This window comes from Narcine bancroftii, chromosome 9 (genome assembly GCF_036971445.1).
Source record: "Narcine bancroftii isolate sNarBan1 chromosome 9, sNarBan1.hap1, whole genome shotgun sequence".
NCBI classification, from domain to species: domain Eukaryota; kingdom Metazoa; phylum Chordata; class Chondrichthyes; order Torpediniformes; family Narcinidae; genus Narcine; species Narcine bancroftii.
This window is the reverse complement of record NC_091477.1, coordinates 97,750,061-97,822,149: the sequence shown is the minus strand read 5'-3', so window position 1 is coordinate 97,822,149 and position 72,089 is coordinate 97,750,061. Positions and strand designations below refer to the sequence as shown.

General features: G+C 40.8%; 1 protein-coding gene across 1 annotated transcript; it reads right to left on the bottom strand.

Annotated features, from left to right (window-relative positions):
• Positions 1–44,410: 44,410 nt before the first annotated feature.
• Positions 44,411–52,026, bottom strand: nmur1a (neuromedin U receptor 1a). The gene is made up of 3 exons (XM_069897002.1): positions 51,837–52,026; positions 50,641–51,596; positions 44,411–47,514 (listed from the first exon to the last, which is right to left on the bottom strand). The coding sequence occupies exons 2-3, from the start codon at positions 51,581–51,583 to the stop codon at positions 47,171–47,173; spliced, it is 1,287 nt and encodes a 428-aa protein (XP_069753103.1). The 5' UTR covers positions 51,584–51,596; positions 51,837–52,026; the 3' UTR covers positions 44,411–47,170.
• Positions 52,027–72,089: the final 20,063 nt, after the last annotated feature.

The window sequence follows — 72,089 nt, the reverse complement described above, 5'->3', positions numbered from 1 at the left end:
TGGCTATAGGAAGCTAAAATTTAGACCCACAAAGAGTGTAGGTGTTCATCAAAGCGGTCACCCAACCTGCATTTTGTCTCATTCATGTAGAGGTGGCCACACCGTTTATATTGAATGCAGTAGATTCAGTTGGACAATGTGCATGTAAAGCTCTGCCTCACCTGGAAGGGGAGTTTGTGGTTCTGGATGGAGGTGAGGAAGGAGAAGTAGGGACAAGTAGAGATAATACATCAGTTGTCTTTGTTAGTAAGTTATTTCCTTTAACAGTGAACATTTAAAAAAATCAGAATTATTTGCTCAGAAGCTATGAATGCCAATGGGATTTAAAGTATGTTTATTCTGTGTCAAGAAATGTGCATGCAAGTGTAACTAATTCAATGAAAATCAGAGAAGCACTGGGTGTAGTTATGGTGTTTAGATAACCCTATGCAATTTGAGTCCCTATCACAAATTGTTTTCTCTATGGGTCTGTGCTATATTGTACCATTCCTCCAATCAGCAGTGGGAAATTCCATTTGTCAACTAACTGAGGGAAGAGAGGAAGTAACATTAATATTCTTATCCTCACATCTCCATTCCTTTAGGATTTCCTCCTGTTTTTTATTGCTTCTGATCCTTCAAAACTCATTATCGCTCTTCCCTTTCCAACTAATTTAGTTGCTAGTTGGTTTCAAAAGGTTTCCTCTTTAAAATTCAAGTAACTGTTTCTGTCAAGAGAAAAGAAAGTGAATTCAAGATCATTTTTCCCAATGAGCTGCAAGGCATCTTTTAAAACCCTTCTGCCAACTCTGACTGAGATGCATAGCTTAGATTATGCAGATTTTCTGAGAACTATCTAATAAAGATCAAATTGAAGTCCAGACTATTCTGCAGGTTACTGTAATTCAATATTTCAGCATGTTAAAAATTAATAAGGAAATATGAAAAAGTGAACACCCTCCTGGCAAGCATTTCTGATGAGCAACACAAATATTTTTTCCTAGGATAATAAAAGAGTGAGTTCCAACAGGTTAATTTTCATTTGTTATTTATTTTATGTCTGTTTCAGTTTTACAGACTGAATCTAAATTCAAATTTTTGTACAAGCTCACTTGCCATAAGGGGAGTTCTTTCTGCTGCCCTGCCTTTTCTCTTCTATAATTAGTAATGCCTTCTGATCTGTACAAACAAATAGAGTGCAGTAATGTGGCCTGAATAAATCATATCTGCAGCTTTTATGGATTGGTATACCCCAAAAAAAAAGTCATGTGGAGCAGTTCTTGAAATGTTAGTATTTTTGCTGCCTTTCAACATTTCTATCATTTAATTGTGGACGCCATTCACCAGTAATATGGGGAAAAATGGCCAACAGTCACCCAACCTGATCCTTCAATATTAGCTCCAGCAAAACTGCCATGGATTTTGTCCAAATGGATAGTTGCGATTTTAATGATAAACATATTACTGCTGAAGTATGGATTTGTAACAGGAATAGTTCTTTTTACTCAATCAACAAAAATATTAGAATGGCACTTAATGTCAGCAAAAGAATTGTGAGCTGAAGGGCCTGTTTCTGAACTATTTAACTATTATTGGCAACAAATCTATAACTTTTGAAAGAATTGAAAAGAAATCGAATTTGATCTTTAAATAATTTTTTCTGTTATTAATATTTATTTTTACTATAAGGCAACAAAACCACAGGAGAACAAATTTTTGTTATTTGAAGGTGGATTTGTAAAAAAAAAACATTGATGTGGCCATCACAGAATGCAAGTTCCCACTTGTGAGTGAGGAACCGCTATCTGCATGGGTTCACACTGTCATGGCTGGAGAGGATAGTCATTGTCAGAATTAACTCATACCCTAAGTAAAGATCTGGGCCCACTGTATTTAGCCTACCACCACAATTGTTCCACACCAGATGCAATCTTACTGGCTCGGATCACCTAGACAACACCAACATGAATATTAGGCAACTTTTCAACACGACAGCTCAGCTTTCAACACCATCTTACCCTCAAGATTGGTCAGCAAGCTTCAAACCTGGAGCCTCTGCAACTGGTCCCTGACTTTCTCATCGGAAGACCACAGTCGGTGCAAATCAGGAACAACGTCTCCTCCTCATTGACAATCAACACAGGTGCACCTCAAGGATGCATGCTTACTCACTACTCTACTCACTCTACATCCATGATTTATGTGGCTAAGCACAATTGAAATCCCATCTACCAATTTGCTGATGAGATTGCGGTGGTTGGCAGAGTCACAGATGGCAATGAGTGAAATGGATAAAGTGGTTGAGAGGTATCACAACAACCTTGCACTCAACATTAGCAAAACTAAAGGAACGGATAGTGAACTTCAGGAGGGGAAAATCAGGAGAACACAAACCAGTCCTCATTGAAGAATCAGCAGTGGAAAGGGGTGATCACTTCAAATTTCAAGGTGTCAACTGAATCTCAACAAAGATTGCAAGAACAGACTTGAGTGCAAGTGGGTTCCAAGCAGTTAAAGAGCATCAGAAGCAGCAAGTGCTCTTTTGAATCTCTCTGTTGGCCAATTAGCTCTCGCCAATAAAAAGAAAGCCCAAGCACAGCAGCTAGTGCAGAGTGGCCAGCCAGAGTGGAGAATCAGAGGCTTTGGCTTCAGCGAGCAGAGGCTGAGGATGTGCTTCTTTCAGATAAGCTAAGGTCAGGTAAGATCTTTGCATTTTAACAAAGAATGGAGATGGCAGCTAGGGCAGTGGAATGCTCCAAATGCAGGATGTGGGAAATCTGGGAGAGTTCAATTCTGCAAGAGGTACATCCAGCTGCAGCTCCTTGGAGACTGAGTTAGGAAAATGGAGCTGGATGAACTATGGATCATTCGCAAGGCAAAGGGAGTGATAGGCAGGAGCCATACAGAGACGGTCACCCACCCCCCAAAAGTCAGGAGGCAGGTAGTTGGGTGACTGTTAGGAGAGGGAAGAGGAATAGGCAGTCAGCACAGAGCACCCTTGTGGCCATTCCCCTCAAAATTAAGTATACTGTCTTGGATACCATTGGGGCAAACAGTCTACCAGGGACAGGTCTCCGGCACAAAGTCTGGTCCTTCAGCTCAGAAGTGATGGGAGATTCAATCAAAAACACGCCAAAAGGCTGGAGGAACTCAGCCAGTCTTTTCAGCTTCCATAGGAGACAAAGACACATTGCTGATGTTTCAGACCTGAGCCCTTCTTCGAGGAATAAGCCAGAAGCAGGAAATCTCAGAATTCAGAGAATGCTGGCTGGGAGAGGAATTCAAACCAACAAAAGGTATAAATTGGATATGATAAGAGGCAAGGTAAGAATTTATTATGTTTGTGAGAAAGGAGACAGAATGATGAGACAGAGATAGGGAAATGCAACAGGGGAGGAAGGGCAGGAGGAGGTGGATGGTTTCAACAGAAGCCAGAGAAGTCAATATTAATGCCATCTGGTTGGAGAGTGCCCAGTTGGAAGACGAGGTGTTGTTCCTCAATAGTTAAGTGAGCAGGAAGGAGATTCTGTGTACAAGATTGAGACTCCTGGAAGGTTTGTTGCCTCCCAGGTGCCAGGAACGTCTCTGATCAAGGGTGCAGCCAGATATTGTGATCCACATTGGTACCAATTTATTTTTTTTTAAAACTTGATTTACAGCAATATTGCATCTGCGATGCTGCTGTAAAACAAGAATCTTGTGACATGTTCCTAACAATAATTCTGATTTTGTGGAGGCTTATAGCAAGTGATAAAAAAAAATCAATAGACAGATTTCCTTTTTGTGAGAAATCCTTTCCAGTCAGTGAAACCAGAATAAATTCACAATCCTTTATTTGGTAGAAATTAACAATACAGCTAATAATAAGCTATGAAAAGTTTTAAAAGATGGAGAAGGGTGAAGAGACAAGCACAAAGGAAAGGTTTCAGATTGGTGCACCAAGTGAGTTTTTTGGAGGCCAAGGAAATTGGATTATTGTTTAAAAAAATTGTAATCATAATCACAAATTATTGCTATTAATTTGATTTGCTTTCACTCCCCGGTGAAATGAGGTGGCTTGGTTCTTCTAATTAAGCACAAGGTCACAATGATTCTGGAGGATTTTACAGCACCAGCTGAACTTAAGCCTTTACTGTGCTTTTAATCGGATTCTTGCTTGCTCTCGGAAGATCAGCACAAGGAAACATGAGAAGTTGTTCCTTTTCTGAAAAATGGATGCATGTAGAGAGTTAACAAACAATTCCTCATGGCTTAAAGATTTAGGAAAATCTACCAAATTAGATCTGCCAGCCCAGTTGGTCATGTGTTGTTAATGCAAGATATAAGAACATAAAACAAAGAAGAAGGAATGGTTATTCAGTCCTGTGCCAAATTCACAATTTAATAAAATGGGGGCTAATTATTTTTAACCTCAATTTATCTTTCCTTTTATTCCCCTCGTATCCAAAAATTACTCCATCTATGAAGGCCAGCTTCCCATTTGCCTTCCTAATTGTTCACTGCACTTTCATGTTAACATTCAAACATCTTAAAACGTCTCAGTTTTTTTTATTTTTTCTTACAAATTCGATGAATTTGCGTTTTCCTCAGCCATTGACTTGGCTAGTCTCCAGCCCCCTAAAGGCACTGGCTTTCTCTTCACTCACCACACTCCCAACAACATTGCTACCATTGGCAAACTTACATACATTTTCTCCTCTCAGGTTCAGCCTGAACTGCTGAGTAGTTTAAATATTTTCTGTTTTGAGTTGGATTTGCATACATCACACCCAAGTAACTTGGATTTACTACATGATTTCAATTGATAAATTAAAATTAAAGCCCCAGCACCAATCCTTGCATCACTTGTCATGGCCTACCAACCTAAAAGTGACTCATTTACTATTCTCTGTCTGTTAACCAATCCTTAACCCACATCAACATATTGTCTCTAATCCAATGTCTGATGTCTGTGAATTTTATTTAATATCCTCTGGTGTGTCGCTTTTCTAAAGGCATTAAGATCTGTCAGTAGGTAGATTTGGTTTTCTAATTTAGCATTGTTGCATTGAAATTTGCTGTAAATTCAAGCATGTAATGTCTTAGTGAGAGAAACAGGATACTTGAATCCTGAATGAACAGAACAAGCAACTATGTATTTCCAAAGGCAATCAGACTAAAGGACGGCAAAAATAATTGTTGAGGAACTACGAATAAATAGTGGAGTTGTGTGAATAATTTCAGTCTCAAAAGTGCCATAAATTATACAGTAAAGAGGAGAAAATTATTGGATTACAAAAGGGCAGTTAAAAAGCTAGAATGGATTTTAAAAAAAATCTTCAGTAACAATTAATATTTGAAGTTATAAGATACTCCTCTTTTATTGTTAATTTTCAGAGCCAAAAGGTTGAATGGCAGGAAATAATATAAATGATTAAAATGCGATTAAGTAGATTATTTTGTCATTGTCCATTTGCTCTATTATCTTACCCTTCTCCCATTACTTCAGCATCCTTAGACACTCTCAGTAAAAAATGCTGCTGTAAAAACATCCAGTGCTGTAAAGGCAACAATGATGGAAATAAATAGCAGATTTCAAGACTCTTGCCCAATTAGGATGTGCCTGACCACATCAGTAAGCTCTCAGGCACCAGGTAAAATGTGGCTGCAAACATCTGGAGCATTTGACTCCACAACTTTATTGGCACCCTCTTCAAAATTGTTGTAATTGATCATAGAGAAGAACTTGCATTAATAAATACTATTAAAATTAATTCATTTTCCCACCTTAACGTCTGAATTACAATTTACCCTTTTAAAATGATTAAATGTAGCAAATTGATTTAATAAATGTCACATATGAACGCTCATCTAGGCTGCTCCTTTTAAGTTGAAAAACTTTAATCTGAAATGGAAAAAGCGCTTTTCCTTAACATTCTTGCTTTAATTACCTTCACCTTCCCTATTCAAACTTGAATTCCTGAGTTCATAAAGTCATAATTTCTGCTTAAAGTGAAGACATCATGAAATATCAGAATAAGTTGGACATTCATTTCTCTTATGAACTGAACTCAAAAAGCCAATTATCTTCCGTTTAGAGATTTCAGGTTCATCACTAATAATGAACACAGAGCTATCCTAAATTTATGATAGTGTATTCTTGTGAGGTTAACAATCTGACCAAAACCAAAAAAAAATCCAGATTCTGAAAAATAGCTGTTTAGCAAATGGGTGAAATGAAGTTCAATTTGAGCTTGTCCTTATTGGTCATTTTCACAAAGAAACTTCTAACAAGAGCAATTGTCAATGATCAACAAGATTAATCCTTATTGATATTCCTGCTGCTCTAAGACAAATTGCTACCATTGTCCTGGCTGTAACGGACTAAATTAGCACACAAAGGTATTAGACAAGATCCTTCTGGTCTCAACGAGTCCATCTAATATTAAATTAAAATAAAATTTCCTTGAATGATATAATGCAAAAAGTATTTCTCCACTAAAAAAAATGACCAGTGTTTGTATTGTTCCATGCACAACAAAGTCCTAAATGTAACCCTCTTAAGCTGGGAAAATTAAATGCAGTAAAATTGCCCAGAATTTAGAGTTAACCACGAAGGAATTGCATTGACCTTGAAAAAGAGCTCCCCACAAAGTTCCAGTCATCCCTGTGCCAAAAACCTTCCCTTTGTCGATGTCTACTGTTAAAGAGTATCCTGCCGGCCAGCTGCTGTAATGTTGTCATATTTCCTTACGATCATGGAAGCCATGATCCCATACCCCCACTTAATTCCCTGTTACATATTATCTCTCACATCCACATCCAATTCTCTCCCAACTGCACCAGGGGTAAATAAGAGCCAATTAATCTTCAACCACCACATCTCTGGGACGTGGGAAGGAAAACTGATTACCTGAAGGAAATTCACCACATCATTTACACATCATGGCATCTTTGTTTTTCTTTTACTCTTATTTTTTAGAAAATTTTATTTAAAAGGTCATGTAATAATATCCAAGTTCAAAATATGACAATCAATTATTAATATCAAGCCTATTACATGATGATATAAACCCCAATCCCTCCAACCCCCTCCTCCCACTAACACCGCAAGGAGAAAAAGAGAGAAAGAAAAAAATGAGAAAATAAACGAAATATGTAAGAATACATAAAAACATAAACATAAAGAAAAGTAAGAAACTAGAATAGAAACTTCATTGCCAGAAGTCCCCCTCACCACACGGAATTGTTTTTAACTCAATACTTTCAAGGAGGTTAACAAAGTTCGAGGCTCAACAAAGAGGTCTATTAATTAATTCCCTCAATTCTTAAGTACCGGTGCAAAATTTTCAAAAATGCATCATACTTATTTCTCAAATTATAACTGATCTTCTCCAAAGGAACAAAACTATGCATTTCTGCATGCCAGTGTTCCAAACTCAAATGGTGTCTGATTTCCATATCACTGCTCTACATTTTCTTGCTTCTGCCAAGGCAGTATTTAAAAATTGTTTTTTATATGTAGATAATTTCAATTTCAATTTTAACCCTTCAATATTGCCTAATAAGAATTATATTGGAATTTGTGGGAATGTAATTTCCATAACCCACTCTAAACAAACTGTCAAATTTGACCAAAAAGGTCTCACTTGAGAGCAGGACCAAAGTGGAATGTATTTCTTTTACTCGTTATCTTAAAATATATACAATAATTAGGGTGTGAATATATCTGCTGGAATGACAAAAGAAGGGCCCATGGTCACTTGAGTTTCAAGGTTCCTTTTATTGTCACATAAAAATATAAACATACATGATATAATGCAACTTAGGTGCCCCTAACAGTAAGAGAAAGAGAAGCAAAAGAGAGTCCCTTCAGAGAAACACTTCCAGTGCGTCTGCAGCCTCATGAACTCCTCTTCAAGCCATTGGCAGCCCAAGCTCTAGGTCCAAATCTCTGAGACAACCAGGAAGCCTTCAGCACTTGAAGCCCTTCAGGAGCTCTTCTTGCCCTCAGCACCCTATTGAATCTCGGTTCCAATACCTGGTTCCTATGACCCAGTCTCCATCAGTCTACAACCTGGTATGACCTTTGACTGCAAGGCACCAGTAGCCCATAACATCCCACAGCCTATTTGAATGCTCAATCGCATGTCACCAGCAGTCTGCAACCTGTGTGAGTCTTTCGACCCCAAGTCTCCAACAGCACACAGCCTGTTTGGATTCTTAAGCCACTGAGGCCCTCACTGGCCTGCTGCCGTGGTCACCTTCCTTTAATGGAGGGTATTCTTCCCATTTCTGGTTCCCTGCTGCACCAGTCCACTTCTCCAGCAGAATCTGCAATCATGGCATGCTGCCTAGCACTGGCACTGCCATCTTTGGCACAGACCTCTGTGGTTGAGGCATTTAAATAAAATATCAACATCAGCTTCTTTAACAGGCCATTTAAAGCTTGTATGGAGCCTTTGGCATCAGGACCAGACAGCACAACCCTTCAAAGCAACACCCTCTCTGCGGCACATTCTCTCGGGTTCACACCAGTGGCAGCGCCACCATATTTTTATCCCAATGATCCCATTGTAGTGTACAAAATTCTTACAGAGCTAGAAAGAGTAGATGCAGGGATGACAGCCCTTCTGCACGTGATGTGTAGAACAAGGAGACAGGGTTTCAAAACAAGTAATCAAATAGTCAGCACTAAAAGGAGAAAATATTAATTCATGAGAGAGTCTTAATTACTTCATAAGAGAACCTCCCCTAAAAAAAATTGTGGAAGCTCAGTTATTGAATATATTCAAGACAGAATTTGATAGATTTTGGATATTAATGGAATCAAGTGACACTGACTTGGTAAGGGGAAGTCACATTTAGATTATCATTACTTTTTGAGTGGAGGAGAGACTCAATTGGCCAACATGGCTTACACCTGCTTCTTTTTCTGATGTATCACACAACATACACAAACATTTCCAGGCTTGGTTCTGTTACCATTATTTCACAATAGACATATCTTGCTCCATTTGCAAATCATGTCAGAGTAAATGTAAATCATCTGGCTCTATTTTACTTCAAGTTTTACTACATGATTAATAAACAACAAAACCACTGGGAGGTAAAATGTGGACTAGGCAATCGACACCTGATACAGTTGTCTAAGATTTCATTCCTGAACTGTCAAGTCACATCAATTCCCTGAATTACATTATCAAAAAAATATAGGAAGTCTGTTTCCCCCAAAGAAAACCAGAAAAAAAAATCTGACCTGAAACTACCCACTTCCCAATCAGGGGGATAATGAAATTAAGGGGCCATATCATTTTCCTGATATGCTCCTGACGAAGGAATTGAGATCCACCAGCTGCCAGTTAATATTTTCTTAAGTGGCGATGTAAGCCTCCCTTGAAAAGGAACGAAAGATAAAACTATTCTTTATCACATTTCAGAGTGTGGGGTAAAGTGGTTTCAGAAATTTCAAAAGTTGTTTTTGCTGGTCAGTGGGACTAGGAGGGTGGGGATTTGCTACGGCATGGACTAGTAGGGCCAAACTGGCCTGTTCTGTGCAGTAAGTGGTTATATGGTTAAAATGTTGTTGCTTTGACTTAAATAGAGCTGGATTTTCAAAGTAGAGTTTGCTGTAGAAACACTGTATCCATTGTGAATCAAATTTTCTATCATACTAAGGATTTGTCTTTTCCAAAATAAGATGCCTCCTGGAAAGCATTTTGAAATGCAAACTGGATTTGCTTTAGAGACACTTATAAACCATTAGCAACCATGAATCTTTAAATGTCAAGGATTCAATTGTCCAGCCAGCTGATGGGGATTAGACAACAGGACTACAGTCAGGGATACCTTGGTTTACTGGTGTATTGAATAATGCAGGACAGTTTAAATAAAAAGCAAACATTGAAACTTTTCCTGGCTTAACTGAAAAAAAAGCACAACACTTCGTTAAATTTGAAAATTAATATAATTGTTTCTCATACAGGCAATTGTTGTTCTTTCTTCAGTTGGCTCAATAACAATTGTACTGAAATGTGCACGTTGACCTTAGCTGGCCTTTAACAGAGCTTTTTGCTTTACACCCACTTAACTGCTTCTTCATCAGATAACTGCCATGTTGGATGCAAAAAAAGAAAGTGAGTCCACTCCCTGGGGTGAGACGCATGTGATGGATTCTAAGACTCCGCACAGTAACAACTGTCTGTCTGTCTTGCAGGAAGGTCATTGGGAAGGCCCACCTAAACCAGTAAAGGCAAGGCTTATCCTTATTATGCCCTGCTGTGCCAGGGGATTAATGGGCTGGGCTCCTATCAGGAAATCCATAGGTTGAGATCCTGGAAAGGAAAGTGGCTTCCGTTAGGGAACTGAAGCTGAACTCAGAGGAAGTGTAGCAAGATACAGCATCCTCCACTGAAATATTTAAATTTTATTCTGGACGGTGAGGTTAGTTTTTTTCAAAAGGAGCTGGGGTGTGTGAGGTGATTATTAAAAGCCACACAGTGCAGTTCCATCACTATTAGGAATATTGTACAATATTACAATATTGTTATGGGCAAAATAAACTGGCAATATAGAATTGCATGAATTCTGTACAATATTAGCAACAAGATGAAAATACCACTATATATAGCAGTTCTATGTAGTGAATCAAATATTTACATCTGTTTAGTCTGCAGTTTATCATTCAGACCTGAAATACATACAAACCCTCAATTATCTTGTCCCATGATTTTGTCTAATTAATGCAGCTTTCAAATTTAACCTGTGCCATTATAAACAACATTCAGAAATTACAGTTTCTCAAAAGTGATAAAATCTAGTTTCTTGTATGCTCCACTGAAAAATTTGTTGATCTTTTACTGAATTCCTAAGTCACTTAAATATCCAATAACACCATAAAGAAGGGATTGATAAATATGTGTTTACGTATTTTACAATTTACTTTAAGCCTATCAGTATAGATAAGCATGATTATTAAACCACACTATTAAAGGTGCTACTGGCTTTTCTTAAATGTCACGATAAATAACTTTGAATATGTTGACTTTTGGAATAGCTGTACCAGGATGTACTCTTTGGAAATAACATCAGACCACTAATAATCCACACTGGTGGTGATTGACGCTTGCACATACTATTAAGCAAAGTTGATGGCAAAGCCCAAACATTTGCCATTGCTTTGTTGTCCGTCTTTTGCTCTAAAATATTAATTTATTATTTTCATTTTTTGTCTCAGTGGTGCACTTCATTCTTCTTCTATCTGTCCATTTTCATCTTACCCAGTTCTCTTATGTGAGCACTGAGATCTATAGCCCTCCAACTCATTAGTCCTTCCACCATGACACAATATGAATATTAAGGATGTATTTGATGGTCTTGCAGAAAGGAAATTCAGCTAAAAAGTGCCCCCTTTGAAAATAATTCACTCTTACAGACCTCAAACAATCTGGCTGGCTCAGAATGTTAGAAACATTAATAAAATAAACATGCCCACAGAACTATTTATATCAGATGGATTGTGGCTGGTAGGATTTGTTTGCTGTAAATGATCGGCAATGAAACGGAGAATTAAGACATCCTCAGTCGTCCTAGTGCATCATGCAAAATTGTATAATTGCAAAATTCTCCTGCAAACATCAACATCCTAATGAGGCTCAAGACAATAAAATTTAAACCCCAACATTCCAAGTAGATCCAGATGCTTCACCACCATTTTGTCAAGCTTCTAAGAATGCCTGATGACATGGATTCCTCATTTGCAGGAGAAGCAGGTTATCCAGTTTCAAAATTCCTTTATTGTCATGTGCACAAAGTACACTAGATTTTGTTTTCAATTGTTTCCATGTAAAGATACAAAGAGGTACCACCCGTCCAGCATCTCTTTTCAAGGCAAGGAAAAGAAACCGATGAGAGTCCCTTCGACGGCATTGAATGTCTGTGGATCCCACTTCCTCCTCCTCCACTCCCATAACCTCCATAGCCACTTGGCCTCCTGTCTGGTCAAGCTGTTCCAAGTTGAATATACACCAAAAGAATGGATCCATCTTCAAATGAAAACAAATCACATCTGGCTCTTTTAAATGTGAAATGCCTTCAGGATTTCAGTTTTATTAAATGTGTTATTTTTTAAACGATAATACACTGGATTTAAGATGAATACTGCAAAAGGTCTGAAAATTCAAATAAAACTAGTCTGTACCTATAGGAAATTTATATTAAACCACTTTTGATATTTTTATAGTCAATGTTCAATTAAAACAGAATAATGCACATGGACGTGCGCAAAATATTCTTCATTGAATGATTTATGGATCTAATTGTTACTTCACAACCATTTAATGTCATGGAACTCAAAGTGCAGAGTTGTAATTATAGTTGAAATATTTCCATCCATATGCAGTTCACTATTGGCACCAGTTCTGTCCCTAATGAACTATAAATACCTGGTTCAATGAGGTAAAATTGCATTTAATGGTATTAATAAATGGCCACTGAACTTCAGTTGGACTATTATTGAATTGCTTTTCCTATAACTCTGTTGACTGCTAAAAAAGAGAAGTTTCATGACTAGTTTATCCTCAACTACCCTCATTATTTCCTTGGTTCTCTGAATCTCTGCCATTTAGTTGCACAATATTTCATACCCACACTCCTGTTCGGCTCCGAATCATGGGTCCTCTACCGGCACCACCTACGGCTCCTAGAACGCTTCCACCAGCGTTGTCTCCGCTCCATCCTCAACATCCATTGGAGCGCTTACATCCCTAACGTCGAAGTACTCGAGATGGCAGAGGTCGACAGCATCGAGTCCAAGCTGCTGAAGATCCAGCTGCGCTGGATGGGTCACGTCTCCAGAATGGAGGACCATCGCCTTCCCAAGATTGTGTTATATCGCGAGCTCTCCACTGGCCACCGTGACAGAGGTGCACCAAAGAAAAGGTACAAGGACTGCCTAAAGAAATCTCTTGGTGCCTGCCACATTGACCACCGCCAGTGGGCTGATATCGCCTCAAACCGTGCATCTTGGCGCCTCACAGTTTGGCGGGCAGCAACCTCCTTTGAAGAAGACCGCAGAGCCTACCTCACTGACAAAAGGCAAAGGAGGAAAAACCCAACACCCAACCCCAACCAACCAATTTTCCCCTGCAGCCGCTGCAATCGTGTCTGCCTGTCCCGCCTCGGACTTGTCAGCCACAAACGAGCCTGCAGCTGACGTGGACTTTTTACCCCCTCCATAAATCTTCGTCCGCGAAGCCAAGCCAAAGAGATTTCTACTAGTGATCCACATCGATCCAAGTAGCCCATCTCCATTGGAGATGTGGACACTCATTTCTTACAATTGCCTGAGATAAGACTCAGATGTCAGAGTGCAGAATTTCAGAATAGGATGGGCACTCTAAAATTGGTTGTCCAAATTAAAATATATAATTTTATATTATTTAACCATCAGGAACCAATTGTTTACACAACATTTCCCACCACTTTATAGTTTCTAAGCTATGGTACTGAGGTGAATGTTTATGCCTCTTCCATTTGCTTGTTAATGATCAGACATCCTTAGCAGATGGGGTGAATTTTAACATTAATTCTTTGAATACAGACAGTCCCCGGGTTATGAACAAGATCCATTTTTAATTCTGTCATTAAGTCGAATTTGTAGATAAGACAGAACAGGTACAAATGGTTCTTATTTAGTGTCAGTTTGTCAAATGTTTGTCTTAGTATATAGTATGTATTTTACTTTTCTATGCATATAAAACAACTGGAGACAATTTCTTGAAGTTACACACTCAACACAATGTTAACGGCAATGTGATCTGACTTAAAATGGCGGGCAGCAATCTCTTTACTCGAGCCAATGAACCGCTAAAGCCACAGGCCCCTAACTGAACTCCATACTCACCTTGAGTAATGGATATCTTTCTTTCAAAACTTGCCACATAAAATCACATTCTTGCTTGCTCATAGTCCCAAGGGATTGCAGGTGGGTATTTAGGAAAAGAACCTACCAGGCCTTAACTTGCAAAGAGTTGAATTCCAGACCCTGGCAACGTGACTTCTGTGTAAAAATCAGGTTGATTACTGCCCTCAACTTTATAGTTCACCACTCTATGAGTTACATTTTAAGAGAAGCCCTAAAGAAAAAGCATGACAAAATTTTCCCTTCACTTACAGTAAACAAGAAATAAAATTCAAGCCAAGGTTTGAATAAAAGGAATAGGTTATGCATAATCAAAGCTCACTAATTTAAAGGCTGTACTGTAGGCTGCAGAGGACCAGCTTATTATATATGGTAATTACAGAAATTATGCTTCCAGTACCCAGCTCTTTCAGTATGAAATAAGTATGCTGGAGGACTTCTTTTCTAATCAGTAAAATGTCTGTAAAAATGGCCCGCAGAAACCTACCGTGGGCGAAAAATGTTGCTGTTTTATTTAACTATTTTCCTCATTTACATTTCTAACAAAATCTAAAGGGTTCTGAACGAGCGAGAGAAACATAAATAATGACAATCATGAGCTGCAAAGAACGTCTGGGGTCATTGAAAGGATTGTTGACGAGGGTGGAAGGTACCCTATTCTGTTGCCCTACCATAACGAATTCATGTTGCATGCACTGCTGATGTTATATCTGCACACCTACAAAGAACTGATAGGCCACATCTCAATAAAGTGAATTATTACAGTGGTAGGCACTTCTATTTGTGTTCGATGAGATAAGTTTAAGCAACCAATGCAAAGAAATAATTTCCACTGTACAAATCCCTTTGGGTAGTTTTTCTCATGAAACCATGAACATATGAAGGATTATTGGTTTATTTTTAAAAATTTGAACACACAACATTTTGGCCAATGAGCCCAAGCTGCCCAATTTACACCCAATTAACCTACAATCCCAGTATGTTTAGTGGGAGGAAACAGGAACCCACAGGGAAAACCTACATAGACAGAGGGAGAATAATACAAACTCCTTACAGACAGCGCGGGATTTGAACCAAAGTTTCAATCATTGACACTGTACATGTTTCAATCTATTTTTATCCTTATTGATTATAATGTGGACCCTTTAAGCTGGAGGTAATTGGGGGTGATGGGACGGTGGAGTAGAGTAGGTGGAGGCTGATTTAAGATCAGTGAAACAATTGATTTCCTGAGGAATTTCCCTGGAGAACTTTTAAAAACAGATCTACCCTACAGGCAGCCTGTTTAGTGGGAAGCTTACATCTCAGGCTGAACCTACCTGAGGAGGCAGGGAGTAATGAAATAAGGTGGGGAGATAAGATCTGGAATCTGAGGAGTGGTGGTGGCCTGAAACCCAAAGGCTTTGAATCAGAAGAATGGTGGCCAGATTGCATTTGAGAGAATGGCAGAGGAATCTGATGTACCAGGAGGTGCTCTTGTAGGAAAGGTTCTGAACGAGCTGGGAGAGGGTTACTTTCAAAATTGGAAAAAAAGGAACCCACATATCTCAGAATATTAAGTGTCATGCCAATATGGTCTCGGTGATATGTTTATAACAGACACTTTTATTAATGACCCTCCAAGTCTATCGCCTGCCATTGTTGTTGTTAGATTTGTTCTTTCTATTTCTGTTTAGTATTCTCCTTTAAACAGAGTGAATTTATTATTTTTCTGAAAATAGGGCCTCAATCCAGAAGCCTTAGAATCTGGACTGGTGTTCACAAGCCTTAGAATCTGGAGTGGTGTTCACAAGCCTTTGCTTCCTACTGTGAGATTTTACTCGCACCTCCTCCTCCTTCATGCACATTACTCAAGACATTCAGCTCTCTGTTCTGATGGATGACAGAGAAAAATTAGGGACAATTGAAAGACTGGGAAACACTTTCACAACTACACAAAATATGCATCTAAATTAACAGTCATCTCAATAACTTCTATAATGGCACTCTAGCAAAGATTAATAGCATTTGTACATCACCCACCCCCTCTATAATCTTGTATATGAAATGAAGGTGGTTGGCCAAGTGACAGTAGGTTAGAGACATCATCTATTAGTAAATCAAAAATTCAACATTGAACATGCACTGGAATTAGAAATAAAAGGTAAGTTTTGAACACTGACCAATAATAACTAAATAATGAACCAGATACCAATGTAGATGTGTTAAATTGCTCATCTAATAGTTATATAAGCAAAGGAAGAAAGTGCATGGATGAACCTTATGAAATTAATTTAGGATAAAGTGATTTATAATAAATTTCTTATTAAAATTAAAATTCATTTAGCCAAATGCTCTCCTTCCAATAAAAAAAATTACTGGAATAATTAATCTGAATAATAATGAGATATTACAATCCATCTAAAATTGGATGGCAGACAGAAAAGAATAAACTTCTCATTTGACGAGATGGTCTGATATTTGTGTGAATGAGCTTTTTCATTGTAACCCATCAGCCTTCAAGCAGTGGCTTTGGTCATTCCTGTTAAAGCTCAAATATATTCAATGGCTGTGAAGTTACTTTGTTGGACTCAACACTCATGATCACTGTTTCCCCAAACTTACCTTTAGCAGATTAGAAAACATGGTTTTGTTAGGCCAGTGAGTTGTGGAGCCAAGCAGCAAGGCCTAAACAAGACTAGTCCTCAAGTATTCATAAGGTGACATGAGTGGCCCACAATAAAGTCTGTCCATAAAATCTCTCTGATGACATTTGGGAGATGGCAAATGCCAGTCCAAGCATTGCCGTCTGACAAAACTACTAAGGTTTCTCATTGCTCTGGTTTCTCTGCCATTTTAATATTTCAGAAAATGAAAACATTTAAAAAGGCTTATGTCATTCAAAACTAATGTAACAATTTAAATAACTTTGATAGTACAGATTCTATCACCAATGTGTATATGTACATATGTACAGATGGTAGTGTAAGATGACTGTGATTGGCTTAGAGTGTAGCCACACCTACTGGCAGGTCTTAAAGGATTGATCCTAGCCAGACCAAGTCATTCTGGACTGGTCGACCTACTTGTGATATGCTCCAGTCCTTTAGTTAATAAAAGCCTTGGTTTGGATCGACAAGTCTTTGGTTCTTTCGACGCGCATTACAATAACTTATCTCAATCTTTCCTCCTTGAAATCATACAATTTCCATTTAAATGAATGTACTCTGACATGGGACATGAGAGAATATTCCTCAGTAAGCTCCAGCTCCATTGTTCCATGCAGAGTTCAACAGCCAAGTGAAATTGCTGATTTGATATATAACATTAGATAACAAAGACTTTGCTTCCTGAACACTTCTGATATTTTATGGATTTTGGACTACTGATTACAAAGATCAGCTCAACATTTTCCTATCAAATACCGTTTTTTTAGATATGACCTATTTTATAACCTATAGGTATAACTACATCCAGCTGATTGACAACATGCTTCAAGCATACAAAACTATGAGGTGCAACATGTCATTGAAATTCATTTCCTGCATTCGCACTTGGACGTCTTCCCTGTTGATCTTAGTGCAGTGATGAACATGGTGAAAGGTTTCACCAGGACATTGCAACCATGGAAAAGCAATATCAAGGCATCTGGAATCCATCAATACTGGCCGACTATTGTTAGACACTGACACGAAAGGCATTAGATGCTAAGTACAAATGAAAATCAGCTGCACAACGTTTTTAGGTCAGTTGAACTAAAGCAATGTATTAGTATTATTATGAGATGTGATTAAACATGCTAAATTCAATTAAAGTTCATGTAATGTTTCTCCAACTTTCCACATGATATAGCAAATCTGAAATTATCTTTGAAGTTGTCAATTATAATTCCCAATTTTTTTTCCAGGAAGCAAATATTTTGAAAAAAAATTGTTGTCCAAAGTAATTTGAGGCTATTTACATTGGCTTGGAAATTCCAAACTTCCTGACACCTGTGCTGAGAAACAGCAGCAACTCCTGCAGAATCTCAGATAAAGCTAATCCAACAAGAAAGACCCCTTCTCACTGTACCAGGCAAAATGTGACAATAAAATTGAACTGGAAAGCACCACTTCAAACACAAGTCACGGAGGCAATAGAGAGATACACCACAGACACAGGACTTTCCGGCCATCGAGTCCATATCAACCATTATGCTAATCCTACATTAATCCCAGTTTTTATTTTCCCCACATCCTCCTCATGAACGATCCCAAGTACTTTATACACTGGGGATAATTGACATTGGCTAATTATCCTACCAGCCCATATACTTTTGAGATGTGGAAGGAAACTGGAGGAAACCCTTGCAGTCACTAGGAGGAAGTACAAATTCCAAATAGTCTGCACTGGAGGTCAGGATTAAACCCAAGGCACTGACACTGTGAGGCATTAGCTGTACAAACTGTGCCAAGTATTGAAATTTTTTGACTAGAATCTTCTTTGGCACCTAATAGTGCACAATTAATCACTGCCTCGAACCAATTATTTTTTGGCTGTGGACTTGCTATTTGGAATATCAATTATTCCTGAAGCCGGTGACATTTCCTTCATGTTCTTTGCCTGTGCAAAGCAGGTGAGGGATATTGGTTAGGTTCAAACCTAGGTCCAGGTCAAGGAGATCAATTGGGATTCACGGAGTTGGGGAACAATGGCTGGTGGAGGTTTTCAATGTCTGATGAGTGGGTGGGGAGAGGCTTGTGTTCTATGATCATTGGCAGCTCATTTTTTTGGGACTGTTGCAGTGGGTGGCTCATGTTATGTGATCAGTGAGTGGAAGATTCACATTGTTCAGTTGATGAAATCTCCTGGTGATTGGTAAATGGGATGAGGTGGAGTGAGCTTTGTGCTCGGGATGAGTGGTTGTCAGAATCATAGGTGGGAAACCCAAAGGAAATTCATAAAGGCAGACAAAGTGGTGCCTCTATTTCAGTTTTCCTACCAAGAAGAGAAGGAGAAGCAACAGAGAATCCCTTCAGATTGAGTGTCCGTTGAACCCAACACTTCCCTCAATGCTGTTTCCTCCTGTATCCCCTTAATCTCCATTGCTGCATAGCTTCCTATCCAGCCTAGAGATGAACCCGAGCTCCAGGCATCCAAGTCACCCTCCTCACCCCCAATATGATCAAGTGTTATTGATTCTCTATCAAGCAAGCAGATCTATTGCACATTATTCACTGGTGAATCAGAACTTAACGAATATTAATGAATGATGAAAGAATGCAAAAATAATCTTCTGAGATCTATTCTGAGACAGTGAAGTAAGTGCTTCTCTAAATGCTTAGCTGTGTTCCTTCTCCTGCCTGTGCTCCACCTGAAAAAATGTAAACACCCCTGCTTTTCAAACTTCTAGCTGTTACCATGCTGGCACTGCCATTCCCAGCCATTCTTGCCATCAGTAACAGCCTATGCTGGGGAATGAAGGGGAGAAAATACCATGCTTAAACCAGAAGCACTCCCAACATTTGATTAACATTTGATTATTTTGGGTAGCACAGTTAGTGTCGCAGTTAGAGCAATGCTATTACAGTATCAGCGTCCTGGGTTCACATCCAGCACTGTCTGCCTGTACATTCTCCCCATGTCTGCGGGGGTTTCCTCCGAGTGCTCTGGTCTCCTCCCACCGATCAAAAACATATAGGGGTTGTAGGTTAATTAGTGTATTTGGGCAGTTTGGGCTTGTGGGCCAGGAGGCCTATTACCGTGCTGTATGCCTAAAAAAATCTATAGGATCTACTGGCTACTGTTAAAATGTTGCAGGCAGAAGACCCAAATGAATTCCACAAAAACTTACCTTCTGAGCGGAAATCATGGGTTTCCTCAGAGCCCCCTCAGCTCCTCCAGCTGGGTGCCAGGTTTTAAACTCCTTTCTTAAAGGTTTCCCTTCAAATAAACACCATCTGTTGATTAGTGTAAAAAAAAACACAGAAATGTGAGCATTCTTTGCTATCAAAAGAAACACTTTTATTTCATTCTTAGAAGTTTGGAAATCTACTTTGGAGAGTTTTATTTTCTTCCAAGTTTCTGAAGATTCTGTTTATAGAATGATTGAGGGATTTTTCACTGTGATGTGTTTTTCTTAGTATTATATTTAAATACATCAAACATCGGCTTCAAGTAAAAAACTGCACATGTAGTCAGTGTATACATTCTTATGTCAATGTTTGAAGGCTTTGATATGAAGTAATCTTTTTATTAATGTAGCTAACTCCAGTGCTCAGTGTATTTGGCACAAGGTATAAAATTACATCTGGATGAGGAGAAAAGTTTAGTTGTGCTGGGAGACCAGTATCTTCATAGACACGAGAAAGGAAACCCAGAACTATAAACTAATGTCACCATCTATATTAGCCACTGTATCCATTTCTTTTTCTAATAGAAATGAAAGCACCGCAAATACTTAACTTTCTAACTGATGCAGTCTTTAATGAAACAAGCTTGAAATTCAAACAACTGCCTTCCAGAAATTTATAATCTGGATTTTAACTCAAGGAAGGAATTGAGCAGAGGCGAAGATCAGCAAATACTCCATTGAAGCAAGCTGAACACTGTGATTTTGAACTGAAAATTTTTGTGACACTTGCAAACACCGAGTTAAGAGAAAACTGGTAGAAGCCAAATCACCCGTGTGAGCTCCTTCTTCTCACACCACAAGGAAAGTGATAAGGGGATTCCAGCTATCCTTCTACAAAAGGATCCAATTAATCTACATGCTCAGAAACAACCTCTTTGGTTTCCAATCATTGCCTCATTTGGCTAATTAGCATAGCCAATGAGAAAATTAAAATTTGTGTGTTCAGTCTCATCACTGAATTTATTTGTTCACCAACACCATTTACATCTGGTGGCAAGGTTGATAAAGAGCAAGAATGCTCGTACATTGCTGTGATTACTTTTAAGATATATTCTTTCATAATAATGTACACAGAATGCATAAATACTGCAACAGAATCTTTCTGCTTTGTGTTCCCATTGTGTTCAGTCCTACTTGAGTCTACTCTGTGCGTCCAGCATGACTATCTGATTTTTTTTTTCTAATTTAAGCTTTTCCTTTTCCTTTTTATTATTTCCATGGCCATAAGTTTGGATTTCCTTCCATCGATAGGGCAGATTTTTATTATCACTCAGTCGTCAGCCAGCTATTGTTAATACTTCTCATTTCCTCCCTGGGTTAAATAATAATATTTTCCATTCCTAATCACTCTGGAGCCCAAGGACTAAAAATGATGTAGTGGCCCAAAATCTGCTCCATTCCATCAAATAAGCCAAAACTTTCATTCTTTTTGTGTGTGTCAGATTGCCAACAGAATGTTACACATTGGACATGCCAGCTGTATTCAGGATAATGAAGAGCTCCTGAGAGAGTGGCTCTGTCATAAGGGCAAATCTGTCACAAAAATATTGGTGTGTTAATCTAAAGGGGTGGGATTTCAACTGCTGAATTTTCTGTGAACTCTTGTGATAGACATGTGGAGACTGGTTGGCCCATGTCTCATTGAAAGCCAGTTTCCTGCATCAAAACACGCTTCCCAGTGTTCAAGAGGTCAAACTGCGGAACAGGGGATTGGGGTGGATTATTGATCTACGGAAGCTGTCACAATATTTTCTCTTCAATGAACCCTTAGCAGCAGAAAGAGATATTTATCCTCTATTAATCCCTGCAGACTGTATTAATTTAACACCGAAGCAGCCCTTAAAATGTGAAAATTTAGTATAATACAGGCTGTAAAATGGACTTTGTTGAAGAACTGCAATATTTTACTTAATCTGCTGCATCTGATTGCCTTCCACAACTGGGACCTGTCATTAGAGTGTTGATATGCTGCCCTCTTGAGGCTGCAACCGACTCTTCAGCTCAAAACATCTTTAAAAATCCTCTTCATCTTAGTGGTTACATCTTCAAATACTTTTCAACTCCAAGTAATAGATTATGGGAGAAAAGGTAGATAATTTAGCAGAAGGTTCCTAATGTCTTTTTATTAATTCATTTAATCTCCAGCAATGAGTAGTTTACTAACACATTATTTCTGTAAACTACCGTATTTTTACACATATAATGTATGCATTATATGTGTATTTTACAAACCAGGTAACCCTCCCATACATTATATGTGTCTGCCCACTATATATTTTTTACATGTTGAAAGAATGCACACAATTAATAGAGGCCATGAGACAGACGTGCTAGCAATTTATAGCAAGCGTGGGAATATAATAGCAGCATTGAAAGAATGCGCACAATTAATAGCGGCTGTAGGAAAGACACAATTTTTAGCAAGCATGGGAATAATTATAGCCGGAGTGAAAGAATGGGCACAATTTATAGCGGGCATGGTAAATTTTGATTTTGGGAATATTTCTTTGTACTGAATGCCATGATATTCCCATAAACAGGACATTCTGGCTAGGGCACTGCATCGTTTCAATGTTAATTGCCCAGACCTGTATGTTGAGGGAGGAGATTAACATATCAAGTGCCTCTAATTTGAGACAACATTGGAATTAAAATCCTGCTTAACTCTGAAGCCTGACTTCAATCTATTTAATTGATTCCTCTCCAAAGCTTGTTAATGTGTTGCAGGAGGATATCATCTATATAATTGGTGATTGACACCTCTGGGGAAAGTTGATTGGGTATTAATTGCAGAGGATTTACAGAGGCAGATACTGGTATGTGCTTTGTCTCATGTCCCATTTAAGTGCAAATTGCTTTTAGCCAGTCAGAATTTAGAATACTACACCTGCGTGTTATATGCATGTGCTCATTATACGAGTTAAAATACGGTAATTTTCTTTTATCTAAGATTTCTGTTGCATATAATTATTGCTGGAACTTCAGGATTTTCACTGAAGTATAATAGATAAAAAAATATTCTCCAATTCCGCCACAGATAGACAACTTTAACTCGTGTCAAATTCATGCCAAACCAGGACCATCTTGACAAAAGTACAAATGCATAGAAATACAGGAGGAACTCAGGCAGTCTCACAGCATCCAAAGGAGGTAAAGATATATTACTGATGTTTCGGGCCTGAGCTGTTGGACCAGCTGAGTTTCTCCAACATTGCGTTTTACTTCCATCACTGCATCTGTAGCCTTTCATCTTTTACTCCATTCTACTGCAAATATCTGCAAAGTCTCTTCAAAACCTATCCCTCTGTCTCATTTCCTCCAAATCCCCACCCCCTTCCCTCTCCATTCACAGAGCCATCCCCCCCCCCCCCACCTTACCCCTGTTTTCTGTTGTGCCTTCCCTCCCTTAAGCACCTATTACCTCTTGCTTGTGGGCCTGTGCTCCTTTCCCTGGCCCATCTCCCCCCACTCCTGCACTATTTTATTCAGACACCTGATACATTTTGCTCATACTGTTATCAATGGCTCAAACCCGAAATATGTCTTTATCTTTGTTATGTAAGGTATGTTTGACCTGCTGAGTTTCTCCAGCATTGTGTTTTTACTTCAATCACTGCATCTGCAGATTTTCATACTTTATTCCTCAAGGTCATTTCAATAGATGCCCACTGATCCTCTCCCATTCACCCCCACAACATGGCCTCTATCAAAAGGAGAAAGCAAAAATATCATGAGAAAATCATCATATTCAATATTTCCCTTGTCACAAATCACCTTAAAGTGGAAATATAACTTTATTCTTTCTTTGATATCCAATGAAAATTCTCCATCTCCTTACAGAAAACTATTGTGGAAATGAGTGCAAGTATGGTTACGCCCACCATCTCCTTGTCAGAATAATTAGAGATGAGAAGTAAAGGTGACTGAATCTGGAAGAACCATTAAGGAAATTATTGGGAAAGAAACACATATCCAACATGTGGATGGGCTTTTAAATATGGAACTAGGAAGGTGAAGATTTGACCTTACCCAATTCAGCAATATGCTTTTCAATTACCCCTTTTACACAGCGCTTGAAAGCCGGGTACTATCCGCCTTTTGAGCGCTGTGTGAAAGCATCAAAGGCGAATAGGGTGGGGGGGGGGGGTCCTAGACTTAGCTGGCTTCAATCTGCCAAGGTAGGTAGTATCAGCAGTGGAGTGTATTGATGTAAAACCAGTCTAAAACAGTCGATCCGTTTCCAGGTTGAAACGGGAAGGGCAGATGACGTGATAATGTCTTTTGCATGCCATGTAAGAGCAGGAATTTCAAAATTTAATGACATCGTCAGCACCAACGAACTCGGCAACGGTGAGGAAACACAGGATAGAATCAGGATTAATTCAGCTCTTTCCATGGTTTCAAATTGGGGCGATAAATAGGTCTGTGAGCTCCTCACACTAAGAGCTCAGGATAAAGTTAATCACCAGATAACAGGCACAGTAAAGGATGGCCTGATTTTTGAGAGGTTGGCATCTCAATTTAAGGACCATACCTTTGAACAGAGCAAAGCCCAGATCATAACAAAACTGAAAAGTCTTCCCAAAAAATTTTATCAGATGGTATATCACAGTGACAGAGGGAGTCTGGACTGGTGCTATTTGGACCTGTGCCATTCAATATGGGGAACCAGCCACTCTTTCAACCCAGTTGCACTTTGGAGGATAATGGATTATCCATTTTCCCTTCAACTCATCCCTTCTACATCTCCTGCCACCAGCAGCAGTGTTGATGCAGGAGGAGACATTAGTGGCCTGGAAATGGATGCCACCACTGGAGTTGATCAGCTGAGCCTACAATAATCAGCCAAGTAAAAATATACTTTGGTTCATGATTATCATTGTGTGTGTGTGTGCGTGCGTGCGTGCGTGTATTCCCATAAGGACCCATCTCATTAATGTTGCTTGTATTGCTGTTCTCTAGGTAGCCAGAACAGCCAGGACAACAAAAAAAAAAGCAGAAAAACCAACAAAGATGCAGCCCCAAGGAGGTAAAGGATCTGCTGCTTTCATTAGACAATGTGGAGGCCTCGTATTAAAAGATTCAAATGGTCAGAGCTGTGTGGTGAGGGGTGTCTTCTGGAAACCTGGTTTCTTTTCTTGTTTTTCTTACTTTCTTTATTTCTCTTTTTCTATGCTTTTGTTCCTTTTTTTAATCTTTCTTTTCTTGGGGTTTTGTTAAGGGGAGGGGGTTAGGGTTTTATACCATTATGTATAATGGACTTGATATTAATATTTGGTTATTGTATTGTACATTTTGCTATGATTACAGGTACAGGAAACTTTTTTAAATAAAATGTTCAAAAAACATAGGCAATGAGGAGGCAGATAGGGAACAACATTGTGTGGAAGGGCAGAGGGAACGTGAGGAGCAGATGCAGAGAGGAGTTCTGCAGGAGGAGAATGTGGCACAGACAGTGCAGTAGATAAGTGGTCTCAGCACTGTGCTTGAAGGAATTCAACAGGCGATGAGGAGTCAGGTCTCACTTCTGTGAGCCCTGATTTCAATAATGACTCTCCCTATACAACAGTGCCCTTCTCCCTCTCCACAGCACCAACCACCCCCTCCCCACCCCAGTACAGCACACCTCCATCCCAGAGACATCATTACTATTCCCCACCACATGACAATATCAGCTTCATCCAGATGGACGAGGTATACAAGTCATCTTGTCCATGTCCTCCTCCTCCTACCTCCTGCTGCTTCAGTGAAGTAAAATTTATCCACTATGATTTGTACCTTAACACCTTTCAACATCTTAATAGGTGTCCTCTTACATAAACATTTACTAGAAGGTGATATTTGTTGGCCTCGTCAGTTTACGTTCACACATTGGGCATAATCACTTTACAGAATTAGTTTACAGAATGGACAAAATAGCTTCATGGTGACTGTGTGCTGGTGCTCCATGATAAGTAACTCATCCAGGCTGAAGGAGATCGGGTGTTCCATTCTGACAAGAAATGTTCCTTATTCAGCTCACATATATTGTGTAGAACACAACAGTCAACAACAAAGTCTGATACAAAAGTGGTACAAACATCAAGTTGCTTAGCTAGGCACCTCCAGCGTCCTTTGAGATATTCAAAAGCATTCTCTACCACCATCCTTGCCAAGCACAAATGGTGGTTGAAGTTTCGCTGCCTTTGATCAACTCTGTGGTAGTTAGTGAACCCCTTCATCAGCCACTTCCTGAGTGGGTAAGCTGGGTCTCCTATCAGATGCACAGGGATTTCAACTCTGTTAACAGTTCTGGACTTCTGTAGGCAGAGCAATGTAGATTTAAGAAAATCTATGCAACCTTTGAAATCACTAACTATTAGTTCACATGTTTTCTAGTGGCCATTACACAATAACAGGATACAAACATACCCTTGAACTTGTCTTGTTTCATTTGAAGTAGTCAGCCAACCACTCTTTCACTTTAACATATAAACGTTTTATTGTCATTCCATCCTACAAGGTTACCTATGACCATAAAACACGATTTATTATGTGATCCACACATACATTACAATGCAGTGGAGTTTATTAACTTATTTCACAGGGGAAGAGGTACCCGCCTTGAACTTTGGCCTTTCTGATGGCTGAATTGGCTAAAATTCAAGCATCATGCTGCCTGGCCACCTTCATACACATCTGTGAAGCTGGAAAATCAAAGGAATGAATGTATAGATCGACATATGCAACACATTACACATTCACTGATAAATACAGATAATTTTAACTCAAGCCAAGTTTCTTACCGGTAGTTGTGGTCAACCACGACTTGGAGAACAATTGAATACCACCCTTTCTGACTGTAGAAGGCTTGTGTGTCTTCGTGGGGGCCATGTTGGGAATATGTGTGCCATCGATGGCACCAGCACACATTGGATAACCCGTTTCACAAATCCATCAATTGTTTCCTGAAGACGCGCACCACTTGGCAGTTCGACAAAACATTTAGAAAGAGCCCTCCTCAATGCTCCAGTAATTTGGCACTCCAACACAAACATCATCAAGAGACCAACATCAAAAATACAGCTGATGGATCAATATTCACATGGGGTTGCATGCCACCACAAAGTTATGGTGAGTCTAAGCGAGGTTTCATAGGCTGTTATCAGTTTGTTGTCTTGCGCCTCAGGTGAGGCTCATTGAGTTCCAATACAAAGTCAAAAGTGTTCCGAGACATAGGAAAGTGACGCCGGCAGTCATCTTCATCAAAGTTGCTGAGGACACTAGACAGGAACACACGCCTATGTGGTCTCTCTGTTCTCCATATTCTTCTATCAGATACCAGCGCGAATTGACTCAGAAGAACCATACAGCTCAGTTTACGGCAACTAAGGTCCGTGCGCCTTTCTGTCTAAAACTGCTCTCTGTTTCTTTTAAAATTCTCCTCATACGGTTTTCTGATCACACAAACACATTGTTCACACGATGGCAACGTCACATGCTTAATAATGTTGATTACAACGATCAGAAGATTTGCTTGAGTTCTAAGATGACACATAATATACAAGGCTAGCAAACCCACCTGCTGTTCTACCATCACATTGAGGACACAGCAATGTCCCTTCCGGGTACCTATGCTTTAAATCACACTAGATGTTGACGCTGCTTCTTTTGCTTTGGGAAGCCAGCTTACTGTGTAAAAGGACTCACAGACCTGGCTTTTTTCTGTTCTGCGTGAACAAGCAAGTTGGCTTCCGGCGACGGGTCATGCAAACAGCAATAACGTGGCTTTTCAATGTAGTAAAAATAAAGGGCTAATGTGTCACAAGATGTGCCAACAGAAATAATTTTAACCTGTTTTCCTGCCTGATGGTGAAATGGTTGGATAGCCAGTTCAAATGGAACTCCTCCATGTTAGAATAGTTGCAATATACAAACGTTCTGGAGAAACAGCAGCTCGTGCAGCATCCTCAAGAAGTAAAAGGTAAACTTTACTTTTACCTTTTATCATGGATGATGCATGAGCTGCTAAGTTTCTCCAGCACTTTTGTGCACCGCACTCGACCCCAGCAACTGTCGATTGTCTGGCTTAACTCTATGTTGGAATAGATGTTCTTGTCCCTTTGTATTCACCAAGCCAGGAAATGCTGATAAGTTATTCCTTCACTACTGACTCCATATTCAGGGTGAAGAACGATATCATTCTAATCCTGCTACAACTTCCTAAACTGCAGAAAATGGTCTAAACATAAGGTGTGTCAGAGTACCTTAAAACAATGTATGCCTTGTGCATAATAAGATGGTGACTGTGTTTCACCCACTAACGAATATGCCAACAATTATGAAACAAAACAAAGCGATTGAGTGGTTTTACATGTGGGGAGATCTGCATTTCTTTGCTGAGAGTAGATCAGTGATAACTGAAAACTTCACTGCCACATCACCAATTAGAGATGACAACAGATGGCTATACAATCATTCACTTTAAAAGAGATTTTTATTTCAAAAATGTTTGTGAATTTTTGAAGCCAATAATATGGAGCTGTGAGTCAAATCAGATTTAATTCAACAAAACTATACCTGAAAATGTTTGTGCACAATTATTTGAATTAACTAGGATTTCCATTTAATGAAGACCTAAATTTCACATCATATTTCAGGTTTGATATTGAAGGAATTGATATCACTTGTGTCTAATTTTCCCTTATTGAATAGGTCAGCAAAACAAACAAGTATGCCAGCACAAGATGTGTGCAGGAATTACAAGGAAATTCGCCTTGCCCCACAGATTTTTGATTGAATTTAGATGTACAGCACAGTAATAGGGCCCTTCTGGCCTTGAGCCTATACAGCCCAATTACACCTAATTGACCTATAACCCCCATCTTATATGTGGATTTTGGGAAAACATGTGGCCTCCCTTCCTGTCTGGAATATTGTAAATTGCGGGTGGTCATGTGTCCTCCCTGTGTAAAACTTAATCGGAAGTCATATCACCCGTCAATCAAGGTTGGACTCCAGCCACCCATTAGTGCACACCTTGCCGTTGGCTCATTTAAATTACCTTGGGTCATTATTGGCTAGGTGCCCAGATCAGAATTGTATATGATATCAATGCATAGCACCTTCCTTCTTGTTGCCTCATGGTCCAAGCCCCAGACATTGCTCCATGCCATGTGGCTCCTGTGGACATTGCTAAAAGTGTTGCAGGTAAGGTGTGCTCTACAATTAAATTGAGCCATTGTTATATTGTTATATGGCGAGCTCTCCACTGGCCACCGTGACAGAGGTGCACCAAAGAAAAGGTACAAGGACTGCCTAAAGAGATCTCTTGGTGCCTGCCCCAATGACCACCGCCAGTGGGCTGATCTCGCCTCAAACCGTGCATCTTGGCGCCTCACAGTTTGGCGGGCAGCAACCTCCTTTGAAGAAGACCGCAGAGCCCACCTCACTGACAAAAGACAAAGGAGGAAAAACCCAACACCCAACCCCAACCAACCAATTTTCCCCTGCAGCCGCTGCAACCGTGTCTGCCTGTCCCGCATCGGACTTGTCAGCCACAAACGAGCCTGCAGCTGACGTGGACTTTTACCCCCTCCATAAATCTTCGTCCGTGAAGCCAAGCCAAAGAAAGAATACTGTAATAGTATAGGGAACCAGGAGTGTGTGTGAAATTCCCTATCTGTAGAGTGAGCATATAGTGTATAGGCGGCCACTGGTATCGGAGTCGAACCTGGGTCCAATGTGAATGTTTATATAGTTGTTTAGTAATATAGCAATTGAGTATCTTTTGACATTCTCCCTTGCTTGCCTCCGGTGTGTTCATTAAAGTTACCTGTGATTATAACACTTGTGGCCAGACTTGATTCTCTGTGAACCCACCAAACCTGATACTCATGCGAGTACAACACACAGGATGTTTGGAAAGGTGGGAAAAAAAATGGAGAACCCAGAGGAAACAGGGAGAACATACAAACTCCTTACAAACAGTGCCAGATTCGAACTCCGGTCACTGACACTGTAACCACATTGCACTAACCACTACACTAACTGTGCCATCCATGCACTAACCTGTGCCACCCCCTACGCTAATCGTTCCTCTGTTTCCTTTGTTTTCAGTTTTAGATTTTAACAGACTATTTGGTCAATATCATATAATTGTGTGATGGAGCTTACAGTTCACTAATTGCTGCCAGATTTATTGCACATCACAACACAGAAGGTCATTCAGCCCACTTTCCATTGCCAGGTCCTAGCAGAGTAATCCCATCAGTTCCATTTCTTCTTTTATTTTCCTTGTAATTTTGTGACTTCATCTCTTCCATAGGCCTCATTAAATTTCCTTTTATTCTTTTGGCACTAAGCAGTGCTGCTCTCTATGTGACCTGCAGGGAAAACCCACACAGGTCACGGGGAGAATGTACAAACTCCTTACAGACAGCGCCAGATTTGAAACAGGTCGTGTAATAGTGTTGAACTAATTGTCACACCTGTTTAGTGAGTCTCTGGCAGCTTTGCATTCATTTGCACTACAGGAGCAGCAAGTGAGTGAATTTTGTCTTGAGGAAAGCTCTGTGAAATAATTGTTTGTGTGATAAGCACTCTATGGGCATTATAGTGATTGGAACTGAAATTGCCATCTGTATCACAAAGAAGACTTTGAGCTCTCATTCCTTTTTGGTGCAGTCCGTTAATCTGCATTATCTGAATATTATTGATGTGTGGGTTAGGTAATCTGAGATGCATTAATGAAATCATTGCCAAGAGCCCCATTGTCAATATTTTGGAGTCATGATTAACTAGAATCTTAAGAGGAGCTGCTATGTAAGTGTAGGTAAGAGGTTGAGTATCCAAATGTAAATGGTTCACTTTCTAACTCCCCAAAGTCTTTTCACCATCTACAAGTTACATGGCAGAAGTACCCTGGAGTACTCTCCACTTGTCCAAGAGCACTGAAGAAGATCAGTGACATTCAGGGCAAAGCAGCTTGTTATCGAAACAATTGCTCCCACCATCACAGCAATATACGGGCAGCATTTACAAAATGCTCTGCAGTTACTTGTCAAGACTATCTCAAGGGCATCTTCCACATCTGTGACATCCACAAACAAAGACAGTAGGTGCATGGGTTACCATCACCTGTAAGTTCCCTTCCAAATCATACCCATCTAAACTTAGCAATAGGTCACCATTCTTGCATTGTTGTTGAGTCAAAATTCACTGGGCAATGACACTGAGAGAGTATCTTCTGCAAAAGAACTGTAGCAGTTCAATAGGTGGCTTACTGACAGCTTTTTCAAAGCAATTAGGGATAAACTTTAAACACTGACCAAGCCAGCAATGGTTATACCCGCAAATGGAAAAAAGTAAATAAATCGGATGGCAACCTATATAAGAAATACATGTTTTATCAAATAATTTGTTAAAAAGCATACATGAGAAAACTGACCACTGGTCACAACAAAAATTATCTGAGCCTCTCAATCCATTGACTGCTATAACTTTCCCCCCCCCACTTCCATGGCTCAGTTCCACATTTTGGTCTGATAAATTCGATTTAGTCCTCATGCTCCAGTTCACTAATGTCTTGGATCGTGGATTTATAAATACACTGGAAACTATCACCAGATGCATGTATCATTATACCTGAAATAAAATAGCCATATTTTTTAATAGTCATAATGTGGCAACATCATATCCTCCATGATGTGCTCAAAAACAAGTTTTCTAACTAAGTTCAATTCAAGGTGTTGGAATTAATTACATTGGGTGCTGAAAATATATGCATCAAATTGTTTGACAGATTTTTCATTATGATTTATAACACTGCTTCCAAATGGTTATTAATTTATTTAAGTGTGTTTTTTTTAAATTTTAATCTTAAAATGAATCTTGCTCTTGCTGGCAGCAATCACTACATGGATATTTTACAGTAAAAGTCCTAAAATTCGTACTGCTCGGGGATTGGGTCGGTCTGGATTTTCAGATTTTCCAGTTTCTCAGGCTTTACTTATAAAATTCAAATTTATGGAAGAATAAAGAAATGAACAAATACATTTTGATTAGCAAATACAGCATGCTTTATTTATAAAAATGAACAGTTTTAAAGAATAATAAACACTTGACCAAAGTATGAACATAACTTTTTTAGTACAAAAAGTGTAATCCTTGAAATTATGTTTAAAAATGAACATTGTGAAAGAAAAATACAATATTCAAATAAATTTCTTTGTGATAAGATTATCTGCGTTAATTATTGGCGTTGTTGCATCAATGGTGCTTACGCATGTATGCCTGCACATAAAAGCTTGCTAAATTTAAGAATCGGGATTCTCGGGTGATTCAGATTTCTAGCATCCGGATTTTTGGACTTTTACCGTATATTTCCTTTTTTTTGTTTGTTTTCAATGCAATCACACAATAAAAAATATGCTTACTTTCCCAGGACTAACATTCTTTGAATATACGCTTGAAGAATATAAACACCAGTTCAAGCTTTAAAGTTCTCAAACAGATCCCTTAAATATAACCAATAAAATTAGCACTCAATTATGTTTTAAAATGCCTCATTGGAATAGACTTGCCACTAACAACATCAGCAGTGTTAAAAGAAAATGCAGTAGTTTTATAGTAACATTAACTTAAAATACTTACACTTATCACAATTGATCTTCAGGAATTTCAACACCCAATAATACAATAAAGAATACTGTTGATAGAAGAGTAAATGATAGATATCAACTCATTGTTGCTGAAATCCTGATATCTTGACTGAAAAGTGACATGGAAATCTTTTCAATGGCAAATAAATAAAAGTGACACTAGTAGAGATAGGGTGAAAAATATTTTTAACTTCATTGCCAAGACATATTCTGGGTACAGAGAACATTCTCAATGGATTTTCCATTGGTTTCCAGTCACGATTTAGAACAGGTATCAATCACCCCTGCCAGATTAACCCTAACACACCCATTTTCATCACCCCCACCTCCTCTAGTTCTTTCCCCCTCTCTCATTTCAATTTTCCCTCTGGTCCTTTGATACAGCCAAAATCTTATCATATCAAATTAACACCTTTGTTTGTTGGTCTGGACTTCTCCCCCTCCCATTCCTCCACCTTTCTCCCTCAGTCTTCTTTGACACTCCTGCCTACTATTTGCTTCTACCTTGAAGATGAGCTCAGGCCCAAAACATTCATAATATACCCTTACCTGCTTGGCACACTGCAAGACTGGCTGCTTTCCTCCAGCATTTAATGTGTGTGTTTTACCACAATCACAGCATCTCCAGACTTCCGTGTTTCACTACTGCCAGATTACTGCCCAGGTCCTGAAGATGAAAAATGAAAGGTTTATCCCACTGTGTCACTTGTATTGTTGAACAAAGACAAAAACACACTGACACAGTCACAAAGACACCTACACACGCAGACCCAGGATCTTGTAATCAGGTACACATCTATTTATTCATACCCTTCCAAATTATACCCATCCCTCTCATGTACACTCTCACATCAACTTAAATTTTTGCAGCAACTTTCTTGCCCAGAGTCCTGCAGGAATTTGGGATACTATTTCTTCAAATTCAATATACCATAAATATGATACTTGATATCCAGGCCAGTAAATTCATAAATTTAATTCATGGTCTACTCTGCATGGGAAAATCTCAGAAAGGTGGATGTAATACAACTTCCCTTATTTTTGCAGGCATGGAATAGGAAATAAATCAGCCAATCTTTCTGCTTCAGGCTAGAGGAATAAGAATGGCAGAGTCAGTGAAGCAGTAAATTCCTCCTATGAGATGTGGGAGATCAAGAAGTGGTCCTGTGTCCCTAACAACCTCATCTACAGGAGGTGTTTCCAGCAACAGTCCCTCTCAGAAAACATTGAGCGGTTGGAGCAGCAGTTGGACTTTCTGCCTCGTGTATGCTCCACAGTGTTATAAATAGGAGCTGCAGGAATATGGTCAAACCTAAGGTTCTACCAGGTAGACAGGTGCCCTCCAGGAGGAGCAGGTAGAGAGTACAGGAGTCTCCTGTGACTGCCCTCCTCTCTAACAAGCATACTGCTTTGTATACTGTAGGAAGGAATAGCCTTTCACAGGGAAGCAACAACAGCAGCTGGATCAGCAGCACCATGTCTGCTCTACAGCAGGGAAAATAAGTATTGGTGATTGGTCGTGATCAGGGACTATAGTCAGGGACATTAATTTGCATCTCTGAGGCTGCAAGAGACTTCAGGATCTCGTGATGTGAACTGGTGCCAGGAAAAGGACATTTTGAAAGGGGGAGGGTGAACAGCCAGGGGTCCATCCATATTGGTACTACCAAAATAAGAAAAGAAATAAGGTTTTGCAGAGGGAATTTAGAAAGTGAAACAACACAATGCTGGAGAAGCTCAGCAGGTCAAACAGTAGCAAAGGTAAAAATATGTTTCAGGCTTGAGCCCTTCATCAAAGTTTGAGAAAATGCTGGCAAGCGTCTGAACAAAAGAATGGGGGTGGGGGGGGGGGTCGGGGGGGGGTGGGGGGGGTTGGCAAAGGCAAGAGATGATAGATGGAGAAAGGAGAGAGGTGCCAGCAACAATGAGGGGGAGGAGGGATGACTGAGTGGGTGGAAGAATGGGAAGGACAGGAAAGGGGGAGGGGAAAGAAACGGTGAGCAGGTTTAGTGGAAGGCAGTAAAGTCAACGTTAATGCCATCTGGCTGGAGAGTACCCAAACAGAAGATAATTTTAAGTGTCTGCAGAATTTTGGAATTTAGAAAGTAGGTAATTTTAACTTTCTTGGCATTTACTGGGACTCTCCTAGCAGCAGAGGCTCAGATAGAACAGAATTTATTGGGAAATTTAAAAAGGCTTTTTGATGCAATGTGTGGATTGTCTAACTATTGAAGTTACACCTGGCAGACAGGGGCACCCGTATGAACAATTTGAGTGAGAATATAGCTGGTCTGCTTAGTATGTTTGCAGATGATATGAAAAATGGTAGAGTTGTGAATATTGAAGAAGGTGGTTAAAGGATACAGCAGGATAGAGACTAGTTGAAAATATGCATGGAGAAATGGCAGAGTTTAATGCAGAGGTGATGGATTTTGGGAGATCAAATATAGTGGAGAGTATACCATAAAAAGCAGGTCCTTTAGGATCATTGATGTACATTGGGATCTTGGGGTGCAAGTCCATTGCTCCCTTAAAGTAGCAACACAATAGAGAGCATGATAATGAAAATGTATAGCACACTGGCCATTCATCGATTTGTATAAAAGTCAGTAAGTCATGTTGTAGCTGTGTAAACATATGGCTAGATCACATTTGGAGTATGGTGTACAGTCGGGTCACCACACTACAGGAAGGATATGAAGACTTTGGAGAGGTGCAGTCGAGAGAATAGACAATATGGACCTCTGGCTGCTCAGGATATTGACTGGATTAAAGTGCAGTAAGGAGATGGTAGACAAACTTGGGTTGTTTTTTTTTTCCTGGAGCGTCAGCAGCTGAAGGTGAACAATGAAGTTCATAAACTTTCAAGATGCACTTTACAAGCTAGCAATTTCAAAGGCTAGAGGGCATAGCTATATGGTATGAAGGATGGGGGAAATTTGAAGGAGATTTGTGAGGCAAGCTTTTTGGTGATAGATGCCTGCAACCCACTGCCAGGGTATTGGGTAGAAGCTGATACAGCAGCAATGCTTAAGGGACATTCAGACAAATACATGAATAGGCAGGAATTAGAGGGATATGTGCATGGGATTAGTAAAACTGCATCATCATTGTTCTGAACTGTATAACTCTATGTTATATAGAGACAGTGGACAAACCATGGTTGTTCTATGATATCCATAAGATATAATACCAGTCACTGTCAACTTCCAGACCAGTCAAAGAACTTATGACCAACAACTGAATTTTATGGACTTACCTCATAAGCAATGATAACAAGACTAGAGGTAATACATAATAATTTTATTATGCAGCATTTTCCAAGTTGCTGTTTAACTAAACTCCATTCATGATATCAGTTGTTCCTGGGCTATCTTTGGCTTGGCTTCGCGGACGAAGATTTATGGAGGGGGGTAAAAAGTCCACATCAGCTGCAGACTCGTTTGTGGCTGACAAGTCCGATGCGGGACAGGCAGACACGATTGCAGCGGTTGCAGGGGAAAATTGGTTGGTTGGGGATGGGTGTTGGGTTTTTCCTCCTTTGCCTTTTGTCAGTGAGGTAGGCTCTGCGGTCTTCTTCAAAGGAGGTTGCTGCCCGCCAAACTGTGAGGCGCCAAGATGCACGGTTTGAGGCGATATCAGCCCACTGGGCTATGGTTCTAATGGAATTGACTTGTTACCATGAACGAGTCAATTCCAGTAGCAAATGAACTATTTGTAATTAACACATCATTTTTTTCAATTGTTAATTATCTCAAGAAACCAAATTTGTTTGGTTTTAGTAAATTATTGAATATTATTATTGTTTAACTATCAGCGTAATTCCAAAACCATACATTTTAAAATAGGAAAGATTTCAATTTATGCTCAGCCCTTTTGCATTCCAAATATGGTATACATCACTCAACAATGGCAGAGATTGAAAGATATGTCCAGCATTTTTGCCACAATTTCATGTGCTACATCTTTTTGTTCAGATTGAAACCATTCAACAATGGCAATATTTTTTTTTGAAGCTTTAGTTAAACGCAAATAGGAAAGACCTTTTTCTGTTGGCAAGGTGTAAAAAGTAGTGCAGCAAAGTGCTGGATCCTCAACTTCCCCAATTTATATAATTGTAATATTAAAGCATCAAACATACAGCTGTGGATGTCACATAGCTAGGGAAGAAAGTATCCTGAAGGATCCAAAGTGATATTGACAATCTAGGTGAGAATAGAGAGCCAGCAAATGGATTATAATGTGGAAAATGTATTGCTTGAGAAATAAATACTGTATATTGATAACTCCTTTCTGCTCTTTTCAAAATAATTCTACTAAATACTTACCTGCCAACACATGAAGACAGAAGAGGCTTGCGAATAATGTCACGTCCTTAAGATAGCACTTCTTGCCGAACAGTGCACTGGAGCATCAGCCTGATGAATGTGTGTAGGGTAAGACGCAAATCCATAGCCTCTTGTCACAGAGGTAAAATATAGCCTCAGCTCACAGCTGACCTGAGCAGGGCATACTGAGGAGAAAGGTATAAAAATAGTCAGGAATATCTGGATGCAGGATCTCAACCCAAAACATTGACTAACCCTCTCCCTCCACGGATGATGCCTGACCCAGAGTCTGTCATTTTGCACCAGATTCGAGCATCGTCAGTCTGATCATACTTCAGTAAGTGACTTAAACTAATTGTATACATGCTATTTCCATGTAACTCTCCTCCATTTCTTTTCACGGGAATTGGTTGGGGTTTTTAATTCTTCACTCTTTGAGCTCTATTTTGGAAACTAAATTGGCTATTTTCTGTGCACTAGAAAACAGTAAAATGTACAATATAAATTAACAGGTTCTATCTGTCTTTTTTGTTTTTCCTATAAAATTATGGAGTTGACTTCTGATCCCTGACTCAATTGACTTGGCCAGAGGTTACTAATTAAACCTGCCAGTGGATGATTTTCACATGAATCAGCTTCATTCAGAGCTCAACTTTAGGAGTCATTCCAGCCTCCTGCAATGTGAATTTTTGTAGTGCAAGACCAGAATAATCTCATGGGGTGCCAGCATTAATTTTGTATTTACCTTACACTTCTTTTCTATATAGTGAAAGTCCATCCACATTGCTCTTGGGTGTGAACTTCCAGGATTTTGACCCCACTAAATGAACAATGATGTATTTCTAAAGTGAAGGATTATAAATTATTTTGATATAGAAGCTTGAGATAAAGGTGTGACTTGCTGCACTTATCCTTTTGCAGCCCTTGCAGCCACTTCACTGCCATGCCCCCAAAGTTCAGCAGCCCACTGACTGACCTGTCACCTGATCACATTGTCCTAATGGCCTTTTAACAAGTCACTGCAGTCAAAGACCTGTTTCTAAACAAAAATCATTGACATAAAATTATTTGAAGTGAATTTATATATCGTATTTGATGGCATTTAGGAAACCCCCCCCCATTTTCCCCCCAAAAATTGCCTCTAAAACCACCCCTGGTCCTATATATAAAGGTGACATTTTGGTGCTGCCATTTTAGGCACTGAAATGCAAATGTAGTGGCAGCTTTCCTCTGCAAGATAGCGATAGGAGGAAAATGCTCAAACTACTCACACAGAAGTCCACGGAGGTGCTGCAGTTGTCCAGGAAGTGGGCCCTCAGCCTCCTGGACCACCTTCTCTTGGGTGGCCTGTGCTTTCTATAGTCGCCGCCACCACTCATTTCCCCTGGGACGAAGACCCGCCCGCTCAATCCCACCTGCTCACTCCCTCCCTCCCACTCTGTCGCTCTCTCCCCCCACCCCCCACGGTGCTTTGTGGGGAGCGCTGGGCCTCAATGATTGATGAACATGACCCCCAAGCAAACTGAATGAGGCGCGGTGGCAGGTGGCAGTGAGCGAGCAGCCTGTTGAGCTGAGCACGACAGACCGCTCGCTCACTGCCACCCGCCCCAAGCCTCATTCAACCTGTTTGGAACCGTACTCATCAAACAAAATCTCAGCATGGAGCCTGATCACCGAGGCCCAGCGTTCCCCTCAAAGCAAGTGATCTACCATCTGCTCCCCGCGACAGTGGGCCTGGGCCCTGTCCGTTGCCTTGGCTTCTCTCCCTCCCACCCATGGGTCTTGGTACACATGTCAATCAATCACTCTTTGTACGGTGGGGGAGGGGGAGCAGCGTGAGTTTCGGTGTGCGGCGGGCAGGAGGCTGTGATGCTGCTGTTGCTCGTGTGCGATACCTCGGCCATGCAAGGCTGGAGGATTTCCATCAAGGTGAGTGTAGGTAAATACACTAAAACAAATTTTTCCTGAAATCTCATGCAAAAAAATTGACAGGGGAGTCTTGTATACCAGTGAGTCCTATATGCTGTAAAATGAGGTAGTTAAAATTTATTTTAAAAATGAAGATTTTTTTCCTGACATACTGCATGGTAACAGGCTGCCTCAGCCCACGAACCCATGCCACCCAATTGGTCTACACCCGCAGTACGTATTTTTGAAGGGTGGGAGGAAACCGAAGCTCCCGGAGAAAACCCACGTAGGCACAGGGAGAACGTACAAACTCCTTACAGACAGCATGGGATTTGAACCACAGGCATGATCACTGGTGCTGTAAAAGCGTGGCGCTAACCGCTACGCTAACTGCCACCCAATGAATGAATTAGCATTAATTAATTCATTTACATTAACTGGCACAGCAGTTAGTGTAAATTTGCATTAACTAGCATAGCAGTTAGTGCAACACTGTTACCGCGCCCTTGAGCGGGGTTCAAATTCGGCAATGTCTATAAAGATTTCGTACTCTGACCCAGTGTCTGCGGGGGTTTTCTCCAGGTGCTCTGGTTTCCTCCCACCCTTCAAAAATGTACCGGTGGTGTAGGTCATTTGGGTGTAATTGGGTGCATGGCCTTATGCTGTATATGTAAATATAAATTTAAGTGTCCAAAGGCAGAGCAGGAGTTAATTTGTGTCAGCAGGTGGAACTCAAATCTGTGCTGACCTGCATCATTAAGGGCGCCAACAGTAGTTCAGGGTAGGATGAATATTATTTATATATCTTGTCACTAAGCATGTCCTTCCTGATAACACCACCTCCAGCAATGAAGGATGATCTTAATCAGCCTGGCTATTGATGAGCCATCTTGAAGCAGTTGGCAGTGGCCCTGGTCCACTAGCGGAGAGAATTACCATCTGCCCAAGGCCTTGCATTCCTGAAGAGCTGAAGAGCTTCCTGTCAGGCCAAGGACCAAAGGTAGATTAAGGGTAAAAGTATCTTTAAGTCATCAAATGATCTTGTTTCTTTCTTTCAGATCCCATAAGGAGCAAAACAATAAGAAGCACAGGTAATATTGATAGTTGGTGAGAAAAGAGCCACTGGAGTGTCATCCTGCCCTTGTAACCCTCGCCCTGAGACAACAATAATTCCTCTTCATATAAAAATATCTTTCTTTCCCAAAAACCAAGAACCTGAAGAAAAATTGAGAAAACAGGTAAAAGAATGGCAGGAAAAGATAGAGGTACTGAAAAAGAGTGAAAAGATAGCAGCATATTGGGAACAAGTCAGCAAAATATAAAAACAAAGAGTGGTTTCAAAAATAGTCAAAATATTGATTGGTTGGCCAAACAAAAAGAACACAGGTGACTTAAGGAAAAACATTGCCACCCAATGAATAGATCACTCCCCGAAAGCATAGTGGACACATAATTAACTGTAGCTTTAAAAAGGGAATTAAATAATATTTCTCTGGTGACTGCGAAGGAGGCTCATTATGCTAACCAGTCCAGCCTCCTCTTTCCACTATCATGACCCCATTCTGTGAAATGCTATTGGAATTGAATCTCATCTGAGTACTTTGGTCCCGTTAGAGTCCACTGTAAATGGAATTCACCTTAAGTTTACAATTGCTCTCTTTGCAGAAAGTTATTGGGCGTGGTCTGATATATTTTTTTTGTTTCAATTATTGTAGTTTCTTGAAAGCTTATTCCATTGCTAGTTATAGTGGAATATGAGCTTCCCTTTGATACTGGCTCTTCTTGAACAAAATAAGTGACAGACAGATTTATTGCACCAGAACTACCACAGCAGTGGTTAGAGCATTCTGCAGACACCAGATGGCGATGTCACCCTACACATTGTTAAACACTTATCTCAAACAGAATATTATACTGATCATTTTTCTTATAATTCCCTCATTTCATAATATATTGTCATGTTTAGAATTGCTTTATTATACAAAGTTAAGAGTCACCTTGATAATAGTCTCATGGGTCTTTGCTGGCTCTATGTAAAATCAATGCATTAAATGTTACCCTGCTCTTTCTAATTAGCCCTGCAAGTAATTATTTTTTTAAGCTACAATTGAACTTGCTTCCACAACTCCGATGAAAATGTTTTTCCTCGTGACAAAGCTTTGATTTCAGAGTTTGAGTTTCAGGAGTCTGCTGCCAGATATGCAAACACGATGGCTTCCCCAGCAGAGCCGAAGTCTGACTGGGGAGAAGGGTCTTTGAAAATCAAGACCTCAGAACAAAATCAGTGTTCTACTTGACATCTTCAGACTTTTAGCCACATTCCACTGAGCAAATGCAAATGATAAATAAATGTCAATTTTGGATCAATTTCAATGGCTGAGTGTCTTCTATCATTTTCTTTACTGTACATTTTGGCATAAAAGTCGACCCCCATTTTTCAGCCTAATTTTAAGGCATATTCGGTGCATAAGTCGACCCCCATTTTTCAGACTGTCCGGACCTCCCAGGAACAAACCACATTTTTTTTTAAACAACTCAATTGCAAGTAACAAAGCTGTAAATTAATAAGTTTTTTAAAAAAAGCCTTGGTCTACCAGACAGCATCAAAACGGCCCACGAAGCTGGAGTGCCGACGTTGTGCTCCCGGCTGGAGCAGGAACCTTGGACTACCAGGCAGGAGTGGCGACAATGACCTCAGGGTCCCAGGTAGGAGCAGTTATGGTGGCACCAGAGTGGGGAGGTGCTTCCAGCATCAACTTGTATGCTGAATTGACATCAATCTGGTTTTTTGGTGTATTTATAAGGTCTCAAACATATATCCAGTGTATAAGTTGACCTTCCCCACCCTTTGAGAAATTTTGTAGGGTTCCACGACTCGACTTGTATGCCGTATGCAATCCAGACCTCATGATGACTTTAGTATATCGCTTTAAACTAAGACAAGCGTTTTATTTTGCTGCAAAGATAATGGCTTGGCCATTGATCATCATTGAATTGTAAACTGGATTGCACTTTTGGAACCATGGATAAGACCACAAATCAGAAAGTATGATGAAGTGACATTTTCAACACAGACTTTGTAAATTTATCTGGCTGAAAGACTCAGAATACCGAAACATGGCGAAGGGAGAGATGTTGCTCTATATCTGATGCATTTCAACCAAACTCGCTGAAAATGTTGGGCTTGTTCATTCCAGCATTGTTTACAGGCATGTTTTTAAATTGAAATTCTGCCTATCATCCCCAGGCAGGAATAGAATATTAATATTTGCAATCTTGCTTCTGATCATTGGAACTTCTGTTTTTAAAACAGGAACTTGTTTTTGCATAAATTTTTACTTTTTTCTATTTTATCACTCCTTCCTCATCCCAATTTTCTATCCATGTCTTTATTTCACTTTGTTTTTCAAATTAAACAGACTTTTAGCTTTGATGAGGCTATCTCACAGTCTAGAAGGTAGCAGTGCACACTTCTGAGACCAAGAACAACTACTGCAGACACCTCAAGATGCTGATAAAATGTCACCAGTGCTGCTTCCCCAAAGAAAATGAACTGGTATCCATGTCCTCTTCCAAGTCCACAGACCCAGTGTTTAGGCCCTGATTACAAACAGACCCACATTATGCATAAACCCCAAAAACTCTTAAAACAGCCTCTGTCACAGGAAGAAGGTCTCAGGTGAGCAGATTAAAAGATTAGAGTGTGTGCTCAAAACCTCTTGAAAAAAATACATCATGGAATTTATGACTCAAAATGGAGAAGGAGCATTTAAGATGGTATTGAGATTCTAATGTCCATATTGGGAGTGCACAGAAGCCCACACAAGAAGCAGAAGGACCTCATAAACTCAGCTCGCTTGCTTGTACAGGCACCCCCTACCAATATATAAGAGTGGTGCTGTCAGAAGAAATTATTGTAAATCCCACAACCTGGGAAAATTAATGATGAATAATAAGAGCAGATGGAAATTCTGAGCTAAATTTAACACAGCAATGTTGACCAGAAAACACACACTCACACACACCCTTGCAGTCTCCTGCGACCTGATAATAAACTGGTATAGGTGCCCTGAGAAACAATATTTTAGGCTGTAAACTCAAGCCAAGGGATATAGGCTTATTGCCCAGATTTAAATTGCCTTCCAAAAACAGTAGGGCCACATTCTTAAACTAAAGTTAAAAGTTCCATTATTGTCACATAATACTTCATTTAGAGTGCAACATACATGAAATTCTTCAAGTGGTCTCCCCTCCAAGTACTGACCAGGCCTGTGCCTGCTTAGCTTCCAAGATCAGACAATCCCAGGCATATTCAGGTAATTAGGTGCTGGTGCAGTTTTTGTGGTATTGAGTCTGCTCCCAGTGTGCCATCATATCACTGATAGGTCTGTGATTTGGATTCAACAAAACTCAAAGATCAATGATGCACTCCAGTTCAATTTAGCGCAACTGGGGAGGAACTTGTGGATTATATTTCTCCATATCTCTATCGTGCATAATTTTCTCGGTGGTGGAGGGTGCATGTTCACTGAAGAGCACCAAATAATTTGAGCAAAAGTTTCTATCCCCATCTATTTTGGCCATTGGATAAAAATTATGTGCTGGCCAGAATAGTGGGAGTCTCTAACAAATGTACCACCGTCTCATGATAAGATGATCATTGTAAGCATCAAATATTTTGGACTCAGACGTCAGAGGATTTTCTCAAAATAAAGGATGACCACATTGCAGGCTTTCCTCACCAGTGCCATAATCACATAGCTAGGGTAAGAAAATGGCCTGAATATTTACAGTATTAACTTGAAGTATAGCTCTGCTTGGAAAACTGAGATTTGCTACAGATTGCTGGAGGAGAAGGCATGCCATGAAAGAGACAATTTTGGATCTATTTGATAGAATGGGAAGTCGCTGACCACGTAATCAGATAGATCTAATATGTTACATGTTCCGAGCCCATCTTAAAGGATGGTAGAGACGTTCATTTATCAGTGATAATTAAATGCTCTCATGGAGAACAAAATCAATTGTAAATACTTTGAATGATGTACACAATAGGTCTGTGAGGTCGATGACATTTAATGAAGTTGTACATCAGACCATAAATAATATGGAATTCTGAACTGGTATTTGTACTGTCATAGAAAAGCCACACTGTTATTTAGAAAGGCTCTTGAATTCAAACTTGAATGACATCCATAGGGAATAGCATGTGGAGCCTCAAATCAAGTGATAACTCACAGGATGCTATCCAAAGATCTATAAAGTAATGCTTCAGATAAATGTATCAATAAAAATAATTGAAGCATTGGAGACTGGCTATTGCTGTGCAGCCATTGTCAATTCTCACCTTTACTCCCCTCCCTCTCTACTTATCCTCCAAGCCTTATTCCTCATACACAGGGGCGAGAATAAAACTCATCTAGATCTATGTATCCTATAAAAGTTATAGCATACAAATAACTTCTGCTTGAGGTCATTGAAAAATTAAACTGTACATAATCACAATATGGAACAAGCAGAGAAGGTACAATCCAGTATGAAACTGGTGTGATATATGAAGCCTTAAGAATATAATGCTGTCATAGTAAAATTGAAAGTTGGTTGAGCACTCTCCATACAGAAGCCTGTCCACACACAGAGGTGCACACTCAGAGTGTGTGTGTGTGTGTGTGTGTGTGTGTGTGTGTGTGTGTGTGTGTGTGTGTGTGAGTTCAGAAATGTCAATCACAAATACTTTAAACTTTGCACTTCTGTTGTATAAATGGTCTCCTAGACAATGGTCTCCAAACTGGTCATTTATTGCAAATATACGGTACTGAATTTACAACATGACCACAGTGACAGCATATCAAACAAAATCATTCACAACAAAGCTCTTTGAGCAATACTAAAGCTACAGAAAGCACAGAAGATTAGTCTTTTTCTCCTTTCTACTCCTGATAGAATAATAATATTCAATCTCAAAGTGACAAAAGAGGAAATGTGTTGCGTAGTTCCAAGCATTTTCTGGGAAGTATTTAAAATGTTCTCACAACCTCAAGAATGGAGAAGAAATCCTTCACAGTGAATTGATTGATGTTGCTCAAATTCTCTGAATATATAATGTTCTCTAATTCCTCACTAATGTCTCCTCAGAAAAGCTCTACTAATTATGAGCAATATTCATTGTGAAACATTTCAGTTCAAACAACATTCCGTTGACTTACAGGCATCGACAATTCATGTTGGCATTATTGGAAAGAACAATTTCAGAATGGTCATGAAATCATAACGAAACAACCTTTTTGTCCATATATAACTATGAGTAGATAGGTGTCGGCCTCACAGTCTTCTAAAAGGAATAATTTTTATTACATTCAATCACAACATTAAACACTAGCCTTAGAAAACACAATACCATAAAGCTAACAAAAGAAATGACAGATGCAGTTTATCACTGCTGCCATACAAAATTTCTGGTGTTAAATGAAAACTTCCCTTTAGTAAGCATATTTAAACTCAATTTTGTTTGAAAAATACTGAATTAATTAATATTTGCAATTAAAAATGTTGGCACTGCCTTTCAGACCTTGTGTGAGCGACAGAGACATCGCAGCACTCCACTCAGAAAGCTCATCAAATGTCAATAGTAGCTCCATTGTCATAATAAGACTCTTTAAGAAATTGAGAGTGTAAAATGAAACTTAATGAGTTGGAATCCTGCTCTGCATCTCTCTTTTTTTTTTGGATCTTGGTCCATAAGGACATAAGAGCAGAAGTCAACAATTCAGCTCATTGAGTCCACTCCACTTTTTCATCATGACCTGTCAATCCACTGTTGTCCATCATACCCAGGAAAAAGATCACATTTAACTCAATATTTTGTATTTTAATTTACCAGACTTTGTTTTTAATCCTCCCTTCATTCTTCCACATGTCACTCTTTTGTTATTTGAGGAGTTTTAAATTATGTTTATTATTTTAATGAATATAATGATGAAATATGATTTTACATTCTATTGTGGGCCATCCATTCTCGACAGATTACCCAGCTCCCACTATTGGAAAGAGTAGCTTCAAATAGCATGCGTGTTGACATTTAGCTTCAAATAAGTCTTGAGTGATCAATAAAATAACCTCAATACAGCAAATATTACAGGGCTCCTAAAATGAATTTCCTCTCCTGCTGAGCTTTAACAATGGGTTTCTTATTTCCTCTGTCTCTTTTCCGAGCATCCATGAATTTAGCTCTCAAATCAGTTGTTTTGACTTGGTGGGGGGGGGGGGGGTGGCTTCTCTTCACCTATCTGCATTGCATCAAGTCACTCTAAGTGTTTCAGTTAAATATTTTCTCACCCTAAAGCACGTTGGTAGTGTGTAGCTCAGGCTATTAGAAGAGACCTTTTCATATCAGTTTGTATCAGACACCCTGTTAGCAGTAAAGTGCAGGGCCCTGGGTGCCTCTGTCCTGAAAAAAAAACGTGGCTCAACAGTCATTTCTCAGGGACATTTAGGAGTTTATAAAGTTTCAATAACTTTGGCAGTGATGTTCACATCCAATAAATAAAAGTTCCCTTAAATTATAATGTCATTTAAGGTTTATAGAGTGTAATGTTGGGAAAATCGCAGAAAAAAAATTAACATAATTACTACCCGTGTGGTCGTTCACACTGGGGACTTTTTTTAGACTGCAAGTACCTGAGTGCCACAGTCCCGGTGGTTGGGCGTGCAGTAAAGTGGATGGATGACCATCCATGAATTTTCCGGTACAATTTACACTGCAGCTTCCTCCAAAAAGTTGTAGGGGCCCTGCAGGATAAATCGTGGTGCAGGAATTGACTCAAAATTCCTTTTTAAACCGCCCGCGTGGTGATAAAATTCCTTGATTGTGCCATTACATGCCTGCAGTCTAAAAACCATAATCTACTCAAAAGATTGAAAATTTCAAACATTCCTACTGGGTAATAGGGGTGAAGTGCTCATTTAGGGTGTAGGTACCCCAGAATCAATTTGAAATTCACCTACCTGGCTTTCTCAAAGCATGTGCATTTCTCTTTCAAGCTTTCAAAAAGTTGAGGGGAAGCTTTATCATAATTAACTTGAGAGTGGAAGAGCATTAACAACAGTGAGCTGGAATACTTAAGGGCTTGCAAAACTGAGTTGAGGAAACTATAAAAACTCTTTATATTGCATCACTGTCCTATCTATACTATTTCTGGGCCCAAAATCAGCAATCCTAAATGGAAGTGAGTCAGAGAGAGGGTGAAGAATTGAGAAACACCTGAGAGCAACATCTGCAGCTTTGAATAAAGACTTCATATGCAGGCCAGTTTTATCCAGTTGAAAAAAGACTAAGCATTGAAGAGGGTTTGAGGAGACAAACCTCAGAAATATGAACTACCTTGCATGAAACAGATATACGAGAACTTGTTAACACTATCACTGTACACTACATGAATGAATTTTATTCCCACACAAGATACAAAACATGCTAGAGAAGCTACTACAATAGAAAACATTGACGTTTTCATCTTTACCTGCATTTCCACATTCAAGATAAGACTCAGTCTTCAATATCAGACAAGGGGATTCCGTTACCGGAACTGGACTCCAGTACCATGCTATGAGATGCCATTCTGGTTACAGTGGTTAAATACCATTTGGGTTTGTCACTCCGAGATTTCCGTCTGCACATCACTTCTTTAAACATCTCTCTGAACCGGGTGGACATGAGATTATAGAGGATAGGATTGACAGCAGAGCTAAAATAGAAAAACACTCCCGAGACAACATGGACAAACTGATACAACATCAACAATTGTGTATTCCCATAGGTTGCCTGGATCCACATTAATCGATCTGTGTGAAAGGGTGCCCAGCAGATTCCAAACACAACTACCAGAATAACTGCAAAGAACAAAATAAACACCGGTGTTAAAAAAAATGCCATGTGCAGAGAAATTTAATGCTGTAACTCAAAGTTTAATCAAAGCAAAACTATAAATTATCACTGACGATAACTAAATTCCAACTAAACTAACTTAAATTTCCTTCAGCTCCCTTCTACCCCCGAACCATAGCTGACATATTTGTGGAACTGTAAGCCGAGGACTACCAGGAATGGAATCCTGACAATTGTTCTCAGCCACTTCAACACCAGGATCTGCCGTAGGGACTGATGATCTTGCCACTTCTTACACCTGCAATCACAAGATCAAAATCAAGAAGTATCCCTTTGGTTGAGTGAATGTTGATTCAGGAGCAGGTGGGTCTGAACATTTGATTCAAAGCTGCAGTAAAAGGTCAGGTAATCAACACAGTCAAGAATCCTGACAGATTTAATGTCAATGAGCACTGCCACTGCTCTCAGTTTAACCTGCTCATAATGCGCCAGAGAGATGAACCACATCCAGCATGATTTTAAGGGATATTTTCCTGATTCCATATGCAAAAAAAACTTTCAACGTCATTTTACTTAGGTCATTTACAGAGATTATTAAATGATCAGATGGTTATAAAATTGCATGGGCAAAATGCTGAACTCTTTTTATAGGCTCCTCATGAGTATTTTTTCTCATATTAGAGGATTCAGCTACAGGAAGAAATAAAATTTCTTGAAGCACCAGCAGTGCTGTTGCAGATGCTGGAAGGTTGAAAGGAAGGCATCTATTATTTCCAGCAGACTGAGAAGAGTTCAAGTTATGCTTCAGACATCCAGAGCTCGAGTTATACTCCATCTGGAATAATGTATTCAGTTCTGGGCACCCTTCCCCTCAGACCATTGACAAGTGTGTTACTGGGACAGAGCGCACTAATTTATGGGCATTTACACAGATTGGACATATTCCTGCAAGTGGATTTGATACGCAGCTGGGAACAGAGCTGTTATCTGCAGTTGCCAGAGTTGGAACACAAGAACATAATATTGGACCTCAGCTCTTCATGGTATTGTGGGAAACTATTCCTCCATAGTGGCAGAAATCTCAACCTCTCATTTTAAAAGACTGCTGAGACCAGTGAGTCAATGGAAATTTTTAAAATCGAGACTGACAAAATTTTGGGTTGGCAGGGAAATTCAGGCAGCAGTTGGTGTTCAGGCACAATTTATCCATAATCTGGCTGAATAATGGAGCAGCTGAGTGGTTTAGGTCAGTGCTCTAGCAGAGAGTGTACAAACCAGAAATTTATTCTGCAGTTTTCCAAAAAGTAATGCACAAAGAAATGGAACTTTTTTTTTTAAAAACAAAGCTATCAAAGGATTGTTTTGTCCCCTGTCACCATCCTCCAGTACAACTTTAAATGTTATGTTCAATGTCAATGCAGTTCTATACACTTTAGTTTTGTTACAACAGCAGTATTAAAGTATTAATGACTACCACCAGTAATCGTAAACAGAAAAATCTATTGAAACCCACTTAATATTCTATATAGAGTCTAATTTAAAACTGCTCTAAATTGTACTTAATTTGTAATATCAATTTTGAACATAGACAAATGCTTGAACATTTCTAAAACAATGAGCAGCATATCCCTTTCTTGTGATGTGTTTGTTTGCCACAATGCACATCATTAAGCCACAAGATCCCTGATTTAATGACACTAGAGTAAAAGAGAGTACAGGTATGCCCCACTTCATGAAAGTAGAGTGTTTCTATGAAACCTTTCAGAAGCCAAAATGGCATAAAGTAATTCAATACAATTGAAAACTACTTTCAAAAAAGGGAAAACCTATTCAAATTTCTTTTGGATAGGGAACAGAGGTTTCTTCATCAAAGTGAATTTGCATAAACCAAGTGTTCGTAAAACGGGATATACCTGTATTGTGGACTTCAATAACCACTCGGAAGGGAGAGTGTGTTAAATTACTTAATTTGCAAAGATGTTGGAATAGGAAATGTGCCTACAACACATTCACCAGGAAAATGTATCCTAAATCAAGGTTAGCTCAGCTGAAATACTCTGTGGTAGTGAGAGGGTTCACAGAATAGAAGAATGGGGAGTATATACGGCCTTAATAGACTCTTGGAGGTAGCCTCATAATAGGATTGCTCATGGTCTATGACCTTCTCAGAGAATTATCCCTACTGATAATTTCTCAATCTATTAATAACTGATAATGAATTTGAACTAAACAGTGACTGATTAATCATAGGATTCTGAATCAGAAATCATTTTGCAAAGTTATTGATGGCGAGTAAAATTCTTAAGTAAGCAGAACAGGCATAAAATGTAACACCAGTTTGTACAAATTTAACCCTTGCTGAAAATTTACAACTGAACATTCAATTTCTTTCCTCTTCATATCTTCTGTTTATAAAACCCCTTTCACTCCTACATATACTGCTAAAATTGCCTTTAATTTAAAATAACTTCATACTAAAGGGGGTATAAAATAACTAAATACTGTCCACACATCACCAGGGATCACTGTGATAATTTAACTTACACTCAACGCACCATGGTAATTTAATTCATGCTTTTGTCGTTGGTGGGTCCTAGATATTTATGTGGCCACAGCAAGAATCTCAGTGCATCTGTACTTATCAATAGGATGTTGCACCCTCATTTCATTTAACTTGTAATCATCTTCTTTCTGGAGTTAAACATTTAAAAAAAAATCTGTGCAATTCTTTGCCACAGGAAGTGGTTGAAGCAGGTTCCTTATCTACATTTAAGATTTGACCCTTGTGGCTAAGGGGGTGTGGGGAGAAGGCAGGAACTGAGTCCTCGATCGGCCACGATCCAAGTGAATGGCCAAATGGCCTACGCCTATTTCCTATCTTTCTATAAAAGACAAGGGCAGGACTAATTTAGAGAACATCTTTCTAATTATTTAGCATGGGAAGGCTCACTTAAATCTGACTAGTTTAAAAAAAAATCACATCTATTTATGACCATCGCTCATCTGAATTAAGGGAACTGCACAATGCGTTGCCTTTTCTACCGATGAAGGAAACGTGGGGTGGGTGGGGGGGGGGGGGGTGCGGGTTCTGGCCGAAGTGAGTCGTCCCGTTCATGGATCGCCAAACTTACACAGCATTTTGGTGACCTGGCGGTTCTTCGCCTTGTCCTGCCGGTTGCGAGCAGGCTGGGCATTGCCAGTTCCCGAGTCGGGCTTGAACTTGGAGAGGGACTTCTCCTGCTTCAACTGCAGGGCGATTAACAAGTAGAGGACACTCAGGGTGATCATGGGGAGGAAGTAGAAGAGCACGGTGGTGATCTGAATGATGAGATTGTACACCCAGATGGGCTTCAGCATCACACACAGAGCGGACTCCTCGATGAGTTCCCCGGAGCGGGTCTTCAGGTAGTGAATGCCGTGGAGACTGGTGTTGGGGACGGCCAAGCAAAGGGAAAGCGCCCAGACCCCGAGGAGAACGCGCTTGGCGTGAGTTCTGGTCACGATGCATTTTGCTTTCAGTGGATGCACCACGGCGATGTAGCGCTCGACACTGAGGGCCGTCACGTTGAGAACCGAGGCGAAGCAAACGGTCTCAAAGAGAAAGGTTTTAAAGTAGCATCCAAATTGGCCGAAGAGGAACGGGTAGTTCCTCCACATTTCATACATTTCCATGGGCATCCCGACCACCAGGACCAGCAGATCCGAACTCGCCAAGCTGAATAAGTAATAATTGGTTGGGGTCCGCATCACCTTGTGTTTCGCGATGACGAAGCAGGTCAGCGCATTCCCCACGGAGCCGACCAGGAAGATGCAGAGGTAGGTGACACAAGCCGGGGTGAAGAATTCCCATGTCCTGGGTCCCAGGGTGAAGAGCAGGTACTCCCCCCTGCTCACGGCGGCCGCCGCCTCGCCCCCCGCCGCCTCCTCCTCCTCCTGCCGGCTGCTGAGGTTCTGCTGCGGGAAGGTCCCGTTGCACAGAGACTGGTAGACGCTTTGGAGAATCCGCGTCCCGTTCTCCGGCAGATCCAAGCCCATGCAGTTTGGCACGAATCCTTCGGTCAGCGGGAGTTGCATGGTCGAAGAGTAACTGAAACAAGGACGATGGAACCAAACTTTTAAGCAAACTTTAACCAAACTTTTTGGAAATATTGTACAACGATTAATCTTGACGTTTATTGTAATCAGAGAAAATAAGATCAACTCAAAGAAGAAGTAAAACATGAGGTCCAATATTTCCGAGTGTGGATTACAAAGGTCATGGAGCATCTTATTATGTACAGAGTATATGCATTTCTCCCCAGCCTGTAATAAAGGGAAATCTACTTACACCCCTGGCTGAAGCAGAAGCGAGAACTCGCTTGGCGTGGAGGTATCAATCACATGCAAGCGCTCTCAAACTGGACAACACGGCGCTGAGCAGCCTCTCGCCCACCACTGGAAGGCGTCAACAGTGACTGGCTGCTGTGACAGTTTCTCGATCAACAGCCTGAGGGACCCTTGCGCCGTTAGAAATGCCTTGAACGTTGCCACTGACGATCCGAGTGCCTCGAATTGATCCGAGGAATAATTTCGTGCTTCCTATCCTTTCTTTTTGATGCGCTGTTTTAAAGATGACAAAGCTCTGTCGATTATTAAAACGTGTATTTCAATCGTTTGAATTCCTAACAGTTTTTAGGTAAAAAACACTCTACTTTGTATCTATCCCATGGCAAATATATGTGAGAACTATCATAATATGTAGCTGGCCAGGTCACACTTCTCTCTGGACATTTGAAAATTTATCTTTTTTTAAATCTCCATGTATCTTAAATGTCTTGCTCAAGTTCAAATTCGTTTAATATTATCTACAATCTAACAAAGCAGTCCCTCTCCAGACCATGAGGCACACACAAAAACTCAATGATCTCCTAAATAATGAAAATAAACACATGTTAAAAACTTGGGATGATTTGTACCATACCTCAATCTCAGTCTCCAGGGAGAAGCTATTCCCCATAATGGCAGTCCTCAGTTTGATGCTCCTGTATCACCTTCTTGATGGCAGTGGGTTAATGATACTGTGCACTGGCCGGAAATGGTTCATCTTTAATTCCTGGAGCCCTATTTCGACAATGATCCCAGTGATCTCACCTGTTTTAATGATCCTCTGTATAGACTTCCAGTCTGATGCTTTGCAGCTACCATCCCGGACAATGATGCAACCAGACAGGACACCCTCAATTGCGCTCCGTTAAAAGGTTGTCAAGATGGAAGCTTGAAACCTTGTCTTTCTCAAGCACCTCAGGAAGTGTTGGCGCTGCTGCACCTTCCCAACTGATGAGGAGATGCTGTGAGTTTAGGATAGGTCATCTCTAATATGCGCACCAAGGAACTTTGTGTTCTCCACTTTTTCCACCATGGAACCATTAATGTGTAGTGGACCTTTGTCCTCCTGAAGTCCACAATCATCTCCTTTGCCTTTTACATGTTGAGACTCGGGTTCTTGTTCTCGTACCATTTTACGAGCCTTTCAACCTCCTCTACGTAATGGGACTCATCATTGCTGCGAATGAGGCAAACTAATGAGGTATCATCCTCAAATTGGATGGTGTTGTAGCTCTATAAATCTCTGGTGAGACCACGCAGAATATTGTATTCTGTTCTGGTCACCTCATTACAAGAAGGAAGTGGCAGCTGTGGAGAGGGTGCAGAGGAGATTTATCAGGATGATGCCTGGATTGGAAAATGAGCCTTATGAGGCAAGGTGAGATCTTGTAGTGTCTGCTATGCTGGGCTGCACAGTCCTTCAGCATCTATCCAGGTATGCTGCTTTGTGTGGGATCACCCTGGATAGGATTCCGCTCACTTCAACTGCAGATCGGTAGGGTGTCCATTGTTCAGGGGAGATGAGACTCATTTTGAATGCCATCTTGTTTTTCTCATCAAACCACAGGTAGAATGTACTCAACCTGTCAGAAAAGGAAGTATCATTGTCACTGACTCAGTTATGGTTTGAATACCCTGCCACATGCTCCTCGTGTTTTTGGTATCACACAGATGTCTGTGGATTGTCTGTGTGTACCCATATTTTGTCTACCTGATTGCATGCAAGAGTTTAGGCCTTGTTGAAGGAGAGGTCACAAGCTCTGAGATTTGGACAAACCTCTGCATCTAGTCACACTTTTTATTTGCCCTGGCTGTATAGCATTTGATCGCTGTGGCATCCTCAATACACTTTCTTATGTAGCTAGCCACTGTACTCACATTTGTCAATGTTGCTGTGGTCATTGTAGGTGGATGCCTCGCTTAATGAACTCTAGAATGTGGTTTTGAAGTAAAAAACCCTTCCTACTTCATAACATTTTTTCAATTCACGTGCCTGTCTAAGAGTCCCTTAAATGCCCCGATTGCTCCAGCCTCCACCACCACCCCAGCAATGTATTCCAGGCAGCCACAACTCTGTGTAAAAAAAAAAAAAAACCTACCCTTGATGTCTTCCCTAAACTTTCCTCCTGTCACTTTGTCTGGTGCTTGCTACTCCGGTGCTGGGAAAAGGTGTTGGTTATCTACTTTATTTATGCCTCTCATAATCCTATAGGCCTCAAATAAGTCTCATTCATCTTCACTCCGAAGAAGAAAATCCGAGCTCTGCTAACCTTGCCTCATAAGACACATTTTCCAATCCAGGCATCATCCTGGTAAATCTCCTCTGCACCCTCTCCACAGCTGCCACTTCCTTCTTGTAATGAGGTGACCAGAACAGAATACAATATTCTGCGTGGTCACACCAGAGATTTATAGAGCTACAACACCATCTCATGGACCCTGAACTCAATCCCCCAAATAATGAAGACCAGCATACAATAGGCCTTCTTAACTATCCTATCAACTTGCATGGAAACCTTGAAAGATCTACAGATTTAGTCTCTATTCTTCCACACTGTTAAGTATCCCAGCATGTACTCTGCCTTCAAGTTTGACTTTCCAAAATGCATCTCCCAACACTTATCTAGATTGAACTCCATCTGCCACTTTTCCACCCAACTATGCATCGCATCTATATCCTATTGTAACCTATAACAACCTTTAATACCATCCACAACTCTTACAACCTTCTTAACATTCGCAAACTTACTGACGCATCTCTTTATATTTTCATCCAGTTCACCCTGTGAACTGGTTTAGCTTACTTTACCAGTGGTCTCAAAGCAGGGATTACCAGGATGAATATGTGGTCTGAGTATCCAAGGTGGGTGCTAGGGACAGCTTTGTATGCTCCAGGGATGTTTGTGTAGACCAGATATAATATTCTCTCCCCAGATAAAACGTTAATATTTTGTTGGAACTTTAGCAGGACTGTTTTTGCCATGATTGAAATCACTGGCAACTATGATAAAGTCATCGGGGTGAATTGCCTGGGCTAAACAGATGGCTCCATAAAGCTCTTTCAATGTTTCCCCATCATTTACAGGTGGAACATAAACTGCTGTGATTAGAGTGGGTGTGAATTATCTACGTAAGTAGAAGGGCCTGGACTTCACCATTAAGAGCTCTGTCTCTGGTGAGCAGTGGGTCTTTATCACAAACAAATTCATACACATTCCTGTGTACACAAACTGGAACAGACTACACTCCACTCGCCACGCTACTCAGAGCACAGGAATATCCCACCTCCAGGAGAAATGGAGACATCTGAAGTAACGAAGATACCTCTCACACCTTCTATCTGTCCTATCATCTCCAGACCCCTCCTCAGTTTCTTCCCCCCCCCCCACCCTTGTATATATAAATTTACATTTTTTAGTCTCTTTCTTGACAAAGGGTTTTCACTAGATACATTGACTGACCATTTCTACCCATAGATGCTGCCTGACCTGCTGAGTGCATCCAGCAATACTACTAAAGAATTTTAGGTCACTCTGGTTTCTGATAAATACCCAGACACCTGATATTAGTCATTTCAATATGTAAGACACAATTGTAAGAAAGAAATGGTGACAATAGGACAGATGTCCAAGATATACCATAAATATACAGAACCAATCGTCCACATGGTTAATTCCATGGATAGCGTGGAAATTCTCTGTACACAACAATTGGAAAATAATTACAATAAAAGCTTTGAAAAATGTATGTTTCTCCCCATGCTGACTTTTACAATCTAAGACCCCCTAATGTTATCTCAATTGGTTTCTAGAAATAATAACTTCCACACTCTCCACTACCATAAACATACAGAGTCCCATCTCTTGCCTTTAAAACTGTGCACAGGCTCTGAATAATCATCAAAGGGATTAAATAGTGCAGAAGGTGAAAGTCTGGGAAGAAGTAAATGGTGGGAACTCAGCTGCCAGCCATATCAGAATCAGAGTTCATGTTTCAGGTCAAGGACCTTTCATCAAAACCATGAAAAGCTGAAAAGCAAACATCTTTTAAATTATAGAGAAAGAGTGGAGAGGCCAAAAGGAATGCTGATTGAAAGAGAACGGATGACGCATGGACTGGAAGTGCTACTCAGAGAGGTTGGTAAGGCCTGCTAATTGTAGCTGAGGTGATGTGACTGAAGGAGATGAATAAACACAGGAAAGAATAATACAATGATGGAACAGTGACACATAAAATACTGCAGATCTTGGACATAGGAAGTGTTATAGAGTGCAGGGAATACTCAGCTGGCAACATCCATGGAGGTAGAAAATGATGTTCACATGATAGATAGTTCAATGCCCTTTAAGCAAAATCAGAAACCGCTGAATTCAATGTCCATTGAAAGACACTTGCTGGGATTGGGGAACTGAAATGAAAGAGCAGATGACAGGCACAATGCCAAGAATTCGCGTGTAGTCTCCCTATGGAGAGGACACCTCGTCATAACCACTGAATGCAGATATTAAATCTGAAGAGTTACAGCTGAAATGACCGTTTTACCTCAGATAAACGACTTGTGTTAATTTTCTTGTGCAATCAATGAAAAGTTAGAGGAACTCAACAGGACAGACAGCATCCAAGGGTAGAAATAGTCAACATTTTGGGTTAGGAATCCCTTATGAAACAAAAAAGTAGGAAGATGTGATATTAAGTATATCTGGGGGTGGTAGTGGGAGGGGGTGTGGGGGGTTGAAAAAGTTGAAGAAGCTGGGGAGGGGCTAAGAGATGATAAGGTTTTGGCCAGAAGGTGGGAGAGGTGAATAGGGAGAGACCACTGAAAGAGAGGGAAGGTTAAGTCAAAATTCAAATTTATAGCCAGAGTGCATACATGACATCGCATACAACTCTTTTTCCCTACAAGCAAGGCAAAATTTCTACTCATTGGTAACTGAAAACTGAACGAGAGAAAAAATGTAAACAAACTGACTGTGCAATGCAGAAAAAAAAATTCAGTAATAAAGAATGTGGAGAGTAGGAGTTTTTAAAAGAGTCTCCAATTGAGTCTGTTTTGGAGTCTAATGATAGAGACAAAGTAAAAACTGGAGCAGGTAAAGAAGAGATGGAAACATTTTCTAGCATCTGAGACCCTGATTTTAGGTGATATTCTGTGAAATATCCAACATGCTGTTCTTTACTGTTAAGAAATGAAAAAATGATTTGAAGACAAGTCCCACATTATTTATTTTCATTTACATTGGCTGATCATCCCCAATATACCAGCCAGGTTTTCAGGCAAATGCAAACAACATCTAAGAAATTTGGCATTTGAATGGCAGATTGATCCAAAAGAGGCACACCAAAGATGTTAAGGTAGCATTGGTCATGAACAGAGTGGAATATTGGAAGATTTATGAACTTACTCTCTAAAAGATTTGATTTCTACGTGGTTGCATTTCAAAATCCATTACTTAAAAATATCAGATAAGATTAATGTCACCAGATCTAAAGCCAATTAGGTGGAAGATAATCTTTGAGAACAAAACCTTGACACTTCCTGTGTTTATGTTTGTCTCATAAAAACTTTAAACTCACTCCAGCAAATCCTTCCCAAGAATCGTCAAACTGAAGAAAGTGTGGTGGATGGTGATATTAAGTTACACTTGCTTGTTAAAGATCTGTCTGGAGTCCACTGAGGTCACCCAATTTCAGATCTCATTACAAATTTAGTACAAGTATAGACAATGAAGCTGAATTCCAAAGTTTAATTTGGAATACACTTTATATGTCAAGGCAACATTTAACAAGTCTGTCATGAAAGGTCTCTGGCTTCTGGCATGACGGCTCGTTGTTAGATTTCTGAGCCTCTCTGTTGAAATAGAATTTAGCAGCAACAAACTATGAAGTGAGAAAAAAAATAACAATCTGATGGAGCAACTCGATGGTTGTAGCATCAATGGGAGAAAAATGGTCAACTTTTCAGGCTGGAACCCTGATCAAGGCGATTGGCAATTGCTGATGTTGCTCAACCCATTCAGTTCCTTCAGCAGATTGTTTTCTGCTCCAAATTCCAGTAGCTGCAGTCTGTCATATGTCTCCAGTAAGAAGTGAGAACTTGAATAATGTTATTTATAGAATAGCACATTTCTGGAACAACAATTAAATAAGATGCTAATAATCTGCTGCAGAAGGGAAGAAATGCTGGAGATACAGTGTATTAATCTGCACATGAAAGAAAACATTATTGTTTGGGGTGTGGACAATTACAAATTAGAGATTCTTGACTAGATCATCTTGTTTATGTCTCTCATTCATGCCCACCAGGATGCCGGCCATTACTTTAACTCTCTGCAATCACGTGGGTTCCAATGTACTGAATGTGTCACCACCGATCAGCAATGAAATTCAGGCCACAAAACCTGAGGCTCTGGCCCCTGTGCACTGTGCTGCCTGTTTCTAAATACCTCAGAGATCAACAATTAAATAATCTGGAAAATTAAACCTGCTGCTCTCAAGCTCTACAGCCCGAAACATTGGTTCTGTATCTTTGCCTTTGCTACATAAAGGACACTGTTTAACCTGCTAAGCTTCTCCAGCATTTGGTGCTTTCACTTCATTTTTTAACCACTATGCCTACAGAATTTTGTGATTTACTTCTGACAACTACTACAACTCTGTGAAAGCTTTTCGAGGGATGCCTCCCCTGAAGAAGTTCTCCTTTGACTTCCAAAGGGACTTCTGTGGGATTCTCTCTCACTGCTCCCCACCTGTATCCTCTGCTTCTCTTAAGCGCTACAACCATGTACTCACCCAGATTCGATTCCACAGTCGCGTTGCCTTCCTCTCTACTTGCCTCTGTCGCTATCCCCTCCCTCCTTTCTCCACCTATCATCTCCTGCCTTTGACACACCCCCCACCCTCCCCCATTCTTTTGTTCAGATGCTTGCTGGCATTTTATCATACTTCGATGAAGGGCTCAAGCACAAAACGTCGGTTCTGTATCTGCCTTTTTCTACATAAAGGACATTGACCAACCTGCTGAGCTTCTCCAGAACTTTGTCTTTTTATTTCATTTTTTAAATCACTGTGTCTACAGAATTTTGTGATTTACTTTTAAATAAAAATATGCTTGCTTAAAAATACATTCATGCAAATTTATTCAGATATTCTCTAAAATAATGCAAAAAAGAAAACACTTGCTTTTGATACTCACAATCAGTTGATTGGGACTGTGCTCATTATCTCAACTGAGTGAATTAATACGGAGTGGACAAATGAAGTATTTGCCTCCTTCGCTCAGTGCATTACAAATCATTCGGGTGGATGATCTCGCCTCCCATTTCATACTATAATCCCAAATTCAAAATGAATCCATCTGGCTTGGGTAGAACTGGACAAGGGTCAGAAATAAATGTTCTCTTTGCAGCGGCTCACCACAAGGCAGGTGAATCAGCCCCGCTTGTAACCCACACGGCGAGGCAGCCAGCCAAAGTGGCGCCGTCGGGGGTTTCCCTTCCTTGCAGCTCAGGGCTCAGAAACCTATGCTTGGTGACCACGTGATGCCCGGATGACGACAGCGCGGTTCTCAGCCAGGTCCGGACTGGGAGTATAAGTGCAGCCCAGCAGCCTGCAATAAACTAGTCCACTCACTGAGCTCAACCCATCTGGTTGCGTGTGTTATTGCAGGAGCAGTGTAGCCGCCGCTACATCTTCATAATTAATGGCACAAGAAAAAAAAATCAAGGCACATTGGAATGTTGCCAGATGGCTTGGATCTTAATTCTGGAAATCCTTAATAAAAAGGAGTGCAGACATTTACGATGGCATCTCACCTGACCATTTTAAAGTAAAAGTAAAGAATACCATTATTGTAACGTACATGAATTTTTAAAAAAACCTTTTGTTTACTGTAAGGCAGACAAAGAGGAAAGTCAAAGATGGGCAATAAATGTTGGCCTTGCCTTCAAGAGGCCTGTGAACTTGGCTGCTTGATCTGAAGCTGTTGGGAAGGAGAATGCACCATAGCAGTTGGCTGTGGATGGAGTTAAGCAGGAATGTCTGCAAGGTGCTGTCATTGACTTGCAATGCTCAAAAGTGCTGGACAAACTCAACAGGTCATGCAGCATCAAGAGGAAACGAAGGGGTGCATGATCTCCTTTTTTGAGAGGGAAGTAAAACCCAGCATGGGTTAAAATAGAAATTGATAAAATAGGAGAAAGGAAATCAGAAAATTTTATATACAAATGGGGATCAAAATTATTAGCTGGGGCGAGGGAAGCATCCTTGTTGAAACACTTGACTAATATTTGGTATAAGGTAGATAAATTAAAAGGGAAAGAGGAGTGTTTCCCTATAAACTGCCTTTGATTCACAATCAACTTATTCCATTTTCAATGATAATAAATTTTTTAATACTTGGTTGTGGAAATGAATTAGATGTATAGAAGATGATTATGCAACATATCTCTCTCTGAAAACTGACAAGAACCTTCCTGATTGGTAACCATTTTCCTTTCAAGCACCAAAGCCTGGTGAAATTCATAAATGTTAAATTCTGTACACAGTATAAGAATTGCTTTCAACCAGTAAACTTGGAGGAATGAGAAGTGAGATTGAATTGCGAATCAAAGAACTTTTCTGAACTTACATACATAATACATACACATGCGCTTGGAATTAGAAGGGGGTTAAGCTAGGTTAGTTAAGTTAATAGCGATAAGTTAAAGTGTGATTCAGTTTTCATGTTTAAAGATAATTAAAAGCAACTTTTGTTTAACTAACCATTTGTCTTGGTGAATATCTATTGCTGCTGGGTTTTGGGGTCTTCTGGGGTCATAACACTGTGCACAGAATTTAACATTTATGAATTTCACCAGGCTTTGGTGCTTGAAAGTTAAATGGTTACCGCTCAGGAAGGTTCTTGTCAGTTTTCAGAGAGAGATTGGTTGTTCATTGGACACCCACAACTGATCCCTTCCAATCAGCCACTTCAGTGTCTTGCTCAAGAAATTTTCCCCATCAGGGTTTTCCAGATTTTCCTCTTTCTTTCAGGTCACCACAGAGTCTTCTTTGTGTTTTCCTTATTTCAAGTGAAACATTATACATCCAGCCATCTCCTCTTGTATGGACCATAAGGGCTTTGACCAGGCTGAACTAAAAACTCACAACCTGTCCAAAATGGGGGTTTTCCACAAGCTTGTCAGCTTGTCATGTTCTAGTCCCAGCTTTTGAACTATAGAACTGAATTCTTGCTCTCACTCAGATAAAACCACATGACCCTCTTAGAACAGCCAAATTCACTCAGACAGATTGCGGCTCCAGACCGAATCTTCTAAGTTTGTTCATCTGTTGCTTTAAAAAACAATAATCCATTACTCCACAGCATGTCCAATTAACACCTACTTGTGAAGTCCTTAAAGGCATTCTTCAAGGTTTGTGCCAAGGCACCCAAAGCCTGGACTGGGCTTGAGATCGGTTTTGAAGTATTGTATGTGACTTGCACTAAAAAACCTGCCATAATTTATCTCCTTTAAAACATATCTATTTACAATATAAACTAGAACATAATCTGTCACAATATTTATTGCTGTAAGATTTTTTATAATATGAATGTTTGCACTATGGGTTCTGCCACAATACACCAAATTCCATGACTTGTTCATGACAATAAATTCTGATTCTTCTCCATGTTCATTATTTCCAATATTCCATAGAGTTCAATAAGATTGTCTCCTCATCCTTTTAAACTCCAGTGAATACAGGCTCCTCAAATGCTAACTCTTTCATCTCCGGGATCATTCTTGTAAACCTACTCTCAATTATTTCTAATGCCAGCACATTCCTCCATAGATATGGGTCCCAAAACTGCTCACAATATTCCAAACGGGATTCTAGCCATTTCAAAATGAATGCTAATAATGTATTTTCCTTCCTCACTACAGACTTATCCTCCAAGATAATCTTTGGGGAATCCTGCACAAGAACTCTAAAGTTCCTTTGGAAATGGGATGATGGTGGCTGTTTTGAAACCCTTGGGGACGATGGACTACTGTAGTCACATGTTGAAGATTACCATAAGGACCTCCGTCTGCAGTTGGTCTGTTCAGTCCAGCTCTGAGGGTTTTGGTGTTGTGTTTTAGGGGAGGCCGGGAGTTAATGGTCCCCAACCAACTTCACGCCATAGCAATAAACACCTCCTATCCAGTGACCCTCACCACTGAGGGTGCTTCAAGGGCTGGCATTTCACTATGTACGATTTGGCCAGCACCAATGCCTTGACTTTCAGAGTGATTCCCCAACCAGTAAGGGGAAGGAATGTTTGTGCAGACAGTATAATCAGCACTGGCCCAACCAGTCAGTGGAACACAGCGAGTGCAAGCAGCAACTATATCCAGGAAGAACAGTGCCCATAACTGATGGTCTAAGAAAAGGTGGATGCTACCTGACCACTAAAAAAGTATACTTACTTGATATGTGGCCACCGCCTACCTATGGCTCCTCATGGGATGGGTGCAGCTGCTGCCATCTGGGATACATAGTATTAGAAATACATCACCTCAACAGCCTGGGCAACATTGGGCAATATCACTCACTTAGCCAACCACCAACGAGAGTTGGTGGACTAAATTAAATGAGCCAGGGACCAGTTCATTGAGGGAGCTGGTGGCCTTTTGGGGGACTGGAAAGTTAGTGGGCCACTGTAATTCATTGGGCAACTACTATCGAGCTCATAATATTGTGCATTATCCTGTTAAGTTGTGAGTGTAATTTTATAAAGCTTCCCCTGGGTTTGTATTAGTTTGTGCATAAAGTGACAAGATACAGTTACTTTCAAGGGATAGAATGTAGCCCAGAGGATTATCCAACATGTCAGAACAAAGGAGTTTCCATTTGGAGGACATGGAGGGTCATCTGACCAACCAGCCAGGTTGAAAGCCATCTGCCTACGTCAATCAAGGTCTGACCAAGGTAAACACACCTTCCAATGGGTGCCCCTCCTCACCTGAGGTCACAAGGGCCTACCATATGCTAGCTCACTTTCTTTTCCCCTTGAGACCATCCCCGAGTTCCATTTCAGGTAACGTGCCATGGGTAACGCTGGAAGACAAATTGCAAGGTGTGTGCCAGTAAAGGATGGGGGGCTATTCGTGGAATACACCAGGTAGGGACAAGAATAAAATGCAAAAATCTGCAGACTCCACGATTGTAGTAAAAACACAATACTAGAGAAACTCAGCAGGTTAAATAGTGTACTTTATAGAGCAAAGATAACGATACGGATCCAGTGTTTCAGGCTTGAGCCCTTCATCAAGGCATGTCAAAATATAGACAGCTGCCTGAACAAAATAGTGTGGGAAGGGGCAGGGGGAAGAACACAGGCCCAACAGCAGGAGGTAATATGTGCATAAGGAAGGCAGGGCACACCAGCAAACAGGGCGAGGGTTGATAGCTCTGTGACTGGAGAGGGAAGAGGGTAGAGAGCCAGAGGAAAGAAAACAGATGGAATGGGAAGGGAGGGAGAACAGGGAATAGGCTCGTAGAAACTGGAGAAATCGAGTTGACGTCATCAGGTTGGAGAGTGCTCAGATGGAAAATTAGTGGTTGCTCCTCCAATTTACAGTTGATCTTGGTTTGACAGTACTCGAGGCCATGACCAGACATGTCAGCTTGGGAGAGGGGGACAGAATTGAAGTGATTTGCCACTGGGATATCCCTGTCACTTGTAGGGTATCTACAAGTTCTTCAACTGTATCATCTACTGTATCCTGTGCTCCTGTTGTGGCCTTCCCTACATCGAGGAAACTGGACACACACTGCGAGTTCTCTTTGCTGAGCACCTTCACTCTGTCTTCATCAGTGACAGGGGCTGAGGCTTCAGTCCACATTCAAGGTGTTGAGAGTTCCAGTGGGCGGCTGGCCAGAGCAGAGGTGAGAGACAAGGTAAACTTTTACATGAGAAATGTGGAAAGTTCCAGATTTTTGGCCAAAAATAGGGGGATGACTTTCATATAAAATCGACTTTTACATCAGGTATAACCCAAAAAACTCTCCTCATTTGGGCTTCTGGATGAGCAATCATTACATTTTGATTTCCAACTAATGGATTCTGAGTGTTTTGTGTGCAATATGGGTAAACATACAGAATCCAAAAAACTATCATCTGAGCTGAGAGGAGCAGTAGGCTGGAACTTAGCAAGGAAGTGCAAGGTATTAAATTACTCACGCCTTTGAAGTACTGTAGTTGTCTGAGAATTTAAAAAAAGAGCAGCAAATAAAATAGATTATTGTCATGCACCTTTCTGACAGTTACTTACTGAAGCCTGTAGGCTCAAAATGGAAACAGATGATTTTGTTAGCTTTTAATTTGAGTAGCAAATCTAGGGACTACTGCCTAAAACAAAAAGAGAACATGTTGGAAATACTTAACAGGTCAGGGCTGAGAAACAACATTTCAGGTCAGAGACCTTTTGTCTGAACTGAAAAGGAAACAAAAGATGCTCATTAAACCACAGGGAGAGGGGGTTATTTCAATTAGGGTAAAACCAGGGTCACCAATGGGATAAGCTGAAAAGTTGAACAAAGAATTCTGTATGTGTGTGCGTAATAGTTGAATTTTGTGGACTTTTTTTTAGGGAAAAATTTAGTTGACTATTGCGCGCATAATATTTTTGATTGTTAGTACATTAGTCGTTCGAGGCATCAGGAGCTCAGATGGGTGGGCGAGCATCCGGGACTGGATGGTAAGTCCACGTTCAGAGCTCAGATAGGCAGGCAGCCAGGGCCTAGGCAAGAATCTGTTGTCGGGGCATTGGGAGTTCTGCTGGCCAGGCGGGTGGCCAAGGCAAGGATTCACAATTGTGGCATTGGGAGATTCAATGGGCAGGTGGCTGGGGCATTGGGAGCTCTGGCAGACTTGTGGCGGGGCCAAAAGTAATAGGGGGGCCAACTTTTTTTCCATGTGATGCATGGAAAACACCAGAATTTGGGTCAGAAATAGAGGTTGAATTTTACATAATATTGACTATTATATATACATACATTTTTTCTTTGGCTTGGCTTCGCGGACGAAGATTTATGGAGGGGGTAAAAAGTCCACGTCAGCTGCAGGCTCGTTTGTGGCTGACCAGTCCGATGCGGGACAGGCAGACACGATTGCAGCGGTTGCAAGGGAAAATTGGTTGGTTGGGGTTGGGTGTTGGGTTTTTCCTCCTTTGCCTTTTGTCAGTGAGGTGGGCTCTGCGGTCTTCTTCAAAGGAGGCTGCTGCCCGCCAAACTGTGAGGCGCCAAGATGCACGGTTTGAGGCGTTATCAGCCCACTGGCGGTGGTCAATGTGGCAGGCACCAAGAGATTTCTTTAGGCAGTCCTTGTACCTTTTCTTTGGTGCACCTCTGTCACGGTGGCCAGTGGAGAGCTCGCCATATAATACGATCTTGGGAAGGCGATGGTCCTCCATTCTGGAGACGTGACCCATCCAGCGCAGCTGGATCTTCAGCAGCGTGGACTCGATGCTGTCGACCTCTGCCATCTCGAGTACCTCGACGTTAGGGGTGTGAGCGCTCCAATGGATGTTGAGGATGGAGCGGAGACAACGCTGGTGGAAGCGTTCTAGGAGCCGTAGGTGGTGCCGGTAGAGGACCCATGATTCGGAGCCGAACAGGAGTGTGGGTATGACAACGGCTCTGTATACGCTTATCTTTGTGAGGTTTTTCAGTTGGTTGTTTTTCCAGACTCTTTTGTGTAGTCTTCCAAAGGCGCTATTTGCCTTGGCGAGTCTGTTGTCTATCTCATTGTCGATCCTTGCATCTGATGAAATGGTGCAGCCGAGATAGGTAAACTGGTTGACCGTTTTGAGTTTTGTGTGCCCGATGGAGATGTGGGGGGGCTGGTAGTCATGGTGGGGAGCTGGCTGATGGAGGACCTCAGTTTTCTTCAGGCTGACTTCCAGGCCAAACATTTTGGCAGTTTCCGCAAAGCAGGACGTCAAGCGCTGAAGAGCTGGCTCTGAATGGGCAACTAAAGCGGCATCATCTGCAAAGTGTAGTTCACGGACAAGTTTCTCTTGTGTCTTGTGTCTTGGTGTCTTGTGTCAGGGGTTTCTACGAGGCTCTAAAGGCTGTGTACGGCCCCTCACCCCAAGTCCAAAGCCCGCTGCGCAGCTCAGACGGCAAAGTCCTCCTCAGCGACAAGATCTCCATCCTCAACCGATGGTCAGAACACTTCCAATCTCTTTTCAGTACCAACCGCTCAGTCCAAGATTCCGCCCTGCTCCAGCTCCCTCAACAGCCCCTAAGGCTAGAGCTGGATGAGGTTCCCACCCTGGATGAGACATATAAGGCAATCGAACAACTGAAAAGTGGCAAAGCAGCAGGTATGGATGGAATCCCTCCAGAAGTCTGGAAGGCTGGCGGCAAAACTCTGCATGCCAAACTGCATGAGTTTTTCAAGCTTTGTTGGGACCAAGGTAAACTGCCTCAGGATCTTCGTGATGCCACCATCATCACCCTGTACAAAAACAAAGGCGAGAAATCAGACTGCTCAAACTACAGGGGAATCACGTTGCTCTCCATTGCAGGCAAAATCTTCGCTAGGATTCTACTAAATAGAATAATACCTAGTGTCGCTGAGAATATTCTCCCAGAATCACAGTGCGGCTTTCGCGCTAACAGAGGAACCACTGACATGGTCTTTGCCCTCAGACAGCTCCAAGAAAAGTGTAGAGAACAAAACAAAGGACTCTACATCACCTTTGTTGACCTCACCAAAGCCTTCGACACCGTGAGCAGGAAAGGGCTTTGGCAAATACTAGAGCGCATCGGATGTCCCCCAAAGTTCCTCAACATGATTATCCAACTGCACGAAAACCAACAAGGTCGGGTCAGATACAGCAATGAGCTCTCTGAACCCTTCTCCATTAACAATGGCGTGAAGCAAGGCTGTGTTCTCGCACCAACCCTCTTTTCAATCTTCTTCAGCATGATGCTGAACCAAGCCATGAAAGACCCCAACAATGAAGACGCTGTTTACATCCGGTACCGCACGGATGGCAGTCTCTTCAATCTGAGGCGCCTGCATATACATACATACACACACATATATATACATATATATACATACATACATACATATATATATATATATATATATATATACACATATACACACACACACACACACACACATATATATATATATATATATATATATATAGAGATAGAGCAAGAACATGGAGAGAGAAACCAGAGACAAAGAGTGTGGTAGTTGTGAAATGCAGAAGATAAAGAACAAGCAAAGCAGGTCATTATCCACATCTGCAGTTTTTTGATATTTTCTCCTGTTGTCGAGAATTTGGTTGGCTACCTTCTTCAACGTGTATGACATACGAGGCCTGCAGCTCAAATACCATCTGCTGGAGGAACCCCTTGCGTCAAGTAGCATCAGTGGGAGAAGAAGAATGGTTGGCATTTTGAGCCAAAACTTCATCAGGAATTGGGAAGCGAGTGGATGAGGGGGAAAGAGGATGGAGTGAAGATATATTTGGAGATACGTCTGATGGGGCAAGAGTGGGGGGGGGGGGGGGGGACAATGGACCTGCAAGGACAATCCTGTTTGTGGTTCTTAGATAAAAATGAGATGCAGGATTGTGCTCTATTAGGTTGGAGAATGTGGAAGGGAGATTCCTGATGCGATGAAATCCTTAATAGTGGGGGATTTTCAGTGCAAAATCATTCTTTTGCTCCTACTAATGGTGCTTGGCCCACTGAGTTACTCCAGCAGAGTGTGTTTGGCTTCAGATTCCGGTATCTGCAGTCTCCTGTGTGTCTCCAGTACAAACATTCAATTGGATCCACAGCAAAAAGAAAAATCATGCGGTAGCCAAACGGAGCACCCTTGAGATTTACACCCAGAACCTTGCAATAAATGGGTCAGTGCAGTTATAAAACTGGGCCTCATCTCCCTACCCAAATGATCTTCATTGAAATCTGATCTAAGAATGGTGTCAGTTTTGTATGGGTCTCATTTTTCCCCTCCTTCTGTTAGCAAGAGGAAGGAAAAGAAAGAAATGAGCGAAATTCTCATGAAAGTGCTAAGATGGTGCTTCAATGACACCGGCAGCCCACAGCACCATCACAGAGACAGGCAAGACAAGAAATAAGAAGGTGATATACAAGTGGGCTGTAGCCCAGCATGGATCGTGGAGAATCGGATGTGGGAGTTTAACAGTGAGAAGATCTTTGTATCTATAATTCCCCAAAGGGCTCAGATGAGGACCCCAGTTGATGCAGATGGTTAGCCTGACTAAATAGACAGGAAGCATGAAAACCAATTTCCTGGTTCACCCTGAAGCTCCTGCAAAATCACTTGTCTATGAGCTACACTCTCAGACATTCACATTCCTTTGCAGGGATAAACAACTGTACCATCGAACAATGCTTGCTTGTTCACATATGCTCTAGTGATACAGAGAGAAGCCACACTGTTGACCCTGACAGCAAAATGTCTGCTCTCTACCCAATGTCTTGAAGGTCTAAAGGAACAATGGGAGCAGTTGGTATCCTCACTGAACATAAAGCACTGAGATGCCATTCACAAGCAGATTGCTCATATGTATACCGCGCAGAACTGAAGAACTATGTAATTCAATCGTTAAACACTGCACCCTCTGCAGATCAGTGTAAATTTAAAAAAAGTTTTCTCCTTGATATCATTGGGACATAATATATTACAGAGGTACTCTATGCAGCATCAAGAATGAAGTGTCAGCTCTTATGTTGCTCATCTTCTGAGGATAGTAACCCGGAAAATACCTCTTTATGGTGTATTAAAGTTAACCTTAAAAAGATATGGACAGTTTGACAATAGTTTACTGTGATAGCTACAGATAATATTTATTGCAATGTAATAAAACTGAAATATCCTATTTCACAAAATTGTCTTTAGTCTGCCCTATGGCAATCAAAGATTTCCCATTAGCATTTAACCAGTGCTCCTGAGACAGAGAAAGACAAACAAAAAAGTCACTGAATGAGCATGGATTCACCTCCAGCACTCCCACAGCCACACAAGACTCCAATTCAGTTCAATCTCTTGGCAACCCAAGTCCAGGTCCAAACCTTTGACATGATTGAGGAAGCCTTCAATGCCTAAGGCCCTTCAAGAGCCCTTCTTGCCCTTGCACACTCTGGAAATCCAGTTCCATTACCTGATTCTCATGAGTCAGTGTACAGCAGTCTGTCGCCTGGTATGAGTCCTTAGCCCCTTTCAAACTGCACCCTCCTGGGCCCCGGGTGCGATTACTGGGGCAAAGGTGATGAAAGTACCTTTCAAATCGCAGGGGAATCTACCCATTAAATCACCAACCCGCCAATTTAAGGGGGATCTTGCCCCAGAGACGACACTGTGAATGACGCGTCACGCACTCACCAGAAGTACTGCTGGAAGTAAAGAATCAAAGTCAAAATGGCGAATGGGTAGGCTGTTCAGACGTTATATTTGAAAATATTTTTCGAGGCAGCTCCTGAAAACCTGGACAACTGCTAATCTATACTAGTCAAGACCAGGAGCTACCACAAAGAATACTTCCAGATAGCCTATGTTCCTTGTTCAGAAGCCAAGCTGATTTACTTGGTGAAATCCATGTTACATCAGGAGGACACCTCAGCCTCAAATCATGGTTTGGAGTCCAATCCTGGATGAGGGAGTAGGAGTTCCAATCCTGGGAAGGAAAAAGAACGTGGATGGCCTTTAATTCTGGAAGATGACAGACGTTTGCTACCTTCCGGACAGACTGAACACCTTCCATGCACGGTTTGATGAGAAGAACAGGGTGATACCAAAGAAAGCTCCATATCCCACTGATGAATGGGCTCCCCTCATAGCCGCAGCCGAGGTGAGGAGAACCCTATCCAAGGTGAACCCACACAAGGCAGCGGGACCAGGATTGAAGGATTGCTCAATCCAATTGATGGAAGTCGTCATGGACATCTTCAACACCTCACTGCAGCAGTCCATTGTTCCTTCAAGGTTCAAGAGGGCGACAATAACAGGCCTCAATGACTACAGCCCTGGGTCATTGATCTCACCAAAGCGCTGGTGGAGAATCTGTCCTCACTGGGGCTCAATGCCCCTCTCTGCAACTGGATCTTGGACTTCCTAATGGAGAGACCACAGTCTGTCCAGGTTGGTAGCAGAATATCAAGTAACATCATGCTGAACACTGGCCACCTCAGGGCTGGGTGCTCAGCTGCTCTTGTCTACACAACTGACCCATGACTACATCACCAGATCCAGCTCCAACAAGGTCATCAAGTTTGTAGATGACACAACAGCAGTTGGCCTCATCAGCAACAATGATGAGTCGCACTGCAGTTAAGTGGTGAAAATCTTATGGTGTGTGAATAACACGTGGAGTCTCAACATGGACAAGATGAAGGAGATGATCGTGGGCTTCAAGAGCACCAGGAATGGCCACCCTCTTCTACACATCAACAACTATAGTAGAGAGAGTGGAGAGCACCAAATTCCTTAGAGTTCACTTAACTAGTGACCTATCATGTATACTCAACATCTCCTCACTTGTCAGGAAGGCACAACAGTGACTGCACTTTCTGAGAAGACTGAGTCAGGCAAGGCTATCAGCCACCATTATGTCAACATTTTATAAGACTCTATTGAGAGCGTCCTGGACGGCTGCATCTCACTGTGGTACGGTTGCTGCAGAGAAATGGATTGGAAGTCAATCCACAGGACCATAAGAGTGGCAGAGAAGATCTCAGGAGCTTTCCTACCCCTCCCCCCTCCACCTATTAACATGATCATTGTCTGAAGAATGTACACAAAATCAATCGAATCAGGAGTTATTGTCATGAACAAGTCATGAAATTTGGTGTTTTACAGCAGCGTCACAAAGCAAACATTCATATTATAACCATCTTACAACATTGCTACAAAAAAATATATAATAGTGGCAGCACCAGAGCAGTTCCACCAGCGGCACATCACGGCACACCCCACTCGATCACGGAACCCACACCCCCCCCCTCCCCCATCTTGGCAGCAGCACTTCAGCCAGGGGTTTCCCTGTGACGCACGCATGCAGGCACTGATGCCACCCGAGTAACTGGGTCGGCCATTTCCACTTTCAATTCTCCAGAGCAGGACACCTGTGTATGTTTGACTGGTCTCTCTGACCAATTCTGAGATAGGTCAGGGACCCAGTTGGACCCTTTCAAATCGCCACGTACCCGGGTCACTAACCGTGCAAATTACTCCATTTTACGTGGCAGTTTGAAAGGGTCTATTGACTTCAGTGGAGTTTGATACACATTTGCAATTATATAGTTGTTCAGGATTAAACAGAAGAGAACAAATTCTTCTTTGTCAGATCCTTCAGGACCTTTCCTTTGAGACCATGTTCCTGATTTCCTTTTGTTTTATTCTCCAATATTTCCGCACAGCACAGATTCTCTCTACTAGAGGAATTCAGTGTGTGAAGCAGCAACAGAAAAAAAAGGAGAGTCAGTGTTTTGAGACTGGCAAAATGTAGGAGAAGCAGGAAGTGGGTAGAGGACAGGATGGGAGCCGGGTGACTGTGACACTGTGTGGGATTGGTGAAAATGGTAGAGCTGAAACATGTCAGAGAGAGAGAGAGACAGAGAGAGAAGGAAAACAAAAGGGTCAGATGGAAGAAGATGGAGTAGAGTGGGTAATAAAAAGTCACAATTGAGTGTCCTATCTGGACACTTCATTGTGTGGCATGGTAGCGGAAAAGCATCAGACTGGATGTCAATTCAGAGGGTCATTAAAACAGTCGAAAAGATCGCTGGGGACTCCTTTCCACAGACAAAATTCACTGGATGTGTTGCTTAAATAGGGTTCAAAGAATTATTAATGACCTATTCCATCCAGCACACAGCATCTTTGAACAACTACTGTCAGGAAGAAGGAGCATCAATATCAGCAATGGCAGGCTGTGAAATTGTTGGGTGTGTGTGTGGGGGGGGGGGGGGGGGTGGCAGGGAGGTATTCCGGAGGAACACTGTTTTGACTGGTAGTAATATGAACAGTCAGATTAATAAAATTGAACAAAGTGCTGGAATCTAGTGACAATGGTGGTACAAAAAGAGACCAGATGGTTCCTGGGGACAGTGGGGGGAGGGGGTGGAGAAGAGACAGGAGAGGTGAGAGCAGAATAATTCAGTGGGAAGATGGGACAGAAGGGGATGGAACCAAAGAGAA

Excerpts from the sequence above, each read along its gene's own strand:
- nmur1a (XM_069897002.1), bottom strand. The coding sequence starts at position 51,583 with ATGCAACTCCCGCTGACCGAAGGATTCGTGCCAAACTGCATGGGCTTG. Across the intron at positions 47,515-50,640 it reads CCAGGTCACCAAAATGCTGT|TTATTCTGGTAGTTGTGTTT; the intron begins GTAAGTTTGGCG and ends TGTTCTTTGCAG.